This window comes from Physcomitrium patens, chromosome 20 (assembly GCF_059467195.1).
Source record: "Physcomitrium patens ecotype Gransden chromosome 20, ASM5946719v1, whole genome shotgun sequence".
Taxonomy (NCBI): domain Eukaryota; kingdom Viridiplantae; phylum Streptophyta; class Bryopsida; order Funariales; family Funariaceae; genus Physcomitrium; species Physcomitrium patens.
In genome coordinates this window covers 8,189,596-8,261,684 of record NC_143429.1, presented here as the reverse complement: position 1 = coordinate 8,261,684, position 72,089 = coordinate 8,189,596, and the positions used below count along the sequence as shown (strand labels likewise).

Below are 72,089 nucleotides of genomic sequence, written 5' to 3'. Positions count from 1 at the left end.
TTTTCATCATAAGCTCAACTTTTCATACATCCATAACATCAATCATATAAACTACTGGACAAGATGTTGTTCCTACATCCCTCAACGTTGATAGAGATTTTGCTATAAATGTCATTAAAAACATGTTTAAAATCTTCATTAGTCCAATTACTAGTCTTTCAAATACTTCTTAAATCAACTCTTGATGGTAGCCATATCTTAACCATTTCAAGATATGCCTTTATAATCCTAACCTAATCAAATTGTAAGAAGGAAATGTAATCCTCAATAATAGGAAATCTTGAAGGAATTGGTAGTCAACAACAAGAAAGTAAGAAGTTACAAAAAGTTTATACTCCTCTTCTATAATTAATCATAGAGTTTTTAAAGTGGCTACTTACTCAATCCATTAGCTGCATGATTTGATGTTTTGAAGCATGCATGTATAGCTAGAAAAGATGCACCAACTTTAAAATATAATCCACATTGGTATATATTTTTCTTCTAATATATTGTAGCTAATTCTCGCCTTGCATCTTCCAAAATTTTGTATAGTCCACCTAATCACGTAACTAATATTAACCATTATTGAAATTGTTTTAGGTTAATTCATCACTACTATCATTGTAGCTCTTTTCTTCATTAGATTTGGTGTCAAAGAATATTTTATGGCTAGCTAAATCCATAATATGCTTTATATTAAAATCTAAATATATTTTATGATTTTTATAAAAAAATAATATTAAAAGAATAGATTCTAAAAAAAAGTGATTATTCTTAATTGATTCATAATAATATCTTAGATATTTGGATCCTATGTACTGAAATATCTAAGAAATTTCTATATTTTTGTTATTAGATACCAACACTAATAGATCACATTATATTGTTTAAATAAGAAGAAGAATAAATATGATGTTGAAATTTTCTCTTCTAAAAATAATAATATTTTCAAAAAAAATATTGCCAACTTGCCTCTAACTCTAAACTATATTCAAATCTATATGTATACATATTTTATATTCTACTATATTTAAATTTATACATAGCCTATAATTATTTTTTAAAAAAGATATACTTATTAATATATAAGTATATTTTTTATATATTTTATATATTAAAAAATAAAATAAAATAATGTACAAAAGATTAATAACTATTGAATTTTAGGAATAGAAATTAATTTTTTTTCAACTTACATTGGACAATTAAACTTGTAACAAGTTATTTTGAATCAAGCTAAATTGGGCCGGTGATTGATAGCAATAACTTGGAACAAAAGACACACATATATGTTATTGGAAATAAGAAATTACTATGTTGCAGCTTACTATGGTTGGATATATTTGGAATGGTTTAGGATTTGGAATTTAGATTTAGTTGCTTGTGTATCAACATATCAATTGAATCTATGTAGTCTATTTAGAGCATAAAATGTAGCTGATGATCTCTATGCTATTTACTATAGACTACAGTATATAGTCTTTGAAATGTAGTGGAGAAAAGTTGTTTATCTTCTTCCCTTCTTTTTATATAAGAAATATAATACTATCAATAAACTCACTACTTAAGTTTGTGTTTATATATATATGCATATTACTTCTACTAACTCTTATCTCTTTTTCTCTAAAATATTTTGAATACATTATCAACACAATTACTTTTATGCTTTGGTCTTGGTTCTTAAAAACTTATGTATACTTTATTCGTTGTTTTTTCTTCAATTTCTTTTTCTTCTTCTTATATTGCTATAGTTGCTTTTGTTGTACCGCTAATGTTGTTGCTGTCCTCTACTACAGATTATCGCACCCTGCTCACAAACTACCACCTTGTCACTGATTGTCGTTGATTGTTGCTGATTGATGTATCTTGCTGCTGATTGTCGTTGATTGTTGCTGATTGATGTATCTTGCTGCTGATTGTCGTCAATTGCCGTATCTTGCCATTGACTACCATTGACTCACACAACCTGTCACAGATCCTTATTTTTGAAAAAAAAACAAAACAAAAAAATAAAATAATTTTTTTTTTTTTTTAATATTTTTGATTTAAAATTTCAACTTTATCATTTTATTTGGCTTTATATTTAAAGGTGCATTTTATTCAACTTTTTCTACTTAAAATCATATTTTTATTTAAAAATTTATTTATAATGAGTGTTTCAACAATTTCAATTGCCTCTACTAAGTTTTCAACTATCACCATTGCATTCCAACATTTTGAAGCTCTTTTATTTTCACAATTGGCTACTGATGGAAACAATTATCTATTACAAGAAAAAATAGAAAAAAGAAAATTTATTTATAAAACAACTATCAGATGTAATTCAATTTGAAGAATCTCCTACTATAAGTACTTCAGTTTTTATTGCTATTTGATGGAAAGTACTTCTTCTCCTTTGTCAACATCTTATATTTTCATTGCAACATCAATATTTAGAATTAGAAGTTCGAGCCAAGCTCTACAAAAATCTTAAATCCAGGTTTGATCATCAAAAGATCATTTTCCTTCCATGTGCATGTCTTAATTGGACACATTTATGTATCTTGGATTCTTCAAATTTAAATGCTTTCAATAATAAAATGTATCATATTATCTAAGAACTATGGTTATATGGAAAAAGCATCTTTGAAGAAGAAATGATCAAGAAAATTCTCTCTATATTTCCTCCTATATTTGCTGTGCTTGCACAACAATATATAAATATGAAATTTTAGAATCTTCTTGTTATCATATCCTATCTTTTTCTTGTAGAGACATAAAATGAGCTACTCTAATATAATGCAAAGCTTGTCCTATTGGAACCACAGTTCCAAAATCTCATATACATAATATTCCAAAGTCTAAGAAACAACTACACAAACATGAAAAAAATGTTTGTAAGTACCAAATCAATCATGGTCATGACCATTTTCGTCCATATAGAAAGAATAAATATTCTATAACTAATTATAGTAATAAATAAAAATTAAAGATACATTCTTACCATAAATATGGAATGATTGGATATTTGGCACATATGTGCCATACTTTAGAATACTTTGTTAAAATGAGGCTTATAAAGTTCATACTAAAGATACGTCCATGGATTCAATTGCTGTTGATGATTTAGAAGCTTATATGAATAAAAAAACCTCTAATGCAAAATCAAATGATGCGCTTATTAATTTTACAATAATACATTCTATCCTACAAAATAAATGGATTTTTATTGAAAAATCTTCAATCTAGCAAACTAAAATTTTGATGACTATAGATAGAACAAATGCATTTCGTTTCCAAGAAGGAATAACAATTGTAAAATTGCTTGTGAGCTCTATCATAAAATATAAACATACAATATTTGCACCCTCAGTACCTCAGAGTCTAATTAGCTACCAAGATGTGTGTGTCAATAATTATCACCTTTCAACCACAATTCTAGATAGGCTGGAGGTTTTGGTCATTGAACAAAATCATTAAGTTGTAGAAAAAACATTTGATGTGACAAGTGGTTTATATTGGATTACAATCTAGCCTCTTATTATATTTAATTTTGCATCATCTATGACAGAGAGTCACATTTTTTTTTTGAAATAGACGATTGAGACATCCAAGATCTATATTATTTTGAAAGATAATTCTATGTATAACTAGGCATAATTTAAGACCTCCAGATATAGATTCTATGGAATTATGTTGTATATGTATGAAAGGTAAGATGATTACTTAGCCTTTAAGTTAGAAACTTCTATAAGAATTACTATCAATGCTTGAAAAGTTGCATCGTGATATTTGTAGTCCTATTAATCTAATATCTAAACCATTTCATTACTTTTTTATTCTTATTGATGCATCAAGCAAACAATCATATATTTCATTATTATCATCTTGAACATATTCATATAAAACATAATATGTCAACTTGAAGTGTAACATGCTATAGAAGAAATAATTATATAGATAGTTAGAACCATAGAAGTTTTTAGAATTAAGGTTAGGTTAGTGGACTAGATAGGACCTACCATAGAATATTCTAGAAGAATTTAATGTAATTATTTAGCAAGGGCCTATGATAGAATCTTCTAGAAAAGACTTAAGGTATTTATCTAGATAGAGCCCACTATAGAACCTTCTAAAAAAAAAAATTAAGGCAATTATTTAGATAGAGCCTATCACCTAGAAATATTTTAGAAAGTCAAGTGTAGTAGAATAAGATATAAATAAGACTATCTAGGGCCTTCTAAGACATCTAGTCAAGTATAACTTCGAACCCTTTTTCTTAATAAAGTTAATTTTGAATCTTTTTGTTCAAATCTGTTATGTTCTCTTTTTGTTTGCTCAATTTCATCTTTCATGTCCTATTCTATTTAATTTTATTTGATTTTATTCTAATTTATTTTGTCATATTTTGTGATGAAGCCTTAAGTTGTTGTGGATTGGAAGGATCTTTGATTTTTAAGATAGCAAGTGTTAGATTGTTTACTTTTGTTAGCGTGTCAATAGTCATCATTTAGTCCAATGTCAGTTATTGTGGTCATATTAGATACTCTGTTGTGGCTACTATGAGCTACTTTTAAAAATTCAATCAAGAGGTAAAAAGGTATTACAATAGTGGAATCAAACGGAGAAATTATAGTATAAGAGACCTAACAGAGCAATCCCAAATAGAGGCTCAAATACAACACCTCTTAGGCTAGATAGCTACTTTGCACAAGCAAATAGAAGCTGTGAGGATAAGAAAGTCGACATTGACTAGGTTGAAATGAAATAAGCTTAGTACATATTCTAGAACTTCAAGACAAGAAGATATATGTCAATGGCTCTTCAAAATGCAACAATAATTCTAACTATTTAAAGTAAATACCACTGAAAGAATTATATATGCAGCTAGTTATTTGAGAGATATAGCAACCATTTGGTGGCAACATGTAAAAGATACAAATTGGAAGAAGGTGCATAAACTTGTGGGATCTATATCAAAAAGATAGTGACAAAATAGAAGAAAGTATGTATATTCAAAAAAGAACTGGAATGATTATTGCCAAAGACTAAAAAATATGAGACTCTTTAAACTAGACTAAAAGTAAGAAAGGAATTGACAAGAGTGAAGAAGGCTTCACTCTTATCTCTACATATACTATCTAACTAGGAGCTATGTGGTGGTGTTCTATAAGACCTTTAATATCTGTTGATTTTGTAAGACACATGCCTTAACTTACAAGGCAAGTTTTTCTATATGTGGACTATATAGTTAGCTTGGTCTTCAAGTTAATAATATATGTGGCACATAGCCAACTTGTTGACCACGTTTCTAACCCAAAAAGTCAATTATAGACAACTATAAAGTCAAAGTAGCATCTAAAAAGCTTCTAAAAAGCTTCTATAGAAGATATTATAGAATTAACTTATTTTTACCTACTTCTAATTATTTCTACCTATTTATACATATATTTACTAGCTTATATATGTATGTCTGTGATATAACATCGAGTTCAAAGTTATGGAGCTTAAGGTGGATTTTGTGATTGAGAGGAGTTTGAAATTGAGTTTAGGGATCAATTTTGGCCCCTCAATGCCAAAAAGATAACATGCAATTAGTTAGCAAATCTTATACAAGTCAGATTATGTCTCTTGATTCAAGTTCCTATCTCTCCAAATTAGCAATGTTTCAGAGGTGAAGATGATGGATGGATTCCTATGAGGTTTGAAATCTGGAGTCTAGCAAGAAGTGGAACTAGAAGATCTACAAACATTTGAAGAAGTAATTTGGATTGCAGAGATGGTCAGTGCCATAGATTTTAGAAATTATGAAGCACGACCTATATCACAAAGTCTTATACTACTTTCTAATATTATCGCATAACAATCAACACCAATGGAGATTAATACCTTACATGAATCATTGACATCACAAAGATGATAAATATTGGTGCAAAAAGAATTGTATTTTTATTGTTGAAAGCCAGGCCATTAGATCAAAGGTTGTCCAAAATATCAAAGTACAAGTACCAGCAAGATAAGGCAAATTTTTAGTCTTGAAACTCATCAATCTAATAATGAATCAGAATAGGAAAATGGAACTCTCCAATAAAGGTGCTAGAGGCCAATACTAGAAGTAACTATTGTCTCTTAGAGACAAATGGCATAGCCTTGGATAAATATAAAAAGAATTGACTAGTGCTTCTAATAGGACTACTAATAAGACAACCATGTTAAGTGCTTATAGATTGTGGTTCTACAAAAAATTGCATCTCAACTAAAATTATCAATCAGCTTAGAATTAAAACCATGGAAATGAAGGGATGAAGTATATATCTTATTAATGACTAAGAGAATGTATTGAGTGAGATGCAAGAAGAAGAAACCTTGAGATTAACAGACACCTACGACTTAAGAGAGAGATTCAAGGTGATAAAGCTAAAATATGATGTTATCCTTGGTATGCCATGGCTAGTAATAAGAAATAAGAAAGTCAATTGAATAGCAAAGATAATTTCTTTTAAAGATGGAAGATGCAACATGACTCTTTGTACCTCCACATCAATTGAAGATGAAAGATAGCTTGTAACCAAAGACTTACTTGTAGGGACAACCTTTACGAAGAAACAACTACAACATGAGCAACCAATATATATAGTGGTTTCAAATCTCATATTAATGGTAGGAAAGATAGACAAAGGAATAAAAGAGGCAGAGCAATTCATATAAGAATATCAAAATGTCTTTCTAACTAATTTACTTAGTGGCATACTTCTTAATCGAAGTGCCCTCTTTCAAATACAACTATTGTTTGGAGCCAAATAAGCAAGTCGACTAATTTATCTCCTAGCACCAAAAAAACTTAAAGAATTGTAGAAGATATTAGAAAAACTCTTGAAAAAAGGCCTTATTTGAAAAATTACATCACTATGGAAAGCACATGTATTCTTTGTATCTAAAAAAGATGGTGGACTTTGTCTTTGCATTGACTATTGAGGTCTCAATAAATAGACTTATTTGAAATGCATATCCACTTCTATACATGGATGATCTTCTTGATCAATTTTAAGATGTAACCATCTTTAGTAAATAGGATCTTCAAAGTAGCTATTAATAAATACCTATTGTAAAAGAAGATGTGAAAAAGATGGCATTTTCTATGCACTATGGACATCTTGAATGGCTGGTTTTATTCTTTAGCTTCACCAATGCTCTAGCCCCTTTCATAGGTCACATGCATAAATAGTTTCAACATGTTTTGGACAAGTATATAATTGTCTTCATTGATGATAACTTTGTATATAGTAAAATCTTTAAAGAGCATAAACAACACATACAAGAGATACTATGTTGATAGCAAAATAATCACTTTTATTGGAGGCAATCAAAATATAAACTTTGGAAGTGAAAAGTAACCTTTTTGGAGTATGTGGTGTCCTCTAAAGGCATATGTATGGAACAAAATAAGATAAAAGTAGTGGAAGATTAGCCAACCTCCAAGAATGCTTCTAAAGTTCATTCATTTTTAAGCCTTGCTAGATATTATCTCCATTTTGTTTAGCAATTTGCTCACATTACTATCTCATTGACAATTCTATTAGATGAGGGTGACTCATTTGAATAGAAACTAGAGTAGCAAAATGTCTTTGTAAAGTTGAAGGAGGCACTCATTACTGCTCAAATATTGCAATTGTATGATTATAATCTCTCTTGTATGCTTGACATTGATGCTTCTGACTTTGTTATTAGAACGGTCATACAATAAGACTTTAATAGGGGCCTTCAATTTGTGGCGTATAAATCAGACAAGTTCAAAAGGGTAAAGTAAAATTATTTTATACTTGATTGAAAACAATTAGCAATTATACATGCCACAAAGATGTGGCAACACTATCTATTGGAAAAACTAGTGGTTATTTGGACTGACCATTGACCCTTGCTATATGATTTGCATCTGAAAAATATAAAATTATGCCATCATCGTTAAGAAAAATAGCTGTAGCTTTTTGATATCTTGCTTTATTGAAGAAAAAAAGTCTAAAAGCTACAAACACTTAACATGAACAAGGATTACACTCTAAGAGAAGTATCTAGAAAGATAATTCTTACTTCCAACACTTTTTACTGATAAGTGGTGGTTTCCTTACTAATGAGGCAACTTCTATCCCTTTGATATTATATCCATTTCTATTTTATCAAACTAAATCCTGTGTACCAACATAGTAACTTTTTTTAACTCTTTGATGCCTTTTGACTATTAACAACATATTATGCTTAATCACCACTTATAAGTAAGTGTGAACCTCGTCCAATTTGGTATTTTTACATATGCAATACAATCAAAGGTCCTCATATAGGAAATGTAAGGTTGTCTCCCACTCCAAGCTTCTTGTAGTATCATTGATACAAGAGCACTTGTTAGATACTTATTTCTTTTATACACTGCATTCACCACAGCTTTCGTCTAAAATTTATAGACAAGATTTTACACATAAAGCATGTTGTTTGCCATCTCTATAATGGTTAAATTTGCCCTTTCAAGAATACCATTTTATTGTGGAGTATATGGAGTTGTGGTTTGTCTAACAATTCCTTCATTCAAATAAACATTCAATTTCTTAGATATGTACTCACCTCTATTATCTATATGTAGCACCTTGATTTTGCATTCACTTTATTTTTCAACAAGTGCTTTAAACTCTTTAAATCTCCAAAACCATTCACTCTTGGCTTTAAGAATAGAGATCCAAATCTTTCTTGAATAATCATCAATGAAAGTGAGAAAATACCTTGATCTTCCAATACTTGTGTTCTTCATAGGTCCACATACATCCGAATGGACAATCTCTAGCAACTTGTTAGCACATGTTGCCATACTCCTTGAAAATGAGGCCCTTTGTTGTTTGCCTTGCATGCATCCTTCATATGTAAGTTGTTTTGCATTTTGGCTTATATTACCAAGATCTAAGCTATTTACCATAGATTTGAGCTCTCTCATGATCTTCACATTCAAATGGTCAAGGCAACAATATCATATATTCAACTTGTCTTAGTTTGATGTAAACTCAGTAAATATAGCTACATCCACTCTATTCACCTACTTACAAATGAGGTAGTACAAATTTCCCTCTTTGAAGCCTTTAAAGACCTTGTCTCCACTCAATGTTCTTACAAAACATCCATTCATATCAAATTAAATTTTAAAACCTTTCATTACATATCTACTTACCGAAACTAAGTTTTGCTTCATCTTACGCATATGAAGGATGTTTTTTAATCTGATCCTATTCGTTTGACCATTCACAAATACCTCCATAATAATAGAGCCAATTCCAATAGCTTCACATGTGCCACTATCTGCCAATACCACGTTTGATATTAGAATAGCTTCATAAGTGTTAAATGAATACTTATAAGGTGTCATATGCTTGGAACAACCTGAATCTATAATCTCTCTTGACATGGCAGCCATAGAATTTCCAATTGTTGCCATGAATACATAATCTTATCCTCTAAACTCATCTTGCATATTATTTATATTCTCCTTCTTTATCTTTTTGCCTTTGTAGCAATTTTGAGCAAAATGGCCTACTTTGCCAGAAATGAAGCAAGATTTGATATTATCTCATTAATTTGGATAGTTGTCCATGCCTTGATATAAATAGAATGCTAAATCTTCACTTAGGGGCTCTTTTTCTTTTTCCTTGGTTATTTCATCGATAAGTCTTACTGTCACATAGTCCATTGTAAGCTCTTTTAGCTTAATAGACTCCAATGCCATAATGACGTAGTTATAGGATTTGAGAAGGTTCATCAGTAAGATCATGACAATATCACTTTTTTCTAAAGGCTTGTCAACAATTGCTAGTTGGTTTGTAAGAGCCTTTACCTTATTAACATGAGCCATGAGATCTTCACCTTCTTCCATCTTGCAAGTCAAGAACTTCCTCCTTGAATAGATGATCTAAGATAATTTCATATTCTCATAAATATTGCAAAGAGTCTTTTATACTTCTGTAAGTCCTTTACAAGAAATAATGTGGGAGAAGTTGGCTTCATCTATATTAGTTGCAATCAATCCAAAAGCCTTCTTTTTACAATATTTGAACTCCTTCTTCTCCTTCATATCAACATCTATGCTTGAAGCCTCTTTAATTTCATCTAAAATATCCCAAAGATCTAAAGATGCAAACAAAAGCTCTAATTTTACCTTTCAATGGTAGAAATTTTTACCTCTAAACTTCTCAATAACTCTCAATCCCTCACCCTCAGTTGAAGCCACGTATAAAGAAGAGTTGTATCAAAAAAGATTTTAAGAAGAAGTCCTATTGCTCTCAAAATCAGTAAGAAAGATTTGCTGCCTTGGAATCACAAAATCCTTCTTTGTGAACAAACTAGTATTCTTACTCTAAAAAACACTCTTAACTTCACTTCTAAAACTTTCCACAAGTCTGATCACCTATCTAAGTATTGAAGAAATAGAACCTTGAAGTCAAAACACATAGCATCAGCAAAATTGTACACAAAGAGAATATGGAATAAGATGTCTCTCACTTCCAACATCCATTACTAATAGGTTGTAGTTACTGTCCTACAAGACAACTTGCACTTATTAACTTTTACACACATGATCCTTGGTCCCAAGATCCTTTGGTATCTAACGTACCTCGAGGCTATCCTATAGTCCTTGGATCCTTAGGCATCTTACTAACTATCCAAGTTTCCTATGCCAAACACTAATTACTCTTATAATATTTATAAATATTCTTTAGTTCATACTTTGTTCTCTTAATTTTGACTCTTGATTCTCAACCTCATCATATATCTATAGGATGCTCTATCCATACACCTAGAGTCAATCCTTTGACCATTAATAACTTACCTTAGGTAATATCCTCTATAAGGTAATTTATTCTACTTTCACTTTTATTTCAACATTCTCACTTTGCTATTGGTCAAAAGACTATTAATCCTAATACCTTTGTTAACATGTGATGTCTATCCTTCACTAATGTCTTTGTCAACAAATCAGCAAGCATATCTTCCGTCGCACAATATTTCATATCAATCACTCCCATTTCAATCTTTTCTCTTATGAAGTAATGTTGATTGTCAATGTCTTTGGTCCTTGAATGATGCTTTCAATTCTTTGCAAATGCAAGACATCCTTGATTGTCACACTTCATTAGAGTTGCTTCCATTTACACATCTCCAATGTCTTCTAAAAGTTTTCTTAGCCATATTGCCTCTATTGCACCACGGCTTGCTGCCATGAACTCCACTTCCATTGTTGACCTTGTAATTGTTGGATGTCTTTTGTAATTCCATGAAATTACTCCCACTCCAACAAAGAATACATATCCCATTGTTGACCTTCTATTATTTGCATCTCCAATCCAATCCGCATCACAATAACCATAAATAGTAATTTTATCACCTCCAAGACATAATTTGAAGTTCAAAGTATATTTTAAGTACCTCATGATCCTTTTGATGGTTGCCCAATGGATTGGTCCAGCCTTTGACATGTGTTGACTCACAACACTCACTGCATATGCAAGATCCACCCTTGTGCCAACCATTGCATATATTAGTGAGTCCAATGCTGCCTTGTATAGAACACCTTGCATTTCTCCTTCACTTTGCGCAAACTCTTCTTCCGTGAGCTTCATCAACTTCAAATTGGCCTCCAAAGGTGTTCCAATAGGCTTACACTCCTCCATATTGAATTGTTTCAATATCTCTTCAATGTACTTACTTTGACTCATTGTAATGGTCTTCGTAGCACAATCTCTCACAAATTCTACTTCTAAACAATAGTGAAGCTCTCCCAAATCACTCATCTCATATTCTTTTTCTAACTTTACCTTCAATCAATCCATCATCTTCATAGCATTGGTTGAGATGATCAAATCATCAACATAGAGGATGACAATCAATATGAACTCATTTGATTGCATCGCATATAATGAATGGTCAGCTTCACTTCTTACAAACCCTTCATTTACAAAGAATGTATCAATATGTTGGTACCATGCCCTTGGAGATTGCTTGAGCCCATACAAGGATTTCTTCAACTTACAAAGAAGGTCTTTTTTGCCATCTTCAATAAATCCTTAAGGTTGATCCATGTAGATGTCTTCTTCCAACTTTCCATTCAAGAAAGCCGTCTTCACATCCATTTGATGCATCTCCAAGTCCATTGCTGCCCCAATTGCCACAATAGTTCTAATAGTGGTGAATTTGGCCAAGGGAGCAAATGTCTCATTGAAATCAATTCCAGTAACTTGAGAATATCCTTTGGCAACCAACTTAGCTTTGTATCTCACAATATTGCCCATTGCATCACTTTTGGTTCTAAACACCTACTTACAACCAATTCAAGTTCGATTTGATGGAAGTTGAGTCAATTTCCATGTTCCATTGCCCATGAGTGATTTGTACTCTTCTTTCATGGCATTTTCTCACTTCATAGCATCCGTGGACTTCATTGCATCACACAAATTTAATGAATCAGCAAATAGTGCAACATTGGCATGTTCTTCACTTACTTGAAGAAAGATGTGGTTCTTCTACCATGCACCAAGTTGTTTTCGATCTCTTAAAGAATATCTCCTTTCACTTGATGAAGATTCACCTTCATGCACTCTAATAGCTCTTGCAATCTTCTTTTCTCTTAAAACTTGTCTCTTCACACTTAAAGGTTGGTACTCCTCATCACCATCTTCAACATTTTGATTGTCTTCATTGCTGGTTATAGCAATTGTAGGCACCTTATGATCTACCTTCATTGATTCTTCATCTTGATTTGAAATTCCGCCATCTTCAATATCATCATCATCATCTTCTTCTTCTTCTTTCATTGCTGGATTTAAAGTTGTGTCTATAAACACACCATTACTCCCACTTGGACACATCTCCAAGTGCTCATAAGCACTCTTGTGCTCCAAAAATTCTATATCACGACTTTTAATGATTTTCTTCGTTTCTAAATACATGAGCCTATATGCTTTGGTACCTTCACAATATCCTACAAATATATATTTTCTACTCTTTGCATCAAGTTTAGACTTCATGCAATCTGATACTTTTGCATAAGCAATGCATCTAAAGATCCTCATATATGAAACACAAGGTTTCTTGCCATTCCAAGCTTCTTGGGGAATCATTGATGTGAGTGCACTTATTGAACATCTATTTCTTATATACACTGCTATGACCACAGCTTTTGTCCAATATTCATGCTCAAGATTTTGTGCATGAAGCATACTCCTTGTCATTTCCACAATAGTGCGATTTTCTCTTTCAGCAATCCCATTTTGTTGTAGAGTGTAAGGAATAGAGGTTTGTCTTGCAATGCCTTAATTTCTCAAAAATTCATCAAAATACTTTGACATGTACTCACCTCCATTGTCCGTGCACAATATTTTTATCTTGCACTCACATTGCTTCTCCACAAGTACCTTAAATTCTTTAAACCTTAAGAAACACTCACTCTTAGCTTTAATGATGTATATCCACACCTTTCTTGAGAAATCATCAATAAATATCACAAAGCACCTTACTCCTCTAATTGATGGTGTCTTCATTGGTTCACAAACATCAGAATGAACCATCTCCAATAATTTGCTTGTACATGTTGTAATTCCATTTGAAAATGAAGCCCTTTGTTGTTTGCCTTGGATACAACCTTCACAATTAAGTGTCATAGCATTGAGGCTGAATTGACTAAGGTCCAAGCCACTTACCATAGATTGGAGCTCTTTCATGCTTTTGGCATTCAAATAACCAAGTTGTTGATGCCAAATGCCAAACTTGTCTTGAATTTGTGAAAAATCAGCATATGCTGCTATTTCAATTCCATTCACCTTCTTAAAATTGATGAAATAGAGGTTGCCATCTCTAAGGCCTTTCGCAACATGTTGTCCACTCAATGTCTTCATAAAACACCCATCCATGTTAAATTGAACTTTACAACCATATGATACAAGTTTGCTCACCGATAAAAGGTTCTTCTTGATCTTTAGTACATGTAAGACTTCCTTTAATCTGATCCTCTTGATTTGGTCCTTCACCATAATCTCTACCACAATGGAACCAATTTCAATAGCTTGTACCATACCATTATCTCCCAAGCATATTTTTGTTGCTGGAATTGCTTCATAAGTGTCAAATGAATACTTGTATATTGTAATGTGCTTAGTAGCAACCGAATCTATAATCCACTTAGACATGGCAGCTATGGAGGTTCCTTCACTTGCCCTGAAAGTATAATCATCTCCACCAAAACTATCAATAGCATTATTTGCATTTTTTCTATCTTCTCTCTTGACCTTGTAGCAATTTCTAACAAAATGACTTTGTTTTCCACAATTATAGTAAATTCTTATGTTATTTTTTGAATTATCATGTTGGTGTAGAAAGCTACCTTTTCCTTGTCTTGAGAATCATCACTTTGAATTTCTTTTTCTTTTCTCTTAGTTACTTCATGTACAAGTCTTGATGTGACATAATTCATAGTAAGATCCTTCATGTTAATAGACTCCAATGCCATAATGAGGTAGTATTAGGACTCGAGAAGGCTCATGAGTAATATCAATACAATTTCTCTATTATCGACTAACATGTCAACAACTGCTAGTTGGTTTGCAAGTACTTTTACCTTGTTGACATGAGCCATGAGGTCATCTCCTTCTTCCATCTTTACCATTAAGAACTTCCTCCTTGTCCATAGAATATTAGCAAGGTTTCTACTCTCATAGATATTGCTAAAAGTCTTCCATGCTTCTGCTAGTCCATTATAAGCAATTATATGTGAAAAGTTGACATCATCAAGATTTATTGCAAACATGCCAAAAGCCTTCCTTCCACGTCGTTTGTATTCTTTCCTCACCTTGACATCAGCATCATCACTAGGAAGCTCTTCACTTTCATCAACAATGTCCCAAAGGTCCAATGAAGCCAACAAAAGCTCCATTTTTTTCTTCCAATGGTAAAAGTTGTCACCTCTAAACTTCTCAATCACTCTCAAATCCTCACCCTCACTTGAAGCCATGTCTAAAGAAGGGATGTATCAAAGAAAATCAAGAAAAGAGAAGGTAGAACGCTCAAAATCAACAAGAAGGTGTTATTGCCTTAGAATCCTAGAATGCCCTCTTTGTGAGTAAACTAGTGATTTCACTCTTTGATCACTCTCAACTTCACTTATAAGACATCTCAGAAGTCTTATACACTATCAAAAACTCTCATACAAGCTTTGCCACTCTTTTATCACCTCTAATGACTCATAACACTTCTTAGGACTATAAAAATATCTATTAAGAATTTAAGCACATGAAAATTCAATGTTAGTATATCAATGAGGTAAGTCAGTAAAGAAAAACACCACTACTATTCTAAAACAACATTCTGAAGTATGTAACACTCTCCAAGACCATAAATGCACTTAACAATAAGTAAGTACATAACTACATCAAGAGGTAGATGCAAAAAGAGATTTAAAAGATACCAAACTCTAATATCAGCAACAACCATAAGATCTACTCCTCATAACAACAAAACAACTTCAAAGAACTTCAAAACTCACAACTAAAAGTGAGTGGGTCCATAACCTATTGAACAAATAGAACTTTGAAGTCACAATACATAGCATCAGCAAGGTTGTACACAAAGAGAGTATGGAATAAGATGTCTCTCACTTCCAACACCCAATACTTATAAGTTGTGGTTGCTGCCCTACAAGACAACTTCTTCTCATTGACTTTTATACACATGATCCTTGGTCCTAAGATCCTTTGGTATCTAACGTACCTTGAAGATATCTTATGGTCCTTGGATCCTTTGACATCTTACTAACTATAAAGGTCTCCTATGCCAAACACTAATTACTCTTACATTATTTATGGATATTCTTTGGTTCATACTTTATCCTTTTGACTTTGATTCTTGATCCTTGACCTCATCCTATATCCATAGGATGCTCTTTCTATAAACCATGAGTCAATCCTTTGACCATTTGTAACTTACCTTAGATAATATCCTCCACAAGATAATTTATTCTACTTTTATTTTTACTTCAATAATTATTGTATAGATAATTAGAAGCATAGAAGTTTATAGAATTATGATTAAGTTAATAGACCACACAGGACCTACTATGGAACATTCTAGAAGAATTTAGGATAATTCTTTAGGTGGGATCCTCCATGGAACCTTCTAAAAAAGGCTTAGGATGGTTATCTAGGTGAGGTCCATATCTATGAACATTCTAGAAAATCTAGGATGGTAGGACAAGATATAAATAAGACTGGTGAAGGCCTTCTAGGACATCTAATTAGGTATGGCTTTCGATCCTTTCTCTTAGTAAAATTTGGTTCTACATATTTTTATTTAGATCACTTCTGTTCTGTTTCTGTTTGCTCAGTTTTGTCTTTAATGTCCTATTTTGTTTAATTCCATTTAATTTTGTATTGATCTATTTTGTCCTATTTTGTGATATGGCCTTAGTTTGTTGTAGATTGGTAGGATCTTGGATTTTTGAGATAGTCTCGTCATGTTTCATGTAGAGATATTTGTAAAGTTTATACAACTCATTGCGCGGCCACTCTTCTTTCATGCAAAGTTATATGCATTTATATGTGGTCATGTAGTTTTGCATGTTGCAGCATTAATATATCTCTATTTTTTTTTTTTAAATTATTACACTACAAGAGCTCATTTCAATTCATATTCCAAATGTATCTTATCTATTAGTATTTGGTTGTTGTACTTAGATTCTAGTACAAGAACCGCAACTACATACAATTGGAGCTCATCGATGAAAAGACATATATGTTGGTTTTGATTCATCAAGTATTATTTATATAATTATCCCATCAACTAGCATATTATTACATGCATATTTTCAAAATTATATTTTTAAAGAAAATATATTTTCATCTCTTCGAGAAAAAATATTTAATCAACAAAGAAATACAATACTTATATTTGGAGCACCAAAAATATTTACAATGAATCCTGATTCTAGAACATCTTTGGTTAAAAGTGAAGTTGCCATAATTTTATATCTAAAATGGATCGCAAATGAAATACTTGATGGCTTCAATGATATACCTCAAATTATAAGAGTTTTAATTAATGAAGCTCATAATGCACCTACTTAGATTGTAATATTATTAACAAATATACCTCAAGTTAAAACATTAGCAATTAAAAGGACTCATGGACTAGATAAGCAACCATGAAAGAAGAAAGCTATAACATGTGCTGAATGTGGTATTTTTTCTGTAGAAGTTCCTATTAAACCTACGAAACCATCAATCCATGCACGTTATACCTTCACCTCATACAATAAAAAAATCTTGAAATTAGGAAGAATAAAACCAAGATGAATACAAAATTATATCTTCTATATTGTGCTACTAATGACATTTGGAATAGACCATCTATTATAATAGATGAATCATTTGCATTCATGATGGGAAAAGCTCTTTCTTACAAGAAAGAAGATCCTGAACTTCAAACCATTCAGGAAGCAATACATCGCTCTGATTGGTTAAAATAAAATACTGCCATTGAAGAAGATTATGCTTCTTTGCATAAGAAGAAAGTCTTTAATTCAATTGTGGACACTCTTACTTGTCACCTTGTAGGATATAAGATGGTATTAGTATACAAGCAAGATATTAAGGATCAAATAATTCGTTATAAAACTCATCTTATTGCTCAAGGATTTACCTAACGGTTTCACATTGATTATGAATCCAGATATTCTTCAATCATAGATTCAATTATATTTCAATATATTATTGGAATGGTAGTTCATGCCACCTTTGAAATGTGTCTCATGGATGTGGTAACTACATATTTGTATGGTTTACTTGATGTAGATATTTATATGAAAGTTTTACCTACTTTGAAAATAAGAACTCCAAATACACCTACTCCAAGATGATATCATGGTATTAAATTATACAAGGCCCTATATGGTCTAAAATAATCTAGATGCATATAGTATCAACATCTCTAAGATTATTTAATTATAAATAAGTTTGTAAGTGATTCATTAATTCCTTATTTATTTATCAAATGAGATAAAATTGATTTTGTGATCATTGATATATATGTTGATAATTTTAACCTAGTGGGTACTAGATCTACATGCGTTGTAGCTACTAATCTACTCATACATGAATTTGACATAAAAATGTTAGAAAGAATCATTTTCTATATTGGTCTTCAGATTATGCATCTCACAGATGATAACATTCTTTTCTATCAACTAACGTATATCAATCAAATCTTATAAAGATTCAATATAATGGATGCTTATCGATTGTCCACACCAATGGTTAGACGTGGTCATAATGGTCATGATCCATACCATCCGTGTGAGCAAGAAGAGGAAGAAATTTTAGGAGATCAATATCCATACTTCAAAACAATTGGATCACTTTTATATTTAGCCACATCTACTTGACCAAATATTATATTTGTAATTATACTCTTACAAGATATAATATATGTTCAATATTATGACATTAAAATAGTATTAAATATTTATTACGTTATTTAAAAAGTATTGAAGATGCTATGTATTCTTAAGACATGGAGCCGCAAAATCATAAAAATCAGTGAAACAAACTATAATTGCAACTTCATCCAACTATGTAGAAATTATTGTGTCACATAAAGCATCTCGAGAACGTAATTGATTGCAATCAATCAATAAATTTATTTAGACAACATGTGGACTTTCATATGATGATTCTTCAACTATCTTGTATGAAATTATTAACTCTATTATTGTACAAATGCAAATTGGTTTCATTAAAGGAGATAGAATAAAGTATATTGATCCAAAAGTATTTTAGTTATATTCATGACTTGGTTATTGATGAAGTACTTAAGATCAAGAAAATTAAATTTGCAAATAACCTTGTTGATCTCCTCACTAAAGCTCTCCTTTTCTGCAACCATTGCCAATTTACTTATGGCATTGGCATACGGGGACTTGCTTTTCTGAAGCAAGGAAATTAATAAACTCTTAAAATAATGTTGTATTCTTTTTCCTTCATCTATGGTTTTGTTTTTAAATATAATAAGATTTTTTAATATAAGATTTTAATGACATAGCAATTGTTGATTTTATAAGATTACAAAAAAGTATAGATCATAATTCTATGCATATAAATACTATGACAAGCAAGGAGGAGTATTGAGAGCATTAAATGTAGCCGGCAATCTCCATGCTATTTATTGTAGTCTACAATATTTACTATAGCTATAGTGTTTGGAATGTAGTAGAGAGAAATTGTTCATCTTCTCCCCTTTTCTTTGTATAAGAGATATAACCCTATCAATAAACTCACTTCTTGTGTGTGTGTGTTTACATATGTGTGCATATTACTTTTAGCTACTCTTATTTCTCTTTCTCTAAAACATTCTCAACACAGTCAATTGCCTTTGGTGTTGGAGTGTTGAGATGATTGCTTGAAGTTGAAATTAGAGACTCATTTTTTTTGTCTAATATTGATGGCTAGGTTTTTGTTGTTGTTGTTGAAGTCTACTAGACTCTATACATTGAAATTAGTTTGATAAGAATATTGAACTACTGAGCCGTTAATTAGTCATAGGGGCATGTATTCGTTGCATTCAGTTGTTAGTCACCTTTATCTGCATACTTAGCAATAACACTAGACCAAATGTTTTGGCAGAGTTTAACAACACAGGGCTAGGATGTAAACGCTTACAGTTTTACTGTCTGTCAAGCTGAGAGCATGTATGCAGCTTAGCGAATCTTACCTTCAAGTCTTCGAAGAGTCAACAATGACTAAATGATAAAGTGCGTTGAAAACAAGCCTAATCCAGAAGAATGTAACAAGATAAAAAGTGTAGATTGTGGAGTTCTTTTTAAACCCCTAAAATACTAGGCGATGTCTTAACTGTAGAATTCCAGTGTAGATACAGATTGTACCATTGCGTTCTGATGTGTCGAAATTCATCAAGAGCCAAATTAGCAGAGACATTTGGGGGACAATTACATCCTCCAAATATCTGGCCTGATATCTATATCTGCTCTAATGCACACGTTGCAGGAGTGAAACAGAAGGTTCGATCAACAATCGATGGAAGGCTTGCCGAGCGAAATGATGCTCGTGCTGAAGTCCATCTCGAACATTATTGGAGTTCAGCACGCACTAAACTTGTGGACAGACTGCATCAAACATTGACACCAGATTAAAATCGAATACCACAATAAGAAAAAGCTACATTTAACACGTATGTTCACCGACGCATGACTGCATTAGCGAGGTTTTTTCAAAGCGACCGTTCAGAGATTTCACAGTGAATCGAAGAGGACACGCTCTCACCACCCTTATATCTATTTTAGTATTTCTATGACAAATATTATCAAACATAATTTTTACAAAAGTTGCACAAAATAAAAGTGTTAGGAACATGAGTAAAGGTATCCCAAATCCGGTGCACCACTTCATTCTCTCTTTGAAAAACCCAACCTCAAGTTCAATTTCTAATTCCTCAAATGCTCTACAGGAATGTTGCTAATCAAATAGAGAGAGCTATTCACTCACTCAATCACTCACTAATTCATCCATGTTTCCAGCGAACGTTGTTCGTGATTAGACGTGGGGCTGAAGGGTGCAGGGCCCAGGTCCAACGGAGGAGGGTCAAGTAGCGCAATGCCGTGTTGCTGATTGACCCCAGCAGAGGGTCGTGAAGATATGTGACCTGGTATCACCACATTGATATCTTTCTACGAAAGCGGGCCTTGATTTCTGAGTTCTTTCCACATCGTCACCGTCCTCGACACTGCCACCCACAAGCTTCTCAATCGTATGTAGACACCCTAATATTTGAAGAATATGTGTCAATTCCCCTTCATATCTTCTGTGTGCTGAGATTCAGTGCAACTCTTGAGAGCTTGTAATTTTATTTCTCTTTTAAAGTTGTTGTAATTTATGTTGGAAGTCTTAGGTTTGTTTGATGGTTTGTTTCTAGTGAAAGCGCACCTGTTCGATTGCTGGTGTATGAGTTTTTGTTGCTGAGGGACTGGTGAATCTGTGTTGAGGGGATTGTTGTGGTTTTGTAACTTTCTGTTAAGCTTACTTGGAAGATTTGTGGAGGAGAGATGGGGGGAGGTGCTCAAGAGAAGTTGCTGGATCAAATCTTCCAGCTGAAGTTTACGTCCAAGTCGCTTGTGCGCGAGGCGAAGAAGTGCGAGAAAGATGAGAAAGCTGAGAAGCTTAAAGTGAAGAAGGCGATGGAGAAGAACAATATGGACGGGGCTAGGATTTACGCGCAGAACGCCATTCGCAAGCACAACGAGCATCTGAACTACCTGCGTCTATCCTCCCGGTTGGATGCGGTTGTGGCGCAACTCAACACACAGAGCAAGATGCAGACAATTTCGAAATCCATGGGGTCTATCGTGAAGGCGCTGGATAGCTCCCTTGCTGTCGGTAACATGGAGAAGATTTCGCAAACCATGGACCAATTCGAGAAGACCTTCGTGAACATGGAGGTGCAAGCCGAGTTCGTTGAAAATGCTATGGCGGGAAGCACCAGCTTGTCCACGCCCGAGGACGAGGTTAATTCGCTCATCAATCAAGTGGCTGACGATTACGGTCTCGAGGTCTCCCTAGGGCTACCGCAAGCAGGCGCCACATCAGTGCCTGCGAAAGAGTCCTCAACCGAAAGCGCTGAGGATGATTTGAGCCGCAGATTGGCAGAGCTTCGGAACAGAGGCTGATACTGCGTATAGAAAACAACGGAGCCTTTCCTTGCCGACGAATTCCTCCCCTCACTGCGCGGTGCAACCTCCTGTTGCAGCCATTTTCTAGGGTTTCAGGTTTTATTCCGAGAATTCGCTATCTTACCTCGGAGTGAAACTTATGTAGCTTAAACATAGAAACTCTTACATATCCCTTCGCCCGTGCAGTGATCCCTGGTTGAGAGAAAAGCCAACGTATCAACGTCTACATTCTGTCCAAGAATGTGTCTCCCCTGCATCTGGTTGATTATTGGGATATGCCTTGCCTCAAGTAGCTTTGAGGTCTGTACATTTATGTAAGCGGTCTAATCTCTGGCCGATGTATCAACAGAGCTCTCTTCTTATTCACTGTCGTTCTTTTTTGCACCTTCCAGATACTTAAATTTGTGCTGTAGAGGAAGCTTGAATCGTGTAGAGGTTATCCCAAACTATTTCATTTTGTTGGTCATGAACAGGACTCAGATTTTCGTTTTTTGGACCATTTGCGATTTGCCTTGACACGTGATTCAAGCAGAATGCGGATGCAAGAACTACGTCGTGTAGCGAACCGATTCAAGTTTTTCCCTTGTCACTTCATCTGCGAGGTTTGTCGCTTGGAAACCTGCTGTAAACTCTACTTGTATTCTGTGATCTGCATTTGACTGAATCCAGTAGATAGTAATTTGGTTTTTGTAAAATTACGTAAAATGTGAAGCTTTGTGATTTTTTGTCCATAAAACAAAACTACTACAGTCAATTATCAATTGTTGTCTATTGTAAAATGATTTAGAACGCGAAACCAGTTTTTATTTAAGTTTCTGTATTACAAAGACAAGATTGGTGTTCTAGATTTTATTTATCCCTAACAGTACTCTATTTCTAAAATAAACTAACAATTATCCACTTTTATATCTAGATACCTATATATATATACGCATACATACATACGAACTTGAAATTCTAATGAAATATTAGCATAAAATGAAACTGAAGTGATTGTATTTACTACTTGAGTAACCTATATTTGATTGTGTAGAATATTGTTTGAGATTACAAAATAAGGGGTGCTTTGGAGGACGAAATTATTTATTCAATTATGATAAGCTAAAACTGAAAAATGATAATTTATTTAAATGGTACAAAAATTAAAATTCTAAAAATGGTAATATTTGATCATTTTAGTTGACTTTAATGAATAAATTGCATTTTATGGATATTTATATATACCAAATCCTGGTTTTTAAATATTGAAATTATCATAGATTCAAATCTAGATATAGCATGATTTAAATGTATTTGAAAAATAACCCATATGATATTAATGGATGAATACATGTATTTGTCTTTGTATATATATATACTTAAAATAGACCGGAAATTTACACTCTAAGAAATGGTAATATGAAAATTATTATAAATAACAAAAAAAAAGAAGGAAAAAGAAGCTCAAAAATCAAGTTAATTGGCAATATTACTTAATCTTAATTGAAATTTAATAAAATACATTAATTGTGAATTATAAGATCTGGACCAACTTAATTTTGTAAAACATTACAGAATTGCAGGTGAACAGAATTCTCTTATTCTAAAATAACAAATACTAAATGATTAAAGATCTATGCTATATATATATATATATATATATATATTATTAAAGGGTATTTCAACTATCATTAATATTAAAATCTGAATAGAATTTTGACATTTTTAATTATTTTCAATTCTTAGGAGAAAAAATATACCCATCTATTTTTATGTATCAAATTTGGGCTATATATTTTTTCAGTTATCAGTATTTTATGTGTATATAGTAGAAATAAAGAACAAGAACATTTAACCTGATCTAAATGTATTCAAATTGTCTTTTCGAATTATTATTTTTTTGTTATTTGAGAACAATTGAAATAAAACATGATATCATAAATGCCAAATTTATATTCAATTAAGAGTAGTATATACCTATGTATTCATGCATACACATGTATAGACCTCAACATAATTGTTTATTTATTTTGTATTTTGATATACATATATATGTGGTGTTTTTTGAATTATAATAAAATTCTGTATATATCACTTCAACTTGGAAATAATCTACAATTTATAAATTACCTATAACCGCAAATGACATATTACTAATCACATATTACTAAGTTTTAACAATAGAAAATATAATACATATCATGAATACCTAATCAAAACTTTCATATTGTATTAAAAACCATAAATTGTCATTGTGTTTATAATGAGATGTATAAAAATATTAAAAAAATTAAAAAGACAAATTTAGAAAAACTGCTACCATAGCACATTAGAACCACATTCCATTAAAAAAGAAAATTAAGTCATTCATTCCAGAATGCCCGAAAGTAATTTCAAGTAACTAAACCATCAAAATAATTTTACCATTCTTAGTCTATGCATCCTTTTATTCATTCTTTTATGGCTATTTTAATCTTAAGAAGAGGAAAGCTGTGTAGGCTAAAACCAAAGCAGGTTCATTAGAATAGCAGTAAATAAGAGTGGTAGAGAAAGTCTACTGATGGAAATTGAGAACATATTTGCTGGGTTTCAGAAAGTGCACAAACTTAATCAGCATCTTCATAGCATAATTAGTGTGGCCAAAGAAATAGTATCGAGCGAGTGAGGTCCAAATGCAAAAAGGATCCAAACAATGCTATACTGAGACGAGCGACCCTTCCAAACCCTAATTGTCTGATTCCAGTTCAGAGCTCCTTCCCGTAGCTCTGTGATCCATCCTCTTCCAATGCTCGCAGCTGCTTGTTACTGATCGCGATGGCGCCCCGACTCGGTGACGAGTCTAGTCTTCCTTGAGATTATTTCTTTCCTTTTTTATTTTTTGATAGCTGTGTTATCTTATTTGGTTCGATTTTGAAAATTATACCGGAACCTCTTCTTTCGGGAGATTGTCGATTTTGTCTGTGTCTGAATGCAATGTTTAAGACACTCACGCGCAATTGATATGCGATTTTGCTTGGTGTAACTAAAAGTAGCTCTAGCTGAGCTTAGTTAGCTGCTAAACAAGTTTCGATTCTCCTTTGTGGTTGAGCTGGTGGTTGTGAGCTTCAGAGGATGGTTTAGATGATGAATTCAGATAAGGATTCAGAAAGATTTATGGTTCTGACGGTGTTGACGGACCTGAGAATGCAGGAGGCGATGTGCCGTTCAAATTGTCATTAGCAGGCTATGGAGGGAATCTCAGCGTGGTTAATTTGCCGCCTGTTTGTCGAGACTCGCCGTTTAGCAATCTCCCAGACCTCGTACTTGTAAGAAACGTTCCGAATCATTTCGCTAAAGCTTAAGCTGTGCAGTTTTTGCGCGATTGCTGTGTGGATCAGTTGTAATATGCTGGATTTTCTGGTGGTTGGTTGGTGCTTGAGAACACTTAATGGCGAGTATTGAACATACTTGATATAAATCTCTTTAATAGTGCATTTTGCAATTAGGTGGACGCTGCATTTCCTGTATGTCAAGGATCATCTTGCTGATGATAAGGTCATTGCGATAGAGTATGAATCGTGTCTACTACGATTGAGTTGTTTTGTTTCAGATGAGCGTCAATGCTTTTTGTAATCTGACGACCCTTCATAGATACTCCGTCGCCACCGATCTATTTTTAAAATTTAATTAACTAATATTTTTCACTGTAAGACTTGAATTTTTAGTTGTGAGTGGAGGTTTTCCACTCTTTGTCGGATGTATCGTAATGTGTTCGTTCTGTCTGCAGCCTCCCCCTTTCCCCCCCGAGACACGAGAAAGTGCGCTGAGGAAAATCGAAGAGCAATATCTCACTCCCTGCCTGGATGAGGCAGCTAGTGATGTTGCGCTCTGCGGAAAGCAATGGGATTTTGACTGGTTCGGTGAAGGTATGTTTATTAACCTTGGACAGAGATGGTGTGCGTTTTATTTTTATTATTATTTTTCTATGCTATGCTATTATCATGAAGTTGTTGCTCGACAATTTTCAATATAACACACTTGTATATATTCTTGTTTAGGTGTTCAAGAGCTGCAACCTTCATTGCCTTGTCTGACAATCGAGCCAGTCTGGGAACCACCCTACACACGTGGACAGGGCGATGTCAGAAATGGACATGGAGTCGAGGACTGGATACCAGATTTTGAGCAAGTTAGTATTTCTCATGCCTTTCAAAGTTGTACCAGTTGCTTTGGATGTGGGAGCTTCATGGAGTTCAATAGACATTCGTCGGAGTGAATTACTAGTTAATTTCATGTCTGTAGTTTATTGGGGGCACTTTCGACTGCAAGATTTGACTTGGAGTATTGTGATTTGGAGTACTGCATCCAGAGTCCCAGCATTTATTGTGTCTTTGTCGATTTTGGGGTCGGCATCAAACTTGAAAATCTTCGTTTTAAACATGTATTCATGTGTATATCTATCCCAACAATGATTTGAAGTTACTCTTTACGTAACATGATGTTATGCCAACCTTGTTATATGAGACTTTAGGATTGTCTGATTAACGAGGCACATAGATTTTGATTTTTCATGTGTTTATACGCTTGGTTTCTGATTCAGTCTTCTGATTCTTCTAGGTGCAAACTGAACATGCAAACCTCAACTCACGAAATTCTTCTTCAGTGCTACGAAAGCCAGGACATCCTGAGGACTTTGTGAGAGGGACCACGAGTAACCATCCCTTTCGACCAGGTGGTTTCGACCTTCCTCAAAGTTCAGGCAAGACTGTCCCTGCAGGGGCGTTGAATGGGGATTGGCTAAGAGAAGTACTTCATGGCGGCCCTTTACAAAAAGTCGCTCCTGGTTTCAAGCATGGCATAGATTTTGGATTGCCAGAGGTTAGCTTACTTTCCCTCTCAGTGCACCTTAGTTAACCTAGAACGAGGACTAACTTCCGTCAAAGATATTTGCAAAAGAACGTTGCGTTTTTATTGAGATTTCCTTGATCACACGTATGCTTGAAAATTGAGAACCGAAGACGAGTAGCTGCATGCTTGTTATTGTTTACAGCTAGACCAAAAAGTGACCATTTATGCACTTACCTTCAGTTTTTGAACACTGTGTTACTCTGCACTGACCTTTTAAGCTGTGGTGGTTGACGTGAACGCAAGATGTGCACATGTGCTAAAACTTTCTTCCTCTGAAAAATCATGCGCAAACAATTGATTTTTTCAACTTTGAACATGCGCAGCCATATATTGTTCGACAAGGCTGGGATGTAACAGCTGAAACTTCCAGATCTGCAGAAGTCCAAGAAAGCTCCGTTTTTAATCATGCAAGTGTTGCTGTGGTTCAATGATATTGTATTTCTGGTTCATTTCACATTTCATTTAGTATTCTAATTTGAACAGAAAAGAAAGCATTAGTTTTTGTGTGTTCATTTTGAATATAAACTTGAGTGCTATCCGATTTCATAGATCATAAGATTCCTACCAGTTAATAGACTAAAAATGTAAATCCTGCTTCTTCAGGATGGAGGAGTCTCACGCTTTGACGATCTATTCAAAAAGAATTGGGAGCAGAATGATGCTCCAGCTGAAAGCGACGAAGAAGGTGTGATTTGCTTATTCATTTGAATTTCATCGCAATACAGATTTTCAATCGTGCTAGTTTCATCTGAGAGTATGTGCTATTTATTTATTTGTTACAAAAGAATATCTGTTACAGGTTTCAATACAAAATAATAATGGTGATATATATAAACTTGTTTCTGTGGGGATCTATCATTCTTCCTGGAAATTAACCTTTGAGGTAACAGATTCGAGCTAATAGATGATAGCCTTTTCAATAACATTTTGCGTGTTGTGCCAGTGCAAGAACTCGACAAGGAAGCTAGTGCAGTATATCTGGATGCCCAAACTGAGAATGGGCACCAGGCTATGCGGTATGAAGAAGTGCTATTAGACGAAATTCTGGGAGATCCCAAAGTTGTAATTAAATCTGCAAAGGCCCACCTGAAAATGTCACCAAACAGAGAGGTATATAAATTTATTCATAAATTTGTTCTTTTTTCTGCTTTGGAATATGGAAACTTCAATTTCATTTGTCTTCTATTATATATATAACATTTGGTATTTGGATATGTACTTAGATGTATTTAGACATGTACCAGCCCTCTCTAAAGATTTTTCAGTTCAGTTAAGGTATGTTTTGATGCTAAGTTTTATAGTTTCTTATTTGATGGCTTCGACCTCTTTACTTGAGTTGCATGTTTTGTTAAACCCGTATACTTTCTATAATAACGTTTTAATAAGGTTTTCTTCTTCAATCACTGGCAGGTAGTGATGATCTCTTGTCCATTTGAATTGGACTTAGGAGGGTTATCATGCTCTCCTGATACAGGGTGTCGAAAATTGTGAATGTACAATCAAATTGCATTTGACATTTAGGGCATGCATCAGGGAATTGGAAATCGCATTACACAGATATCTAATTTTTTGTGTGCAGGTCTGGGCGGTGATGGAGCCTGTTCCGAATATTTCTCAGCGCTTTGAAGAACTGGTGCCAGACCTTGCCCTCTCTTTCCCCTTCAAGCTTGACACCTTCCAGAAAGAGGTATATTGATTCCATAATTTTCGTCTGCTGCCACTCGAACTTGGGTCTTGGAAAATTGTCTCGAGAATAATGCACGGTCTAATCAGTGTTATACTTTTCACTATCAGTTCGATTTATCATACAACGTTGTATAGGTGTGCTGTAGTGGAAGTAGTAATGTCAATTTGTTCTGATATTGAACAAATCTGTACTAACTCGTGTGCAGTAATTGGTTGATATTGATAAGTCGATCACAATGATTAACTCTTCAGCTAGATTGATTGATTGCACGAAAATGACCGAGATACCAACTCTTCGCTTTTTTCTTTATGTCTAGCCAGACACCCACATCCTTTTCCGCAGTTTTATCTGCTTAAAGGTGTTATTGTACAACTCTGCAGGCAATTTATCATCTGGAAAGAAACGAGTCAGTATTTGTAGCAGCACATACATCTGCTGGAAAAACCGTTGTTGCTGAATACGCTTTTGCGTTGGCTGCTAAAGTGAGTTGATTTTGTAGAGTGATACTCATTATTCAGTTTTTGCATATTTTGGTGTGAATGATGCACGTATGGATTGGTTGCTTCAATTCTATTAGGCATCTACGCTGGGTAAGTTTTCTGCAAAGAGATCTTGGTAGAAATGGTAATTATATAGAATCGGATGAGCTGACATGAATATCTTAGGTGAATTTATCTCTAATATATGCTTGACGTTGATGATGTGGCTCTGTTACGCGATCATAGCAATGTACACGAGCAGTCTATACCTCTCCCATAAAGACCATCAGCAATCAGAAGTTCCGAGATTTTGGTGGAAAGTTCGATGTGGGTCTGCTGACTGGAGATGTTAGCTTGCGGCCTGAGGCGTCTTGTCTCATTATGACTACAGAGATTTTGCGCTCCATGTTGTATAAGGGTGCAGATATTATTCGAGACATTGAGTGGGTACACTTCAATATACTTAAACTGGCAAATTCGCATGCCCTCTGTGAACAGGTTTTTGTATAATATCGTTGTCCGTTTGAATTGATTATTCTCCTGTGTCTTGTATCTGCTTTACGGATCATGGTTACTTGATAGTAGCCGATTATCGAGTCTCTATACCTTTAAGTCTCCAAAATCTATTTGTACTATCTCTGTGCATTGTTTCGAAAGTATTCATGAGCTAGAGAGTGTATCGTAAGTGATTCAACTGCTAACATCGTTGACCATATTCACTTTCTTGGATTTGAGTCAGTTGACTATTATCTGGATGCTGGATGAAATAAAACCATAGATCATGCTAGTATAAATCTCTTAACTCAGATCCTGTAATCACTGCAGGTGATTTTTGACGAGGTACATTACGTAAACGATGTGGAGAGAGGTGTGGTGTGGGAGGAGGTGATCATTATGCTGCCTCCTCACGTTAACTTGGTTCTGCTATCTGCTACTGTAAGTCTCTTAGTATCTCAGGACCATCCTTGGAACTTATCCCTTTGTCTCCAACCTTGAATCCTGCTGGTGAACATGTTTGCTTGAAAGCAACGATTAAGATCAAAAATTTGATTTTTTTTTTTTTTCTTTTCTTGTAGCTTTTTAGTTTTGAAGAGGATGATTCGTATATCAGATTTTTAGGAGTAGTATCTCTTGCTTGATATTTGTCAAGAAAGAGAGTTTTTAGAGCTCATTCTTCTACTGCGACGTAATGCCAAAGAAGTGCGACTAATGGCATTCTTAAATTTTTAATGCCAGGTACCAAACACGTTTGAGTTTGCAGATTGGATAGGCAGGACAAAAAGGAAACTAATCTACGTAACAGGGTAAGGGTCTTTCGCTATTTGTGTAGTGCTTGCCATTGTTCAGTACGTGGACAGTGACACATGTTATTGCAATGTTGAAGTATTACTACACAGGGTAACATTGGTGATGGTTTAGAGGAATGATAATAATTATCTATTCGAGAGGTGTCTCATGGCAATATCTATTTTTTTTCTGCTGCAGAACTATGCAGAGACCGGTTCCATTGGAGCACTGCATATATTATGGAGGGGAGTTGTATAAAATCTGTGAGCAATCAACGTTCTTACCTGAAGGTATTAAAGAGGCTCAGAAAGCTCATCTTGCTAAAACAACTAAGCAGGCATCTGCAGGCTCTAGTGTTGGAAGTGCTAGTCAAGGTCGTGGAGGGGGCACTCATGGACGTGGGGGAGGTCCTGCTGGTCGTGGTGGCAGTATGCCAGGAAGGGGAGGTGACAATCAAGGAAAGGTTGGGGGTCGCAAGGGACCTACTTCAAAACAAGTTGCCCAGGGAGCAATTCAAGCTGCTATGCGTGGGGGTGGCACTGGTTGGAGGTCAGAAACCTCACAGTGGTACACACTCATCAACAATCTCAATTCGAAGGGGCTTCTCCCTGTATGTTGATTCCTCACCTCTTATCCAACATCTGATCTTCACTTTTCACTACACGCGGACTGTCTAGCTTTACCTTAGCTCTTTTGTCATCGTATAAGTCTCGTTTGTCATAACCTAACGATGTTTCTTCATACGTGTGTGTATTTTGGCAGGTTGTGGTGTTCTGCTTTTCTAAAAACAGGTGTGATCAGTCAGCTGATAGTTTAAGTTCAATTGATCTTACTATTCAGAGTGAGAAGAGTGAGATATACATGTTCTGCCAGAAAGCATTTTCTCGATTGAAAGGGTCCGATCGGCGACTACCTCAAGTAAGGATATAAACAATTCATTCTATATTCACATGTTTCTTTGCAACAATATCTTTACTGTCGACCATCAATGTGTCAAGATGAGAATCGTCAAGCGGAAACTCATTATACCTTTTCATGCTATTCAATTAAGTTTCTTTCATCTTCCATTGGCATTGTTTGTGGAATGGGCTAATTTCCTGGTATATAGGTTGTGCGTGTGCAAGAGCTGCTAAAGCGGGGTATTGGTGTTCATCATGCTGGTCTATTACCCATAGTGAAAGAAGTTGTAGAAATGCTCTTCTGTCGTGGTGTCATCAAGGTTCTCTCTCAAAACTTGATCACTTTTCGATTAAGTGTAAAGCTCTTTTGATTAGACACTGCAACGAAGGGTACTGGTAGTTTCTCTCATGTCGTCCTTGACCTCAATGCAGGTCTTGTTCTCTACAGAAACGTTTGCTATGGGTGTGAACGCTCCAGCTCGAACGGTACGCAAAACTATATAATTGCATCTCGTGTTATTTTGTAGGATCAAAATTAAAATTTCCATCTTCATATCCGTGCTTGACTAACCTGCAGTGATGGTCTAGTATTCTTGAATTGCCTTCACATGTTAAGTTGGCCGTTGTGCGTAAAATGAAATGGTTTTTAGCCCCTAGCAGGTGAGTTCGAGGGTAGTGTACTTGGTGTTTTTTTCTTCTTCTGAAGCGCTCCACCTTGAGCCCATAATTAGTTCATGATTATTTGCAGGTTGCTTTTCATAGTCTCCGAAAACATGATGGCAAGACATTCCGGCAAATCCTATCTGGCGAGTATACACAGATGGCTGGGCGGGCTGGTCGGCGTGGTCTAGACAAGGTTCGGTTTTGCAATTGAGTTTGATCTCTTCTGACTATTTTCATTTGCTAGTATGCTTAACGTTCTACTGAGATCATACGCGTTCTTGCCTACCAACTTGTCCCTCTAATGTCATTCTGCGCTTCTTCGCTTTGTTTACTAATCTTGACGTTACTCTTGTTGGTAGAATTCTTTAGCCTTACCATTACTAGTATACTTTTAATGTAGATTGCCACATTCTACACGCCAGTTTCATCTCAAGGGCATTTTAAACTCAGTGTTTCTTTCAGTTCTGACTCACTGGTTACCTGTTCGGATACTTAGGTGGGCACCGTTGTAATAATGTGCTGGGATGATATCCCGGAAGAAGGGGATTTAAAGCGTCTATTGACCGGAAGGCCAACTAAATTGGAATCCCAGTTTCGTCTTACATATAGCATGATACTTAACTTACTTCGTGTTGAAGATCTTAAGGTGAGTCTTCTTGTAGATTTCTGGCCTGATTCAGAGCCTGCAATTCGTTGGGGCTTATTTGATTTGGATTAAATCTGTGCTACAGCTACTTAGATTTCTTTACAACTTCCTCAACATTGACTTGCGTTTGTGGGGCAGAGAACATCGCAACCCACTCCTTGAACTGAATGTTTATAGGCATAGTTGAAGACAATCATCTGCTGTTTTCAATAAATATTGGTTCAGACCTTAGCAACAGTCACAGTATCCCGATTTAATAGAACGCGCGAAGCCTTTCCAAACATAGCCACTTGTTACCAGTAAATGGCCGTGCATAGACTTCTTTTGATTAGGTTGGCTGTTTCTGTTGCTTGTTAACATGGCTTCCATAACCTTTCTCTTTTAGGTGGAGGATATGCTGAAGCGGAGCTTTGCTGAATTTCATGCTCAACGTTCTCTTCCTGAGCAGCAACAACAGTTACTAGAACGAGAGGGCGCACTCTCAAAGATGAACGTCCAAATCAAGTGAGCATCACTTTTCAACCTTATTACACGCGCTTGTAGTAAAACCTGGTAGTAGTTGTATTTAAGAAAAATCTTGAAACTGAAATTTGAGTAATTAGTTGCTTACAGAATCATCCTATCAATGCAGTTGTATACTTGGAGAACCTTCCATAGAAGACTACTTCAGTGTTTATTTGGAGTACGATAAGTTAGGAGACAAGATTCAAGAGGCTGTCATGCAGTCTAGAGGAGGGCAACAAGCACTTGTTGCCGGACGAGTGGTCCTTGTTCGCAACTCTATTGTAAGTATGATGCACTGTATGGTTGATTGTTGATGTTTTCTTGTATTATTTGATCTCTTACCCACTCTCCACAACCCTCCCCATACCCACTCGAAAACGCCACCTATTAAATGCTGCATTTTTAGATAAAATGTTTTTGTCTTGGTTTCAGGTACCCGTTCCCACTTTGGGAGTGATTGTGAGAGCTGCTACAGGGAACACAAAATTACCAATTGTCTTGGCAATTCATAGGGCTCCGCTCCCTGCAACGAGAGGAAACCCTGGTCTAGCAGCTGTCACAAAAGCCACCAATGAGCTTGCAAAAGCAGGATACTTTATCAGTAAAAAAGGGGGAGATAATGGTGATGATTTCTTTATGGGCATTGGTTCTCGTAAAGGGACTGGTGTCATGAAAATCTCTCTGCCTCATTATGGAACAGCTGCGGGATTTGGTTATGTGGTCATGGAAGTCGATAATCAAGGATTTCTTAGCTTATGTAAAGCAAAGATACGTGTTGATTCTGCTCGGTTATTGGAGGACAATTCTCCTGCTGCATACACGTCAACTATGAAGGAGCTTCTTCAACTCGAGAAAGAATATCCTGGTCAAGATCCTCCTGCATTGGACCTTTTGAAAGGTAAAAGTCGAGAAATCCTTTTCATTAGGTCTAGGTAGTTTTTGGCTTATTTATCATCTGGCAGCGAAGAAAGTAGTTCAAAAGAAGTTTGCTTTCATGATGATATGTCCGTGTCAGATGTCATGAATTGTGTATTGACAACACGGAAGCTTTTGTTTTGAATGCTGCAGATTTGAAGTTCACCGACTTTGGAGTGGTGGAAGCCTACCGTAAACAGCAGGCTTTGCTTGAGATCATGGCACAAAACAAGTGTCATAAATGTCCTAAGCTTCAAGAACACTATACTCTTGTGAAAAACCAGCACATATTGAAAGAGCGAGTCAGCCAGTTGAAGTACGAGCTTTCCGATGCAGCACTCCAGCAAATGCCTGATTTTGGTAAAAGGGTAAGGTGGACTCTCGAAGAAAGCCAAGTTTTGATCTGGCTCATTGAACCAGTTACAATTTTTTTCGACTGTCTGGGTGATTAATTAATGAAATAAACAAGTATAGTCATGGATTGGGCTATTTTTGTTTGCATCTGAAAGCATTGACGCCTACTTCACTGTTAGTGATGTAAAGGATGTCTTTCGATCTTTTATCTTCACTAAACACATTGTGTCGACTACCAAACGTGGGGGTTCAAAACCAAACCGCATTTTGCGAAAGGAGCATACAGTAAAGCATCTTTTTAATTTTGGGCCCTACTGTAGTGGTCCCAAACTTCTGGGAGGTGCCATTTGCAGACAACATAGATTGTTAATATGTTCGCGTCCTTACACATATGTGAGTGGCTTGCAGATAGAGGTGTTGCAAGCGGTGGAGTGCATAGATGCTGAACTCGTTGTGCAGCTCAAGGGACGGGTGGCTTGTGAACTCAACAGCTGTGACGAGCTGATTGCTACAGAATGTCTTTTCGACAATCAATTGGGTGATTTGACCCCTGCGGAAGCTGTTGCACTTCTCTCCTCTTTGGTATTTCAGCAAAAGGATGCTAGTGAGCCTGTCTTGACAGAACGCTTGGAACAAGCTAGGGACAGGTTCTACTCTCTAATTTATAATCTCTAATTGCCTGTGTTGAGGCTTGTTCGTTCTTAGTGCATTCGCTCATGTGACTTCTGGATATGGAGGTGGTTCAGATCAATCGGTTTAGTATCAATACGGTGTTGTCCATGTTGGCGTGGAGAAATATCGATAGAGTATCTCGTAATTGTTGATCAGGGTCTACTTACTCCTAATTACCATTGTTTGATAAGCAGGCTTTACCACACAGCTATTAGGCTTGGAAACGTTCAGAAGAGCTTCGATTTATCACTTGACCCGGAAGACTATGCACGTGCTAATTTAAAATTCGGACTCATGGAAGTTGTCTATGAATGGGCCAAGGTACTCTTCTCTGTAGTTTTATGACATGATTCCATATGTCTTTTTCTAGATATATGTATTTTCGTTCCAAACGTCGTACAGTATTTTTCGCATGTTTGAGGTACTAACTAGTTTTTTGTAATACACGTCGTTGCACCATTGCTGGATGCCTTGCCTGACAACTGTAGTCAGCCATGTTGTAATGTTACTTAGTAGGAAAAACAGTAGATTATTTTCCGGAGGAGTTGATTTCATCGCTCATGTTCTTGTCTAATGTTGGGTGTATAATTGATGGTGAACAGGGGACCTCCTTTGCGGACATTTGTGAAATTACAAATGTACCAGAAGGATCTATTGTGCGAACAATTGTTAGGCTTGATGAGACATGTCGAGAGTTCAGAAATGCAGCTCGACTCATTGGAGATTCTACCCTCTTCGAGAAGATGGAGCAGGCGTCAAATGCTATTAAACGCGACATTGTATTTGCAGCGAGCCTGTACGTCACAGGTGTTCCTGTTATATAATATTTTCAGAATTCATCACTTTTCACACCACTCATGTTTATCTTACGTGTTCCAATTCATGAGGGATATGAAATGCATTGATTTCTTGGAAATATTCATACAAATCGGTATAACATTAAGTGTACCGATATCTTGGAAATTTTACTCGCAACATGACTGGAACCTCTCATCATAATTTTAGTGGCGTGAAAAGGGCTGAAGGTGAAACTAGTCTAGATAACAAGCTTGGACAGGCCTGTACAGGCCCGAACCTGTTCATATTATACATGTTACCAAACCTGTTCATATACGTGTTACCAAACATGTTCAGAACGAGATTCAGTCTAGAATTTTTATTGATTACTATCTAGTGACCATGATTGGTAGTTGCTTCATCATACATTGGAGACCCGGTGCCATCGGAAATGGGCTCTTCAACCAGCCATAGGTACTCAGCGTGTTCCCCATGGGGATTAGAAATCCTGTCATCTATCATTCGCATTGATAGCCACGCCTCCAAGCGTCGAACCTATCAATTCCTTCACCATAAGTACCGCATGAATGATTCAAGTACCACATGAATTTTAATCCCGAGGAACCTTATTAACATTAACTTACTTCTGTAGCAAGCCTAACTTCACAGGTACGAGAAGCACAGGATTGAGATGAAAGAGATAAATGAGTGGGAATTCACCTCCGATAAGTGAACTACAACCATTTCTTGCCGCTCGTCGACAACCCAAGAAGGCTCCGGCGGCTCAACCTGTGCAGCGCCCCACCACACAAGGCAGATCAAATTACAACAGTCTTCTGCCATGAGTCCCCAAATTACTAACCTCTGTCAGTTCAATTGTTAATTGCCTGGACAGTTGTGTTTGCTTTGAAAGTGAAGCGGTGAGGAAGGACCATGACTAGTGGTTCGATATGGCACAAGGTGGCAGACGAAGAGTCATCAGCAACAATTTCGCTAACAGCTCCAAGGCCGTGGCTTCTGGCACCATAGAGACCGCTGGATCTGACATACTCGGGCAGAGGATACTCAACAACGTCGCCTTCCATAACCTCCCCGCCTGCTGCTACTGCACAGCATTTCCCTCTAAGTAGACAATGGACAATTCTCTTTCAGTGTAGAAATCGAACGCCATCACAGCACAAGAGTTTGTTAACCCTGTCGACCTTGGCACTAGAGCTCCTCGAAAATGAACCCTTTCTGACTATCTGCTGCGTTCTGAAGTGTTTAATCGAAAGCAAACAAGAATTGAGCGTGGACGCAATCAAACTCCCGAGGAATTACTGCTGTTTCCACTCTTGGCACAATATTAACAATTTTGGGGGTACATTCCGAACAAGCATGTAAAGAAACTCTCACCTTCTCGTCGGCTTCGCTGCTTGATTCAAGGAAATGGATTTAAATTCTCTCCTCCAAGACCAATCAATGTTGCAATGGGAATCCCTGTCAGAAACCCTAAAGTCTCTGGTTGTGCGAATTTGAAGAATCTTAGGGTGAGAATTCGGAAGCTGAGCAGCAGAGCAAGAAATCCTTTTCGTCATCAATGCGTGAGAATGCATGGATACATCAGGAACCAGCTTGCTTGCAACTCCTTGAGCTGCCATAGCCATAGCCGAGTGCATGAACTAGGTAGCAGAATTCACTTAGTTTTGGATATGTCACACTTTATTTGTTTTGTTTTGTTTTATTTTATTTTTGGTTTTACAGTTTTGTTCTATGGTAACAGAAAAACTATAAGTTTATTAATATTTTTTTATGAACTAATATAAATCTATTAATTTTTAGTGTAACCCCTTTTTCAAACCTTGTTTCAATTTCTTTTATTGAGAAGAACAAACTTTGCAATTTGTTGGCATTAACTTGGCTGAAATTCTTAAAGTGAAGCATTTTTAGATAATTATTAAAATTAATTATTTTATTTTTAATATTGACTGAATTTATCTTTATTCATGCACAATGTATTGATTGAATACAAAAGATTATAAATTGGATATTTATGAGATTTAAAATAGATGTGTGGTAATATCATATTTTAAAATAAAATAAACAAAAAACAATTCTTTTTAAAACTATAATATTAATCTATTTCATGGAAAACAAATTTGACCAAAGTAAAATTTTTAGAGTGTTCATCAAAAAATTAATGATTTTAGTAGAAATTAATTGCAATTATAAATTTCATCAAATGTTAAAATTCATTTTAGGGCATAGAAAGTAAAATCTTATTATAAAAATAAAAAATTTGGTTACAAGAAGAAGATTAAAGCCTTTACCTATAGCCAAAAATAATTAATCAATGATAATTTCTTGAAGACATAAAAAAATTTAATTCTTTGTTTAAGTACTTACTAGCACATCATTTTTTAAATTTAATTTTATTCAAGCTTTCTTTAAAAGAATTTTAACAAGTTATTGCAAATAAAAGAAGATAGGTTTAAAAAAGAACACTTTTTATTGATTTATGTGCAATATTCAATGCTTTAAGAGCCATGTACCTTGTAGTCATAAATATAATCATTCTATTTTCAGCTATGGAATCTCTTTCCACATCAATCCTGGATATTCTAAAGTCAATCAATTTAACAAAAGTATATTGAAAAAACTATTTTTGTATTTTCTATCTTTAAAACCAATAAGCACATTTTCTAACTTAAGATAATCATGGCAAACATAATAGATGTATTGTTTGTGGAGTTTTTTTAGATAGAACCATATAAGCATATCTCTTCATATATTGTACAAGTTATATAAATTCTAAAACAACTTTCTAGAATTTTTTTATTCTTTATTAAAAAATAATAATTACTTGGCACTAATTAAGTTCTCAATAGTTTTATACCTATAAATTTGTATTGTTCACTACAAGATATATCTCATCAAATACAATCATCATATATTTTTCAATATATTTTTCAATACCATTATTATAAGTCATCAACTAGTAAAATATTTTTGAAACATAATCTAGTTTTTTGCACTATCTTGTATGTTGATTTCTATTTAATAAATTTTTGTTTTGTTTGGTTTAGTTTGGTTTAGTTTGGTTTGGTTTTTTTTTTTTTTTTTTTTTTTTTTCCTATAAAATCAGCATTTTTTTCTAGAAGCTTCCAAGAATCCTTTACAGTCTTCTAAAAGCTATTGTAGTCATCTATGACTATCTAAGACATTCCTTAGTTTTTTAGAAATTTTTATACAAGAAGCTATTTAAACTTATTGGATATTCCTCAAGTCATTTAACTTCTTCCAAAAGCTTTTATAGGGCCTAGTTGTCTTGATATAAATAAGATGACAAGACAAAGAATACCTCAATTTTGCCAACATAAGTTTTTAAACAAACAAAATGTTGTCTTGTTCTGTCTTGATTCTACTATAATATCTTTTTTCTTTTTGTATGATTCCTAGTCTCTATATCCTTGACAAATATTTTCACATACACCTCTCTCTCTCTCTATATAAAAGTGAACTTGTCTATTGTTTTTATGCTCACAACAAACCACTAGTGGACTTGTTTTATTGTCCATGTATTGGACATTTTCTTGTAGAACATGTACAAGAATGTCCTTCCACATCCATTTCAAATCTTCTCAAATTTCAAAGCATAACAATACATAACTTTCTCTTCTTCTTTGAAAATTTAGATTAATGGGTTAGAACATAAGTCCCTTACATTTTATTAATGTTCTAGCACTGCATGATATCCTACACTTCATAAGAAATGATCTGTTTTGGATTTCCATATTTACAACCCAAATTTCATTTTCTTTTTATTTGATCTTAGAGGCCATTTGTGTACAATTTTTTTATTTATTTATTCATTTATGTAATTTAAAAGTGTATCTTTGTAACCAATGTATTTATGATATCCATACCTTGATTTTTTTTGAAAGAGAAGTTTAGGACGTATTTCAAATTATAAATTCAAGCCTTTAAAACTCACGAACATGCAGATTATCTCGAAAATCAGAACCGCTGAAGCCAGCTGAGGACTATCCTGAGGTGAGTTGTCCAATCCACGTTAAGCTTATACATGTAATTTTTGTGAGGACTACAATCTCCAGTGTGAAGATTAGGGCTACAGTGCTGAAGCATTCTAATATACAACATGCATGAATGCAATCACAGATGACATACAAGCTTCACTTCCATTTCAAAGGCCAACAAATGACAATATAAATGATAAGATCATGTCCTGTTTCTTTTGTGACTCCACTCTCTAGAACAATGAAGCAAGCACACAGATTTCTCCAAATCATACATTGAAACTAAATGAAGTTGAAGTAGCCATCAAGATGTACTGTTTCAATGGCTCAAAAAGTTCCATTAGAATGAAGGGGTCCAAGTATGATGCAGGAATCATTTCTCGCCACAAGCGGCATGGAAACCCATATAGTCTCCAGCTCTGTATTGGTGCCAGACATTGAAGCCTCCGAAGGTGGCCATCAGCAATGCGCTGACACCCATTACGCTACTCACTAAAAACACTATCACTGATGGACGTCCGTGCTTTACAATGGCCGCTTGTAACAAACCAATTCCCACACAAGACCAGAATAAGCACACAGCTCCGAACAGTAGTGCGAAATCCATCGGGATGCGGCCCAGCAGCCAAAACTGGAGAACTGACATGGATGTTGCAAAGAAGATCATGAAGGAGCTGGTTCCCGCTGTCGCCTGTATGTGCAGAAGTTCAAGCCAGTATTTAGGACGTATTTCAAATTATAAATTCAAGCCTTTAAAACTCACGAACATGCAGATTATCTCGAAAACCAGAACCGCTGAAGCCAGCTGAGGACTATCCTGAGATGAGTTGTCCAATCCAGAAGTTCAAGCCAGTATTGAGTGGAACAATCAGTTAGGTGGATCAGATTCTAACTTGCACACAAGAAATCCTCACGTGAGCTTTGAACTAGCTTTCGCTTGAAATCGCTGAAAATCGCTGAAAATCACAAAGAGCAGAAAGAAACTGAAAATCGAGTCGATGCTCGATAAGGGAAAAGAGAGAGGGACACATAAGTGGGTTCATACCTGTGGGTGCATTCCGACCTCCGTGAGCATGGGATTAATGATCATGCCGCCCCCAATTCCTAGCATTCCACCCAACATGCCCGCAAGCAATGCCATCAAGGGAAACACGGTGTACGCCCTTGAGGTAAGCATCACATCTACTTCCTGTCCAAGCATTTCGTAAATGTTAGGCACCATCGAGCATCTCCTCACTTGCTGTGCAATACATTCTGAACTTTCACACATTCCAACTCCTTGCCCCCAAAGGAGGTAGAATTCTAGGCGTTCCCCGAATTCTGGAAAGATTCTGAAGGAAAGATACCTCGTTAGACTCGGATGGTTTTGCGGCATGGGATTTCGAGGAATGCTGAAGCGCAATCCATGCCGTCAGACCTATTGCAAGCGGCAACTGTGATGCAGACAATAGCCAATACGCTAAACCGCAGGGTTTAACCTTCAGAATTCCCTGCGTCGACAACTCAAATATATCAAAGCCCATAGCCTCAAAAGATTTTTTTTTTGAAGTGCTAGAAATTAAAACAGCCTGCAAATTACAAAATTAGAGCAGTACAAGGCCTCGCCTACTACTGACAATGAAGAGGATAGTCAAAGGAAAACTTACTTCAGTACCCTCTCCTCCTCTTAGAATTTGCACCGCGAAAAATAGCAGCCACATCATGACGAGCTTGATAAGTTTCTGAGGTGGGCACTGTGCGAAGAGGCTGGGCTCGGATTGACCACCGAGGAGAGGCTCAGTCAGCCCACTTGTTCCTTGAATTCACGTTCAGAGCACTATCAGAAGCAAACACAATTAAGCACTAAAACCAAAGCCCTCCCAAAACCCACATGCGGATGCTGTCCGACATTGGTTCTATCTTGAATCCAACATGTGACGAAAAACAAACTCGAAGTACATATTTACTTTGGCCAGTTTCCACAGAATGAGCACTGACGATAGCTATCTTTTCTTTGGCTTTCGCAGCTGCCGCGCTCTCCTTCTTCCAACGAGTGAAGCCGTTTTGAATGCTTCGATTGGTCATGTAGAACAAGATAACAGTCAACACGGAGATGAGCAACCATCCAGGGAACGTGATGTTGCAAAAAACACCGATGCTGATGCCCAATAACATGTTGGGGTTGAGCAACAACGCCACATCGTAATCAATGAGAGGCTTCCCAGGAGAAAGTGGGTGCGTCCGTCGAATGTTCCATGCCAGCACTGCAATCGAGCCAGCCAGAATCATGATATTCGACAAGGCCGCTGAGGTCTTAGCATCGAAGAGAAGCAAAAGGTTAAAGATGGGAATAAACAATCCTCCCCCTCCGACTCCGCCCGCCGCGCAGATACAAGCTCCCAAAGATCCCAGAATTACTGCAGCCACCACCCGCGCATTCATCTCCAGCTTCGGCCAGTCCGCACCTCCGTCTGGCGGCGCGACACTTCGCATCCATGCTGTGGAATATTGCTCAAACAGGTCGAGACGCAACCCATCCCACCAATTCCACCCCACATTCTCCGACGAGACTCTCGAAGAATCATCACGACCACCGTCGGCAAGCACCGTCACAGCAGTCACGACCACGAGACACACAAACATCCAAGGAAGGCAGCCATTTCTGCTGCCAAACAGCTGCATCATGAAGTCACTGTCTTTCACCGGACGGCGTCAAGGCCAGTTGGGGGATAGCTACGTTCCAATCGGCAGCAACAAAAAGGACGATCTGACGCGTGGTCCTGAGCGCTGCTGTTGGCAGATCAACTATTGTAATGGCGATGCCCTCCGTCAAAGACTCGCACGCTAGATCCTGCATTGGTTGCCGAGGAATCCACAAGAATCCACAAGAATCCAGTTTAAATACGACAAATTGGCATCGTGCGAGAATAGAAACTAGTGGTACATACAGTGCATGTAGACCACTCTTTCTTAGCCCGACTCGTTTCGGAGCCAATGCGGCAGCTCCTTTCCTTCTTAATTAATTAAGCCCCATTCATGGAAGGGGCGCTGCTCTTCTATTTTCTGCTTTTCTGTTGTTAGTTACCCACCACAATATCATGAACAATCACAAATTTTTGTGGGATGTTAGAACTTTGGTATATGGTTTCATCTATTTTGTCTTTGAGCAACTTGAAATCATTTATGATCTATTCAACTATCCAGAAAGGATTTTTTTATTATCCTATTTTTTTCTTTATTTAATTTCCACAACATACACTTATACAACATACACTTATACTACATACACTTATAATAATGAAGTAAGACAAGAAATTTCCAATATAAATTTCAAGTAGGTTGATTAGTCTATTCTTCACTATTATTATTATTTTAATTATTTAAAGATATACACCTCAAAGAAGTAATGACCTTGTTTTGAATTTTTTGAATCTAAGAAAGATCTTTTCAACAAATATAGATTTTTTCTAAAAAATAAATTTCTAAGGTTATTGATATCTTGGACTTCTAGCTAATTTATAGAGAATCAATATTTTCCAATCTTATAAGAATTTTATTTGAATATACTTCTAAAATCCATATAAGATTATTTTTAAAAGTCCTTGTATATAAAATTGACACAAAGATGATGTATTCTTATTAGTTTTTTTTGTGGTATATAAAATAAATCATCATTTCTATTTTAAAATCAAATCTTAATAAAAACATGTTCCAATGGCCTTGGCAATAATTCAAAATATGTACTGACATAAAGTACTTGAGGTTCTTATGATTTATATATATATGGTGATTGAATTGAAAGCGCCTTCTAAGTAATGATATCAATCTTAAAATGAATCCATGATTATAAGAAGCTCTTTATTGTAGATCTCATAGTTAATCTTCATTGCTAAATTTTTTATTGAATAGAAAGCTATTAGGAGAGCTTATTATTTATTCCTATTTGTAACAATATAGTTGAAACTGGATCAATCTATCTTAAGAGTCTAAGATTCTTCTAATCCACACCTATATAAGACCTCATCACAAAATAAGACAAAAGACAAAAATGAGCAAATAAAAATGGAACAAATCATAAAGGAATAAAAAGATGCAAAACCAAATTTTACTAAGAAAAAATGTCTGAAGCCATACATAACTTGATGCCTAGAAAGCCTTGGCCAATCCTATTTATATTTTGTTTTACCACCCTAGACTTTTTAGAATGTTCCTAAATGATGGACCTCACTTAAATAACCACCTTAAATTCCTTCTAGAAGGTTCTATGGTAGATCTCACATGGTCTATTAACCTAGCCATAACTTCTGAAGCATGGTTCCAACTATCTGTCTTTATATGTCAATAATACAAATATCTTATCTATACCATGTTATAATTAATCTCCTTCTACAAATGCAAAACATCCTTGTTTTGCTTTGGATAGTAATTCCAAATTATCTCTTAGTAATGGATGAGGTTCTATGCAGGTTTCTACATTATATTGTAGATGGGATAACCTTTCCAAAGAACTTTATACTGAACTTGTGGACATCTATTGCCACAACAAAGATAGCGATGCTCCAAAATGTTGCTTATTTCATATTCTTGTTGATCATCAATTACAACTAGTGGTGGTGGTAGTTGGTGTCGATCTGACAAGCACTTTGGCTCAATATGAAATTCCTTCAGTTGCAAAATATAAAAAACTAGATGGACTTATATATGTGGTAGAAGCTCAAAGCAATATACAAGATCAGAAATCAGTGTAGAAATGCAAAAAGGTCCAAGCCATTGAGGTGCTAGTTTATAAATTTGGCTTGATGTAACAAGTGGTAATTTGGCATTGGACGGTAATACCTAATCACTCTTTTAGAAGGTCTTGTATTGCCAATGGCTATCCACATACTGCTTCTATTGATTTTATGTAATAAAGAAGTGGTGTTGTGCCTCTCATAAGGCCGTTGTAAGCCGTTGTATAAATTCCTCTATTGTTAGATTATTGGTGTCAATAGGACGATAAAAAATTGTTGGCATAATTAGATATTGATCAATGTTAAGAAAAAATAGTGAATGATTGATACTTGTTTGAATACTATCACTATAAGCAAATTCCAAGGACGTCAAGTATTCATTTCAATCATTATGATGAACTACTACAAATGCCCATAGCATATCTTCTAAGGTTCGATTTGCATGCTCTATTTGTTTATCTATTTGAAGATAGAAGATTGTAGATATGGCAAGTTGTGCACCTAATAACTTAAACAAAGCATGCCAAAAGCTTTTCATGAATCATAGATCCTAGTCTGAAATAATGACATGATATAATCTATAGTAATAAAAGACAATATCAAAAAAGACTTGTATAAGTCTTGAGGCATCAATATCCAAGTGCACCATAGCCAAGTGAAGTTGGTTCAAAAGTTGATCTACAAAGACAGCAACCATGGTGTGATTATGAGGCATCTGCAACAAACACATAATGAGATCCATAGTCACATACTCCTAACGTACTGTAGGTAGTAGAATTAGTTGCAATAATCTAAGAGATGCTACATTGCGTGCTTTATTACATTGACATGACTTATAAAAGTGCACAAAAGCTCAAATATCACAATCCAAACCTATCCAAAATCATATCGTTGAGATCTGTTCTAGAGTCTTCTCTTATCCTAGATGTCCATATAGTGAAATGTCATGTCTTTCTTGAAGTATGCACGTCCAAAGTACAGCATTGTCAAGTATATAAATCTGCTTCTTGAAATAGATCAAACCATCATTAAGATTATAATTTTGATATTGTATATTGTCCACCTTCAACTGATTACTAATTATCTTAAAATAAGTATTTCAATATATAGCTTCTTTCTATTCTGCCTCTTTGGTTAGGTTTGAAATGATATTACTAATGGTAGCAACTTCTGCATTGTTTCTCAATTTGGCCTTCAAGTTTGGTCTCCACAATAAGCTATGTGAGACAATATGTTATCACCTTTGCTTCTACTGAAGTTAAATATCAAAAAGCTGCAATTGTTCTTCTTAATGATAATGTCATGATTTCATATTTTTTAGATGTAAATTGTGTAGCAAGGATCAATGGTCAGTCCAAACAACCACTGGCTTCTTCAATAGATACTATTACGACATCAAGTTGAAGGCCCCTACTAAAGTCTTGTAAAAGAACTACTTCAATAACAAAGTTAGAAGTATCAATGTTAAGTATACAAGGAAAGTTGGAATCATACAATTGCAATATTAAAATAGTAATGAGTGTTTTTTTCAACCTATCAAAGGTACTTTGCTATTCAAGTTTCTATTCAAATGAAGCATCCTTCTCCAATACGTTTGTCAATGAGGTAGTAATGTGAGCAAATCATCAAAAAAAAAATGGCAATAATATCCAATAAGGTATAAAAATGAGTGGAATTCAAAAGCATCCTTGGAAGTTGATCAATCCTTCACTACTTTCATCTTATCTTACTCCATATACATGCCTTTGAAAGACATTACATATTCCAAAAAAATAACTTTTTATTCCCAAAATTCACATTTTGATTACTTCCAATAGAAGCGACTATTTTGTAGCCAACATAACACTTCTTATTGGTGTTTTTTATGCTCTTCAAAGATTTTACTACATGTAAGAATATCATCAATGAAGACAATCACATACTTATCTAAAAGGTCTTGAAATATCTATTCATGTGACTCATGTAAGAGGTTGGAGCATTGATGAAGCCAAAATATAAATTAGGCCATTTAAAATATCCATAGCGTGTACAAAATTTAGTCTTTTTAATATCTTTTCTTACAATAAGTATTTGCCAATATCTATTTTGAAGATCCAATTTACTAAAGATAGTCATATTTTAAAGTTAATAAAGAATATTATCCATACATAAAAGTAGATATGTATTTTTAATAGTTTGCTTATTGAGGCCTCAATAGTCAATATAAAGCTGAAGTCCACCATCCTTTTTGGATGCAAAGAATACAAGTATTTTCTATGGTGATATGTTTTTTTAAATGAGGCCCTTCTCCAAAAGTTTGTCCAACATTTGGTATAGCTCTTCAAGTTCATTTGATGCTAGTCGATAAATTAGCTGACTTGTTAGTTTGACTCTAGACAATAGTTTTATTTAAAAGAGGGCACCTCAATCAAGAAGCACGCCACTAAGTAGGTTGGTTGGGAAAACATCTTGATATTTTTGTATGAGTTGCTCTACTTGTTCAATTCCTTTGGTCATCTTTTCTAATACTGATGTAAGATTTAAAACCACTATATATATATATATATATATATATATATATATATATCGATTGCTTATGCTATATTTTCTTCTTTATAAAGGTCATTCCTACAAGTAAATCTTTAATTGTAGATTACTTTTTTTCTTTAAATGATACAGAGGTGCAAAGAGTCACCTTGTATCCACTATCTTTAAAAGAGATTGTTTTTACTATTAAATCAATTTTCTTATTTTCTGCTTCTCATGATGGCATACTAAGGATAACATCATATCTTAGCTTTGTTATCATAAACATCTTTCTTAGGATGTAGATGTCAATTAATCTCAAGGTTTCTCTTGTACATGTTTCACTTAATACATTCTCTCAATTATTTATAGGATATATATTATCTTTGTTGATTACCTTAATTTTAATTTCAAGTCAATCAATAATTTCAATTGAGATGTAATTTTTTATAGAGCCACAATCCACAAGCATTCGATATAGTTGTTCTCTTAATAGTCTTGTTAGATGCACCAATCAATTTTTTTTGATAGTTATCCAAGGCTATGCTATTTGTCTCCAAGAAACAATAGCTATCTCCAAAACTAGCTTTTGGTGCCTTTACTATAGAGCCTCGTTTCCCTGTTCTATTTTATTATTAATTTGGTGAATCTCGAGATTGTGAATTGGCCTAATTTTGTTGGTGATTGAATTTTGATGTTTTGGACAACCTCCAATCTAATAGCCTAACTCGTGATAATAGAAACACAATCCTTTTTGCACCAATATTTGTTGTCTTTATGGTATCAATGATCTTTATAGGATATTAATCTCTATTGGTATTGGTTGTTATACCATAATATTAGATAGTGGTATAAGACTTTGTACTATAGGTTGTGCTCTATAATTTCTAAAATCTATAGCATCGATCTTCTCTGCAATTCTAATTGTCTCTTCAAATGTTTGTGAATTCCTTAGTTCCATCTCTTGCTAGATTTTAGGTTTTAAACCTCATAGAAATTGATCTATCATCTCTGCCTTTGAAACATTGCTAGTTTAGAGACATAGAAACTTGAATTGAAAGACATAATCTTGCACCAACTTAGCTTATATAAGATTTATCAACTGATCGCATGTTTTCTTCTCTACATTGATGGATCAAAATTGATTCTCAAACTCGGACTCAAATTCCTCCGAATCACAAAATCCACCTTGAGCTCTATAGCTTTGAAGTTAATGTCGCCACTAAATGGCTATCACATCTTTCAAATAGTTGATTACATACATAATTCCTTCAATGATATTTGCCTCCGATAGTTAGAGGTATTGTTGTATGTTGAAGAACCATTGACATACATCTTCTTGCCTTAAATTCCCAAAGTATGTATTAGGCTTACTCAATTTCAGCCTAGCAAATATCAACTGCCTTATCTTTGACACTTCTATTTGTCCTTTCAAAGTAGCTATTTGGCCTAAGAGATGCTATATTTGAGCCTTCATGTAAGATTACTCCCATATATCTTCCATGTTATAATTTTCTCATTGGACTCTACTATTGTAATGCATTCTCATCTTTTAATTGACTTTTTAGGAATAGCTTGTATTAACTTCAAGACAATATCTAATGTAACCTTAATAATTGACCTCGTACTAAATAATAGGTATTGACACACTACCAAAGAATAGTCTAATACTCACTTTGATACCAATGAAACATGATCAGTCTATCTTGAAAATCTAAGATTCTTTTAATCTATAGCCATATAAAACCTTATGACAAAGTAGGACAAAATGGACTAGAATAAAATTGAACAAAATTAAATAGAATAAGACATGAAAGACAAAAGTGAACAAACAAAAATAAAAAAAAATTAAATTAAATAGGAGGATGCAAAACCAAACTTTACTAAGAGAGAAGGTCCAAAGCCAAATCTAATCAGATGCCCAAAAGGCCTTGATCAATTCTATTTATACTTTATTCTATCATCCTAAACTTTCTAAAATGTTTCTATAAAATATGACTAGATTATCTCAAAAATCCAAGATCCTTCTAATCCACAGCAACATAAAGTCTCATTAGAAAATAAGACAAAATAAACCAAAATAAAATTAAATGGAACTAAATAGAATAAGATATGAAATATAAAATTGAACAAATAAAAATAAAATAGAACAAATTTGAAGTAAAGGATATAAAACCAAACTTTACTTAGAGAAAAGGTCGAAAGTAATACTTGACCAAATGCCTCAAAATACCTTGGTGAGTTCTATTTATACTTTGTCCTATCACCTTTGACTTTCTAGAATATTCTTAGGTAGATTCTATCTGGATAACTACCTTAAACTCCTTTTTTATAAGATTTCATAATAGGCCCCATATAGATAATTATCCTAGGTCTTTTTTAAAAGATTCTATGGAAGAATCCATCTTAATAACTAGTGTAAAATTTTTCAAGAATGTTTAATGGTGGATCCTTTCTAGTCTACTAATCTATCTCCAATTCTAGAAACTTCTATGGTTCTAACTAACTATATAATTATCTTATTTATACCTTATTACAGTTAATCTTCTTCTACTAATACAGAATGTCTTTGTTTTATTCTCAATGATATCTTCAAATTGTTTCATCGCAATTGATGAGGTTTTGTACTCATTCCTATATTATATTGTGAATAGGATAACCTTTCTAAAGAATTTTTTTTTTATTGAAGTTGTGGATGTCTACTGCCACGACAAAGATAGCAATGCTCTAAAATACTGTCTACTTCTTATTTTGATTGGTCATCAACTACAACTAGTAGTGGTGGTGGTTGGTGTCAATCTGGAAAGCACTTTAGCTTGATATGAAATTCCTTTAATTTCAAAATATGAAAGATTAGATGAATCCAAATATGTGGCAAAAGTTTGAAGCAGTATACAACATCAAAAATCATTGCAGAAATACGAAAAGGTCTAAGCTATCAAGGTGCCAATTTATAGATTTGAGTTGATATAGCAAGTGGCAAGTTGGCATTAGAGAATAACACTTGAAGGTTTTGTGTTGCTGATGGTTATCTACGTATAACTTCTATCAAATCTGTATAGTAACAAAGCAATGCTATACCTCTTATAAGACTATTGTAAATAGTTGTATAAATTTTTCCATTGTCACTGTCATATTACGTGAAGTCTTGCTTGAGAGTGCACTAGATACTTGGCTATAGAAGATAGAATGGAAATTACAACAGAAAAATTCTAATTCTAATAGAATACTAAATAAATTCTAATTCAACCTTAAAAATATTAAATAAGCTTTAATCAAATTTAAAAGAAAACTTAAAAAAAAATTAAAAAAGAAATAATAAAAAATCTTAAAGAAATTGGGAGTAAATCCACAATAAACCTTAAAAGAATCCTTAAGAAGACCTAAAAAAATATTAGAATAATCACAAATATATCTTAAATAAATCTCAATCTAATTCTAATATAATCCTCGATGAAATCCTAATAGAATTCAATCAAATCCTAGACAAATCCTAAATCTTAAACCAATCTTTAGATCAAACCTTAGATCCTAAATCATATCTTAAATCAAATCTTTGATAAATCTTAAATCCTAAACCAAATTCTAAATCAAAGTCTAGATAAATCCTAAATCTTAAACCAATCCTTAAATCAAACTCTAGATCCTAAATCAAACTCTAAATCCTAAACCTAATCCTAAATCAAATCCTAAAGAAACCCTAAATCCTCAATCAAATCTTAACTTTATTCAATCTAATCCTAGTTCAATTTAGAATCTCAATATCTATCCATTGAACCATTGATCTTACTTAAAAGTTTATACACCTTTTAACAACTAAGTTCGCAATAAGCATACAAAATTTGAAGATAATTGCACTTATCAAATGGAAGAAAAATCCTAAATTCTGCTCAGGTGTTGGCTAGCGTCTTATTCCAATCTGAATATTGAACTTCCAGTGCCAATATCTCTTTATTAAATTCTTCAATTATCTTGAAATTTCACATTTGTATAGAAAATCAAATTAATTATTTTTAAATATAAATTTTATCTTATTCCAACTAATAGATTGCTAAAGATCTTAGAAATCGTAACAACCTTTCAAAGTCCAACTTCTGAGACCTCAACTTATTTGAAATTCAATAATCTTTAATTAAATCATTTGACCAAGCTCAAACTTTCAAAATACAGTTTAGACAACTAATTTTATAAGTCACCTAAATCTAAATTGTAGATCTATTGTCAAAGACTTAAAATTCTTCAAAACATAATATCCTTTTTATTTCACAAATTTTAGAGTCATCCAAAATATTTATGACTTTGCAAAGCTCTTGAAAATTCATTATATACTCAATTCCCTTAAAATCAATACTTAAAGAAATCTTATTAAGTTTGCTCTTAAATTCCACTTTTTTATCTACAAAAAAATGCATGAGTTGCCATAGGTACTTGGTTTTGTGCCTTGGAGTATGATGTCGACCCAAGTTGATAACTGGTCCTCTTTGGATATCAAATTTTATCTTTTTGAGTTAATTTTTTATTTAAATCAATTCTTAACATTTTTTTATATATACTCATATTCTTTATTTTTCTAATCTACCTTATTTGTTTTGTTTATGGCTTTATAAAGTAAGTAGAAGCCTACTTTGTAAAAATATAGCATTCAAATCTTTAATTCTACTTTTTTTTGGACTAATGTCTATTTTTAAAGATAATTTGTTATAATATTTGAAGTAAGATCTTCTACTTTTGCCTTGTCTTTTGATTTGTCTTTCATGTCTAGTCTTTGTGATAAATTATCTGGTATAATATATTGTCACCGTTGTTTGTACTCAAGCTAGATATCAAAAAGCTGCAACTATTCTTTTCAACAATAATGTTGTGATTTCATATTTTTTAGATGCAAATCATGTAGCAAGGCTTGATGGTCAGTTCGAATAGCCACTGGCTTCTCGAATAGATAGTATTGCCACACTTATGTGGCATGTACAATTACTAATTACTCTTGATTACCTGTAGAGTAATTGTACTTTATCCTTTTAAGCTTATTTTATTTATACGCCATAGATTGGAGGCCCTTACCAAAGTCTTATTAAAAAACCACTCCAATAGCAAAGTCAGGAGCATCAATTTCAAATGTATAAGAAAAATTATGATCATATGGTTGCAATATTAGAATAATAATGAATGCCTCCTTCAACTTATCAAAGGCATTTTGCTGCTCTAATTTCCATTTAAATTGGACACCCTTCTCCAATAGGTTTGTCAATGAGACAACAATGTGAGCAAATCATCAAATAAAATGATGATAGTATCTAACAAGGCCTAAAAATAAACAAACTTTACAAGCATCCTTGAGGATTGGCCAATCCTCCATTGCTTTCACCTTATCTTACTCCATACACATGCCTTTATAGGACACCACATGCCTCAAAAAGGTGACTTTTGACTTCCAAAGTTTATATTTTGATTGCTTCCAACAAAAGTGACTATCTTACAATTAATGCAACACTTCTCGTAGGTGTTGTTTATGCTCTTCAAGGATTTTACTATATATGAAGATATCATCAATGAAGACAACTACATACTTATTCAAAAAGTCTCAAAATAATCTATTTATGTGACACGTGAAAGAGGCTAGAACATTGCTAAAGCCAAAGAATAAAACTAGCCATTCAAAATATCTATAGTGCATACAAAATACTATCTTTTTAATATCTTCTTTTATAATAGATATATGTCGATATCTACTCCAAAGATTCAATTTCCTAAAGATGATCACATCTCAAAATTGATCAAGAAGATTATCTATACATTATCGTAATACATGAAGTCTTGCTTGAGAATGCTCCGAGCACCTGGCTGTGGAAGGTAGAATGGAAATTACAACAATAAAATCCTAATTCTAATGGAATACTAACAATGTTAAATAAGTTTTAATAAAATTCAAAGAAACCTCAAAGAAATTTCAAAGAAACAATAAGAAATCTTAAAAAAATATTAGAATGATCACAAATATATCTCAAATACATGTCAATTTAATTTTAATTTAATTCTAGTTAAAATCCTATTGGACTTCATTCAAACTTTAGGCTAAAATAATTAAATCTTAAACCCTAAATAAACCCTAATAAAATCCTAAATCCTAAATCAAATCCTAAACCCTAAACCAAACCATAAATCAAATTCTATCCAAATCCTAAATCAAATCCTAACAAAATCCAAAATCCTAAACCAAATCCTAAACAAACCTTAAACCAAATCCCAATCAAACCCTAAATCCTAAACTAAATCTTAACCAAATCTTAAACCCTAAATAAAATCCTAATCAAATCCAAAACCTTAAATGAAATCCCAATCAAACTCTAAACCCTAAATCAAACCCTAACCTAATCCTAAACAAATCTTAAACCAAATCCCAACCAAAACCTAAACTAAATCTTAAACTCTAAACCAAATCTTGACCAAATTCTAAACCCTAAATGAAACCCTAACCAAACTCTAAATCCTAAACCAAACCCTAACCAAATCCTAAACAAATCCTAGTAATTTTTATAACAAAATTAAACCTCAATAATTAATGTATGAAACGTTGATCTTAACTCAAATTTTGCACACTTCTTAAAAATTAAGTCAAAAACAAGCACAATTTTTTTAAAAAGGATCGAAATTACCAAATAGACGATAACTTCAAAAATATGCTCGGGTATTGATCGGCCTCCTTCTCCAACCTTAATGTCAATCTTCCACAGCCAATATCTCTTCTTTGCACTATTTGATTGATCTCAAAATTCTCATACACATATAAAAAAAAGTCTAATATCCTCTCACATAAGTTTCATTCCAATCCAATAAGTAGATTGTAAGAAATCTTAAAAACCCTCACTTGACCAAAAATTCTACTTTCTGAGACCTTGATTCACTTAAACCTCAATAAGCCTAAATTCAACCGTTAGATTGAGCTCAAATTCACAACACACATTTAACACAACTATAACCAATATCTCACAAAATTTTATCCGTAGATCTATTACAAAATTCTTGAAATCATCCATAATATAAACCCTATTTTGTTTCATAAAACCCAAGTCATCCAAAACAAATCTTGACTTTGCAAAGCTCTTACAAAGTCATTACAGATCCAAATCACCCAAAACTAATATTTATAGAAACCTAATCTAATCTGCTATCAAACCCCACTCTCCAATCTACCATAGAGTCCCGGATTTGTCATCGAGACTCAGTTTTGTGCCTCAGGGTCTGATTTCGACCCTGGTTCATAACCGGCCCTCTCTGGGTATCAACATCTAGTTTTTCTAAGTAATTTTTACTTGAATTTACTCTTTACTTTCTCCTTAAGATATCTATATAATTTATTTTTCCAATCTACCTTATTTTACCTTATTTTTGGCCCTACAAAGTAAGTAGAAGCTATTTTTTTCTAAAAGGATAGTATTACTACTAAAAGTTTTACTACCTCCCTATCTTTTATCCATATTTTTCTACTTTATCTTTTAACTTGGCTCTTCTATAATAAGATCCATATTATAATCTTTCACCATATAGTCATGTTACAATACGACAACGTAGAAGTAGATATGAATTTTTAAAATCTGCTTATTAAGACCTTGATAGTTGATGCAAAGGCAAAGTCCACCATCTTTCTTAGGTGCAAAGAGTATAGGTACTCCCCATGGTAATGTGCTTTCTCGAATGAGGCTTTTCTCCAAGAGTTTGTCTTATATCTTCTACAGCTCTTAAAGTTCCTTTGGTGCTTGGCAATAAATTAGTTGACTTGCTGGTTTGGCTCTAAACAATAGTTCTATTTGAAAGGAGGCATCTTAATCAAGAAGTATGCCACTAAGTAGGTTGATTGGAAAGACATCTTACTTTTCTTGTATGCATTGCTTTGCCTTTTCTATCCCTTTGGTTGTCTTTCCTATCATTAACGCAAGATTTGGAACTACCATATATACCAATTGTTCATGTTGTAGTTGCTTCTTCATAAAGATTGTTCCTACAAATGATTCTTTGATTGTAAGTTGTCTTTCTTCTTCACTTGATAAGGAGGTACTAAGAGTCACCTTATGTCTTCCATCTTTAAAAGAGATTGTCCTTGCTATCCAATCAACTTTCTTATTGTCCATCTCTATGCATAGCATCTCAAAAATAACATCATATCTTAGCTTTGTCACCTTTAATTTCTCTCTTAAGATGTAGGTGTCTATTAATTTCAAGGTTTCTTCTTCACACGTCTCATTCAATATGTTCTCTTAGTCATCTACAAGGTATATACTTCCTCCCTTCATTTTCTTGGTTTTAATTCTAAGCCGGTTGACAATTTCAGTTGAAATGTAATTTTTTGTAGAGCTACAATCTACAAGCACTCGACATAATTTTCTTCTTATTAGTTCAATTAAATGCACTAATCAATTTTTTTTATAATTGTTTGAAGCTATGCCATTTGTCTCTAAGAGATAATAGCTACTTTAGTACTAGTTCTCAATACCATTATTCGGAAGGCCTATTCTTCTGCTCTAATTCATTATCGGCTTAGTGAGTTTTGAGATTGTCAATTTGCTTGTCTTATTGGTACTTGCACTTTGACATTTAGAACAACCTTCAATCTAATGGCTTGGCTCTCCACAATAAAAACACAATCTTTTTTGTAATAATATTTTTTATCTTTATAATACCAATGATCCTTGTAAGGCATCAATGTCGATTGGCTTTGATTGTTGTGCGATAATATTAGATAGCGACATAGGACTTTGTATTATAGGTCATGCTCTATAATTTTTGAAATCTATAGCATTGACTTTTTATGCAATCCAAATTACCTCTTCAAATGTTTTTGGATTGCTTAGCTCTACCTCTTGCTAGACTCTAGATTTCAAACCTTGTAGGAATTGACCCATCAACTTTGTCTTTAAATATTGTAAATTTGAAGACATAAAGACTTGAATTGAGAGACATAATCTTGTATCAACGTAGCTCGTGTAAGATTTTCCAAGTGATTGCATGCTATCTTTTCTACACTGATAGACCAAAATTGATTCCTAAACTCGATCACAAACTCATCATAGTTACAAAATCCACCTTGAGCTCTATAACTTTAATTCAATGTCGCCACGAAATGGATGTTGTATCTCTCAAATAATTAGTTGCATATATAATTTCTTCAGTGATATTTGCTCCAAATAGTTAGAGGTATTGTCGCACATTTAAGAGCCATTAACAAATATCTTCTTGTCTTGAAGTTCTAGAGTATGTACTAGACTTACTCAATTTCAATCTAGCAGATGTCAACTCTTTGGTCTTTAAAGCTTTTATTTATTTTTACAAGATAGCTATCAGACTTAAGACATATTGTATTTAAACTTCCATTTGGAATTCCTATGCTATATCTCCCATACTATAATTTCTTTGCTAGATTCCACTATTGTAATACATTTTCATCTCCTAATTGATTTTTTAAGAATAGCTCATGGTAGTCTCAACACAATGTCCAATGTGACTACAACAATTAACCTTAGAGTGGATGATGACTATTGACACAATTCCAAAAGTAAATAGTCTAACACTTGCTCTGATATCAAGAAAATAAGACAAGACTATTTCAAAAATCTAAGATCCTTCTAATCCACACTAACATAAAGCCTCATTATATAATAGGACAAAATAGACCAAAATAAAACTAAATGGAACCAAACATCATAGGACATGAAAGACAAAATTAAACAAACAAAAATAAAACAAAACAGATCTGAACAGAAAGATGCAAAACCAAAATTTACTAAGAAAAAAGATCCAAAGCCATACTTGACTTGATGCTCCAAAAAGCCCTGACTAGTCCATTTATACCTTGTCCTATCACCTTCGACTTTCTAGAATGTTCCTAGGTAATAGGTCCTATCTAAATAACCACCTTAAACTTCTTTTTTAAGATATTATATAGTGGTCTCTACTTAGATAATCACCTTAAGTCTTTTCTAGGTTCCATGATGGATCCCACCTTAATAACCACCCTAAACTCTTTTTAGAATGTTCCATGATGGATCCTTCATGGTCCACTAATTTAACCCCAATTCTAGAAACTTCTATGGTTCTATCTATCTATAAAATTATCTTATCTATACCTTGTTATAAGACTTACTCAATTTTAACCTAGCAAATGTTAATTCTTTTATCTTTGAGGCTTCTATTTGTCCTTGCAAAGTAGCTATCTAACCTAACAGGTGTTGTATTTGAGCCTCCATCTAGGATTGCTCTGCCATATCTCCCATACTATAATTTCTATGATAGATTCTACTATTATAATACCTTTTCACCTCCAAATTGACTTTTTAAGAGTAGCTTATGATAGTCTCAACACAATATTCAGTGTAACTACAAGAATTGACCTTGGATTAGATGATGACTATTGACATGCTCCCAAAAATAAATAGTCTAACACTTGCTCTAGTATCAATGAAATAAGACTAGATTATTTCAAAAATCCAAGATCCTTTTAATCCATAGCAATATAAAGCCTCATCACAAAATAGGACAAAACAGACTAAAACAAAACTGAATAGAACTAAATAGAATAGGACATGAAAGACAAAACTAAGCAAACAAAAATAAAAAAAAATAAATCTGAATAGAAAGTTTCAAAATCAAACTTTACTAAGAGAAAAGGTCCAAAGCCATATTTGACCAGATGCTCCAAAAAGCCTGACTAGTCCAATTTATACCTTGTTCTAATATCTTGGATTTTCTAAAATATTCTTAAGTGGTAGGCCCTATATAAATAACTACCTTAAATTCTTTTTTAGAAGATTCTATGATAATTCCTACCTAAATAATTATCCAAAATTCTTTTTAGAATATTCTATGGTGGATCCTATCTAGTCTACTAACCTAAGCCCTATTCTAAAAACTTTTATGGTTCTAACTATCTATACAATTATCTTATCTATACCTTATTATATCTTAGATGATGGACCTCACTTAGATAACTACCTTAAGCTTTTTTTAGAAGGTTCCATTATAGATTTCATCTAGATAACTGTCCTAAGTTCTTTTTAGAATATTTGACAATGGATTCCATATAGTCCATTAATCTAGCCTTAATTCTAAAAACTTCTATAACTTCTTAAGCATGGTTTCAACTATCTATTCCTATGTATCAATAATACAAATATCTTATCTATATATTATTATAACAATATTCATAGCAAAGTTTGATGCATTTATTTTCATAAAGAATGTCTTAAAAAAATTAACATAATACAAAATTAGTACAAAAATAAATATTTTTTTCAAAGCTTCAAAAAATACTTTAATTTCTTTTTTCCATTCAAGTTTGTCTTTACATATCAAATATATAAGAGGAGTAGCAATTTGAATTTTTTAAAATTTGCTAATTATTATCAAATCATTATTCTAGTTCTCTTCAGTAATAGAAGAGTGTATTGAGGATTCTCTTTCTTCAAGATTTATGTCCTTGATACTTTTCAATAAACTGTAGATTGGTCCAAATAGTGGTTAAATTCCATCTTGAAGATCAATGAAATAATCATAGAAAAGATGCTTTAGAAGAATATCTACATTTTTTTAAAAAAAACATCTTGATAATCTTGATATTGGCTTGGAATTCCACTTAAAGTCTTTTTTCTGTTAAAAATAGGTGTGGCATATAAAAAAAAATTTGACCCTTCTTTTATTAAATCCATGAAAGTTCTTCCACCTATCGAAAAATATTTGGTTATATTAAACTTATAGATTTCTACTCCATTAGCAAGATCTTGGACTAAACTATAAAAAAAATTAAGGTTATAAAAAGTCTTATCTATTTGAAGGTTATATTTCTTTAGCCACAATAATTATAAAATAATTGAGTTGGATGAAAATCTAATGATATTAAATATTTTTAAGCTATTTTTATCTTTAGTTGCTACATCTAAAAGAATTATTTTATAAATAACATCTCTCGAGAATAAAAAATAACTATATATGAATTCTACATGTATGAATTTATTTTTCTTAATTAAAGATATTTCTTATTTTTTAACAAAGACTTTGTTTATAAAACAAGCTGAGGCTTCTATATCTATCAAGGCAATGATTTTATAATTTTTTCCATTCAAGTTTATTAAGAAGATCTAAAATAGTTATAAATTTATTTTTAATTTTATTCAAAATAGCATTTATAATTTTTTCTTCTAAAGATAACTCAAAAAAATTTATAGATCAAATTTGATGAGAATAATATATAATTTTTAATATCAAATGAAATTTTTTACAAAAAAAAGTAGTTTAATTTTTTTAAGGGAAACAATTAGTGTTAGAAAATTAAAAATGAGTTTAAAGGTGGATAGTCTGCAACCTTCAAAATACAACAATAGAAGTGGAATAATTTACTTACTTCTAAGACAAAACAAAAATAATAAGTCAGCACTCTTATCAAACTATTATGGATATGAATCACAAAGAAAAAATCTCAATATACTCTTATGTCATTCAAAAAGACTAAAAAATCAAAAAAAGATGGTAATATATTCAATTAAAATGGCTATTGGCAAAGATAAAAAGACTAAAAGTCTTGATATAAGACTAAAGACTAGAAAAACATTAATAAGAGTGAAAAATGACTTCACTTTTATCTTCATATATATTATCCAATTAGAAGCTATATAACAATAATTTATAGAACCTCCAACATAAGATTAATTTGTGAGATATCTTAACTTGTAAGTTAAGTTTTTTATATGTACACCACATTGTTAGCTTGTACCACAAGCTACCTACATAAACAATTCATGGCTAACTTACTAGTCAAGTTTCTAACCTATTAATCAACTATAAGTATATATAAAATCAAATATGCATTTATGAAGCTTCTAAAAAGCTTCACCTTAAGATAATATCAAATCTATGTACATTTATTTTCTTTTTAGCACTTCTTATCTAGGTAAATATATATGTCTATGACACTTTGTTATGTAATGTAGCATCAAGTGCCAAATTCCATTATATGTATGTAATTAAGATTAGTCTAATGGATTTTTATCCACTTAATTTTTTCTAATAGTTTACCTTATTAGTTTCAACTAGGATTTGAAGATGTAAGTAAAAAAAACTTCCTTGACTTGACATTCTTATTAAGTCAAGCGAAATCAAAATCTAACAATAACATATATAATTTCCATCTTTTTAGTTGTACAAAAAGTCCAATCCAATTTGATTTATACACTTCTCAATAGGTTCCTTTGCGTATGAGATTTATAAATTTAAAATTTTTAATTTATAATGATGGTTCCAAATCATCTAATTATTCACCATCTATGTAATATTAGTCCTTTCATCAATATAATAGATGCTTCACCAACCCACATTTTTAAGAATATTCTTCTTTACTTGTAAGAGCCAATTTCTTATATAAATATTTTCATTGCCTTTCACTTCAACATAGATTGCAACATCAAAATTATCAAATTTTTCATCTTCATATTTATTAGCAAAGTACTTTAAAAACATATCATTTATTATTTTGTAATAATATCTTAAATTAAAAACTATTTCTCTAAAAGTATCTTTATTCTTTAATTGAAGTATAGCTACTTCATACCAATTCTTTTTTCTACAATTTTCTACTAATGAATGAGCTTTGTTCACTAAAACAAATTATTCTTACAATAATAAGTCATATTTCAACTGATATGTATTAAAAGTCATTAAGCAATCACATAACTTCATTACACATTCAATACTTTTGTATAAATTTATACATTAGTTTTTATTTAATATGCCTTCTTTTTTTTCAATAAATTTTTTTGTGCCAAATCATAGACTTGATATTTTTTCCAAATATTTCTTCTAATACCTTCCATGATTAATATTGTACCAATATCTTACAATCAATCTTTAGATTTCTTGATATTGATTAGATATCTTTTCTCCCAAATACATAATAAAGATCTTTTTATTATAATAATTCTTGATTAACTCCAAAATATATGCCATAGTGACCTTTTTATAAATATACCAATTTCTATATATTGCTTTACATTCACAATTACACAATAGATTTAATTTTTTCAAATCAATATTTATTCCACATTTCTTTATTTATATTGGTATATCAAATATATGCTTTGAGATCCTACACACTACATATATTAATTTAAGAATACACCTTCAAACTCAAAGAAATTTAAAACCATACTCATTCTACAAATTCAATCTCAATAATAACTCATGTTAAATATGTATCATAGCCTACATCTAAATATACACCATCCTAAAAGTTTCAAAATTGAAAGAAAAATTTTATAAGGTACAAATATTCTCAATAAAAATAATCTATTAAGTTCTAATATTGCATATAATTAAGAATCAACATGTCTACCAAATTCTATATTTTAATTCATTCTTTCATTTGTCCAATTAATGTTATATTCTCTTTAATTCATCCAACCTTAATAATCCTATGATACGAAATCTTATACCTTGACTTATTCTTAATAACCCTTTGCAAGTCACAAACCTCAATAATCCTATGATACCAAATCTTATACCTTGACTTATTCTTAATAACCCTTTGCAAGTCACAAACCTCAATAATCTTGTGATACCAAATCTTATACCTTGACTTATTCTTAATAACCCTTTGCAAGTCACAAACAATTTTCAAATTGTTTTCAACCATAAGGTTACAATCTCTAATCCTTACAAACTCTAAAGGTCCTTTAAGTTACAGCCCTTAACCCAACTGTGACAAATATTAACAAATCCATCAAACACTAACCAATTCTAACTCTAACAAATTCTAAAAAAACCTTTGTCTTAGAGCTAAAGACTTTTTAAGGGCAATTATAATTACTAGATAAACAAATAAAATAAAACAACCATAATCTCAAACTAAATCACTTTTTTGAGACAAAATAAAAATAAAATAAAATAAAATAAAATCACTTTTTTGTAATTCTTTTATTGACATCATCCACTTATCTAACACTCCACCTTCCACCCTATTTGCTTGAGTCCTCTCTTCAATCCGAAGTTCTTCCGAAGTTACGTGGTCCAAACTGCCCACTCGTCACTCGATTCGTTGCCAGATATTTCGGAATCCTAAACTTTTCGGGAGGCTAACATTAAGCAGCTCCTCCCGCATGAAATTCTACCCCGAAATTTACTTATCCTAAAGACAGATCGAAGAAAATCCAAGGCCATCCAAGAATAAAACCGATTCACATCCGTAGCGAATTCTATCTGTATTGGGCAATCGTGCAATATCCTATCCAGGCTCTAGAGGACAACTGGCGACGTTCACATCAGAAGGCAGTAAGCTCACGCAGCAATTCACGACATTCAAATCACAATATTCAACTTGTGCACTCTATGGATTCAATGCTGATCTAACAAGTGCATCAGTAGTACCACTAGAATCTTGTGTGTCGGAGCTTCCGAACGACACAAGACCCACTGCTACCGCTCCTTCCTAGATCTGAAAAAAAGTTACTGAGCCATTGCTCAGTTCTCGCCTACCACCTGCTCGTTCTGAGCTACCCGTCTACTCTGATCTTGCGCCAACAGCAAAAAAAAACCCCAATACAAAATTACACGGCGGCGGCGTCGCCCGTTCCTCTGCTTGATAGATCTGCCAACTCTCCGCCTCCTCACGAAAAAAGTCTCCTGTCGAATGAGCTCCCTCACGCCATGGTTTGCTATGTCGACACCCCAGTTTTATAATCGGTGCCGCTCACAGACCTCGTCCACTGTCCTCCTGAATCATCGATACCCCTCACAGACCTCGTTGTTGCGATTCGCTGGTTGTACAAAGATTCCCTGAACCCCGGTTAAATTTTCAATCTCGCTGGATTAACTCTTCAGCTCATCCATCTCTGAAGAAAGCACTTCCAAGGTTACTCAGTCATCCCCGATAATTAACAAAACTTGGGTCCCTCAGCATCGATCCTTGTTTAAGTGCATGGATGTCGTGGTCACTGTAATGGAGATTATGAACATCAGCTGCTAGATGGCTCATGCCTTCGTCAAACGTGCTTGCCATCAAGCAGGTTGCGAAACAGAGACGGATCCGCACCCTCCAACCTGCAGGGCGTATTTGTTGAGAAATCTAGATCAAGGTTACAAGTGACCACATAGTACTTTCATACTCTAATGTTTGTGGGAGGCAGAGTTTTAGAAGCTAACTTTTAACTTCCTTTGCCGAGCTATTAAGACGTAGTGCTTTTACGTATTCTTCAACCACAAGGGCAATCCTGCATTTGATTCCACTTGCGAGAATTACTAGCTTTGGAAGGTTCAGAAAAATGAAGAAAACATTGTGTAAGCAAAAAACTGACGATTAAATAAACATGCATGGTTTCATGCGACTTCTGTGTTTTGACGCATTCTAAGTCCAGTATCGAACACTTGCATCAAGGGCATCTTTCGATACATGGTTCCTTCTTTCTCAAATAATTGGCACATTACATCGTAAGATCGAACTTTAACCTTGTTTCTCATGGGAAGTGGAGGTTACCGGCAGCCACGTTCCCAGGAATTAATACCTATACATAGGCCCAAGCTATCGTTGTACTGGAACAGAGGTAAAAAATTTAGAAGACTATAAAGGGCTGGAAGCCTAAATCCTAAATCCTGAATACACAAGGCTACTTTTGAACGCGGGCTATCTCAACTCGACCTTGTGCAGATTCTCATGAACTTGGACATAGAATCGTTTAGTTCGCGCAAACAGCCACAGGCAAACAGTACACCCAAATGCGCACACCAGTGCTAAAATGATGAAAGTAGTGCGAAAGCAGCTAGGCCCATGACATAACAACGGGTTATCACTGCCAGAGCTTATCAGGCTCGGAATTCTTCCTATTAATGTCGCAGGTTTATGCTGCTCGTGTGCCTCTTTGTCATAGAAATACCCGGCAACTTGCACAGACAAGACGTATGCAGCAACTGGACTTGCTATTGCGATGGTATTGTACAGGGTCCCAAAGTGCTGTAGCCCAAAGATGTCCGACGTTACAGCGGGCATCAGCGACCATTGCGCTCCATAACAAACTCCTACGATGATGGAACCCACATACAAAGAACCTGTCACGGCGGTTGCCATTACCAGATGGCCGATGCACATCAATCCCTGGACGTACCAAAAACAAGAGATCAAAAATGAAATTATATCAAGCCATACCATGTAGTTTCACACAACTGGAATAATGTATTGAAAGATCTGATCGAAGTGTAATTCTTCGAATAGACTAGACGACAAAAACAATAAAAGACAATCACTGAGCAAATAAGTTACTTGATCATTCTTCGAAGTTCAGGGAAATTTACAAAACAAATCTTTTACGAAAGAAGAGAATTTCTGCTTACCAAACTGAATGCCAAGCAGAAAGGTCGGCCATAGCCTCGCATGTGCAAGAGAAGCTCTGAGATGAGACCTGCTCCAAAGCGGCCCAAGAAGTTCCATATACTGATCAAAGAGATGAATGTATTAATTTCGACCTGTTCGTAACCCAAAGATAAGCCGATTTGCCCCATATTGTCAATGGCTGTTGTCCCAGAGCCCATCGAGCAAAACATAGCTACAACCAGCAGCCAGAAATCTAACGAAGAAATTGCTTGACTAAGTGTGTGTTCTTCCCCTCTTCGGGGTACCCCTACTGACTGATCCAATCCTGCACTGGTACCGTCGCTTGGTTTTGCAACTTCTTCAATTTGTTCGGATAAAGGGTTGTCGCCCTCGTTTGGACTTTCCGGTATCTCCGGATCACTTGAAGCAGACCAATCGAGCTTTGCATGGACGCTCGACGACTGATTCTCACTACAACGTGAATATGGGTGCCTGCCGTCATCATTCCTCAACAGTGGCTCTGAGATCGAGCCCTGACCTCGAACACGGCCCTTTATCAAATCTGCTTTGTAATCCTTCGCCTCTGCTTTGATGATTACCACACAGAGAGAGAGAAAAAAGCCCAGCAGAGAAAGACATGCAATCCAAACGGGCCAAGTATCATTCTTCAACACATTCTCTAAAATAATAACCAAAGTGAGGCACGCTGCTAAACAAGTGGAAATTGTTGAGAAGTCTCTGAAAGTGGCATTATCTCCATCCGAAGCGGGCACCACACGAATGACAGGCGCCAGAATTATAGACACCACCGCTGGGAGCCATGAGATCAACAAAAGAAAGGAACTCGGGTCGTTCGGGTACATGACAAAGAAGACTTGAGTCAAGATAGCCCCGCTCAGCCCCAAGAAGCCCTTCAGCAAACCGATGACCAGACCCCTCTTGTTGGGGAAATTTTTGACGTTAGTCACAACGCAGGCAGTACTGAAAAGAGTGTTACAGTTACTGGCCATACCTATGAATATGCACATCTGCCAAAAAGCCGGACGGATGCGTTTTGTGACAGACAGCCACAACATGGAGTACCCGAATGAACACTCAGCAGCACCAGCGAGTACAACCAACCATGGTGGCGCCACATCGTAAAGAAGTCCAGATAGTACTCCAAAATTACCTCCAATTGACTTAAAAAACGCCAGTGTATCCAACCATTGCTGGTCATAACCAAGTGCTACTTTGAGGCTTTGAGAGTACACACCGAAAGAGTAGGCAGCCCCAGCTATACTCTCGATCCACAACCCTGCTGCTAGGATGAACCACTTGCTTTTTAGCACTCTCCAGGTGAAATCCCGTGTATTCATTTTAGAAAAATAAAAATAACAATGCACAGTGCACCTTCTCCAAGGTTTCGGATCAAGTAAGTTGTTGAATCACGTGGATAACTTCGCTGGCCCTAATTTCAAGCAGCTTCCAACCCATACTCAAGTACCTGCCAATTTAAACAGAATTTAGCACACTGAACAGACCTCACTGTCAAAAGAACACAGACGAAAAATGGAGCACTGATTCCAAGTCCTGCTCGAGTACAGAATGTGCTTCAAATCGATTACCAGCATTCACTCCCCAAACTTAATACCTTCTGAATCCTTCTCATCAGAGCTAGTCGGGAATTCGAAGCAGACGGTTCAAAATCTCCATTCCCCTCGGTTTTTGAGACCCGCCTCCACGCTAACCCCCCAAAAACCACTCCACTTCGCCCCATGCATTCTGCAATTCAAAGAGTTGCATTCTCCAAAACCGCAAGAGTCGTCACCACCTTCCTGCAGATTCAATAATCCGAAACCCAAATTGGAAATCCGATTGTGGCATTCATGATGCAAAGGAAGGATGGAACTGTAAACACAGAGCATCCCCCCTTGGTAGCTCAAAAACTACCGAAGAATCCCAAAGCTTCTGAAGTCCAGGGCGTTGTTACAACAGCACAGGAAACTCAAAACAAAACGCGCGAGAGCAGAGTTCCACGATGGCGTGCAAAATATGTGGTCAAGCTACGAAAGACAAATGACAGATTGGCACCACGTTGTCGATGGACACGTCCATCAAATCGGCGGAGTACCTTCATACCCTGGTCACTACGTGTCTCATGTTCAATTCACAAGCTCGAGGCATCTCGTCCGTCAGATCTTGAGAATCAATCGTGGCCGTTACCAGATCTATCGGGAACGCGGGGGAGTGCCGGGGGGAACGCGCCGGGCGAGCAGGGGAGCGAGGGGGAACCTGGCGGTGCGAGCAGGGGAGCGGGGGGACGTGGCGGTGCAGGCGCCCCGCAAGTCCCAGCCACCCTCCCCTCGCGCTCGCAGCGGAATACTAAATTTTTGTGTATTTAACATGTTGAGTCAAATTTCAGGTCCTTTAACTGTGCCCATTTCTCTCTGGAAGAGGTCCTTCAACCGCGCACTACACACTAGTAACATTGCATTTTACTTAACAAGTGATATATTAACCATTCAAGAGATGTAATCATGTGTGCAAATTGTCTATGTTCTGACAATGGAATACAAAATCAACCGACTTAGAATAGGTGATATTGTATTCTCACCCAAAATTTGATGTTGAAGCATTTGATCAGTTGGATTCATTTACAGGAAAAGCAGAAGATCCATGCAAAATGTAGTGGAGCTTCTTAAATGGCAAGCCATCCCTTGGGTAAGTGGACCAAGTGCATCCAAATCTAACGAATTTGACCAAGTGCTCTGAATCTAGAAGGCTTGAAGAAGACATTTCTGAATGTGGAACAGTTCTGGAAACTTGGGCCATGTCAGTGTGAATGGTGTGAGTTTACACTTAGAATATTTAAGTGGCTTGTTGGCTTGAAATCAAGTATTGAAGGAATTGCACATCTTAAGCATGACCTTATTGAACAAGTGAATTCAGATTTTAAAGTGTTGATAAATAGAAGCCCTTAGACATTAACCATGATTTGATTCTATTAAGTGATGAACATGATTTATTAATATTATATTTATTTACTTTAAAAGGAAATGTTATTATTTTTAAAAGTAGATAAAATATAATACTCTCATTATTTTCTTGTATTTATAAGTTGCAAGTATGTAAAAACATAGGTTGTCACTTCATTCACACATAGAGAACTTTAACCCTGATTTTATAAATTCAAGAAAAGCACATATTGTCAAGGACAAGAACTCGATGAAAAAGCAATTCAAACAAGTGAGCCTTCAGTCAAAGAAAGGTAACAAAATATAAATAAAGAAGTATGTATATTGAAAGAGAAACTAGAATGGATATTGCCAAAAGACAAGAAAATTAGAGACCCTTGAAACTAGACAAGAAGCAAGACAGGAGTTGACAAGAGTGAAGAAGCCTTCACTCTTCTCTCTATATATACTATTTTACTAGGGGCTATGTGGCGACGTTCTATAGGACCTCCAATATGTGTTGACTTTGTAGGACACATGCCTTGACTTACAAGGCAAGTTTTTCTATGTGTGGGCCACATAATTAGCTTGATCTTCAAGTTAACAACATGGGTGGCACATGGCCAACTTGTTGACCACATTTGTAATCCAAAAAGTCAATTAAAGACACTTATGAAGTCAAAACAACGTCTATGAAGCTTCTACGAAGCTTCCATATTAAATACTATAGAATTAACTTACTTTTATCTACTTTTACTTACTTCCATCTATTTGTATATGTAATTTCAAGCTTATATGAATATGTCCGTGACATTACCTCCCCTTCTAGGGACGAGTTCTATGAGGAGCGATCATCATATGTTGAGGAAATCTATGAAGCGATGAATTATATTCACCATATACTCTGATCTTTGTTCTCTTCGAAGATGATTGATAAAGCCTCTCAACCATCGGTAGTATCCCATACTAGGGTAGGAAGACCACCCAGTTATTTGATCATTGTTGTGGCCTTTATAACTTCCTTCAAATAGAACATTTGGAACACCATCAGGAGTTGTTCCTACCTCTAGCACAATCACCAAACATCGGAAGTCCCTTCCCAAATCATGATACCAAACGCGTTGTATCTCGCCATCTATTTGAGGAAGAACATGTCGTTCTTGAAGATCTTCATCTCGATTGCATTATCTTGAAGTTTGTGATAATCATAATGTCTCATCTAGTGTCGTGTTGTAACACAAGTATACTGTGAAAATACAAAAAAAAGAGAATTTTATTAATGTTCATTTACCTCGAATATTGGGAGCAGCGACCAATTCCAGTGTAAATACTGAGAGGCCAGATTCAGTGACCTCGTTACAGTCAGCCGAGGCATACAGAAATGTTCCGTTCAATTCCAATAACGGGAGTCAGCAGAATAGAAAAGGACCAATTCAACGACGGGTGAGCCTTGTTCGAAGAGCCAATTGGATCCAACTTCAAGACATCCAATCCAGATCCTATTACGGGCCTCTTAGCCAATATGAGACCTAATTTGGTCGGGCAATCCATTGCGGTCCAATTATGAAAACATCCAGGTCTTACTACGGGCCTCTTAGCCAATATGAGACCTGAATTGGTCAGGCGACTCAATGTGGTTCCGATTACAGGGCTCCGATTCCGTTTTAGGCTGTTCCGTCCTTTGTGCCATTCCGAGAACGTCCTTTCGGTAAAAAGATCTCTTAAAGGTAAAAACGGAGGAGAAAGCTTTGACGGCGGGAGCCAATTTCGACTCCAAGATTGAAGATTGAAGAAATTCAGAGGCTAGGATTTGAAAGAGGGGAGAATTAGGGTTAAAGGGGAGGATAGGTTAAGAAATGGAAGGGGGAGAGAATCAAAGTTTTTTAAGGGTCAGAGAGGTAGCTTCATACTTCGCGCGGGGAAAAAAGACAGAGGATTGGGATTATTTTCTTCATAGGATTTTGGGAAGACTGAGGCAATCGTTGCTGAATAGTCGAAGAGTTATAATGGTGAATCGAGATTTTTAATGAAGTGGGTTTGATTACTGTTGACTGTTTTGTGAAATCGAAGTTACGTCTGTGATTGAAGAATTAAAAGGGTGTCTATAGGATTGAGTATGCGGAGTGAATGAAATTTATTGGGTTAATCTAACAAGACAGTCAATGGATACAAGATCGTGAGTATAAAGCGGTGTCGGGGTAGAGAGAGTTTGCCTCAAGAAAGCGCTGGGCTTCTGGCTGTCACTAAAAACTCAATCAAGTTTGAAATATAAGGGTAACAATTTTATATATATAAACTCCTCTCCTTTGGAGCAATAACATCAATATACAAGCCTTAAAATCTAAAGAACACCAAAATACTTGATAAGGTGTTATAAATAACTTATATATCCTTATGAGGAATTTTTCCCGAAGTTCAACAGCTCATAACTTACGATCTAACCGTCTAAACAACTCCAAATTTTACATGGAGTACTGATATATCTTTCAAAACTATCACACCAAAATTCAACCGTAAATTCGTCTTGGATCTTGTGATATCTTGAAAATCCTAACTGTAGCTTCAAACCCTAGCTTTTTTACACCCGTGTACAACTTCCTTCATATCTCACAAAGTAATTATTTAAATACTATGAAACTTTGATCTAAAGCTTCTTAACCCAATTACACACACTTGTGGAAATTTTGAGCCAAAAATTCGTCCAGAAACTCAAGATATGGCTTCACCCATAACTAGCAACAAAACGATATACTTACTGCCTTCAAATTACAAGTGCTGTCTTCAACGCCTCATAACTCCTTCACCCAATCTTCGAATTCACTATACAGTAAGTAGAATGTGTAGCCGAGAAAATGCTCCCTCCAAATCTAGTCGCCGATCTTCCGTTGCTCTCCGTATTCGTATGTGATGCCCAAAAGAAGTGACAGTAGGTCCGAAATTGACACCTTATCTTTGAACATTCATATCTTTTCCATAAAAACTCGAAATCACACAAAATCTTCATCCAAATTATATCCAAAACCCTAAACCTTCTGACCCTAGCCTCAAAAGCTCGAATGGCCTCGAAAGAGGAACCCTAATTCCTAATATGGCCTCGGGCAGCCTCCTCAAAGCCCATTGGGCATGGTATTCGACCAATAGGGATGAAGTTCTTCACCCCTTGCCTTCATCCAACCATGCCTTACTTTCATCCTTCCCAATAAGCCTCCTTCTAGTTATATTTTCATCTTTTAACTCCTCCCTTCCCTTAATCTTTATACTAACTATCTAAATCTTATATAATATAAATTCTATAATCAAACTACATTAACTTCTAAATAATTTTTCTTATTTCAATTCATTTTAAATTAACATACTAACTATTCTAACTCACATTAAGACTTATAAACATATTACATGTTTTCACTAATTTTTTCATACTGTAAGTAATTACAGTATGACAGCGGTATCGGAGATTAGTAGATTGGGTTGTTCGGGATTCTCTGTAACGTCTAGAGACCTACCAGCTGAGGCAAAAAAGATTTCGACGAGCAGTCGAAGGACATCCGTATAGATTTATGGTATATTCTTGCAATCATTTGTATTCTAACAGTCAAAAATTGATAGACTGCTTGAATATTAGCGAATCTCTATACTACCTTCTACAGCCAGATGATGTCGTATTATGTGCTTTCCTACTTGAGAACGCGTCGGGCGTCTGGCTGTAGAAAGTAGTATGGAGATTTACCAATATTCAAGTTGTCTATCGATTTTTGACTGTTGAAATATAAACGATTGCAAGAATACACCGTAAATCTATACAGATGTCCTTCGACTGCTCGCCGAAATCCTTTTTGCCCCACTCGATAGGTCTCTAGACGTTACAGAGAACCCCGAACAACCCAAACTGCTAATCTTCGATACCGCTTTATACTCACGATCTTGTAACCACCAACTATCTCGTTAGATTAACCCAATAAATTTCATTCACTCCGCATACTCAATCCTATAGACACCCTTTTAATTCTTCATCACAGACGTAATTCGATTTCACAAAACAGTCAAGAGTAATCAAACCCACTTCATTAAAAATACCGATTCACCATTACAACACTTCGACTATTCAGCAGCGATTGCCTGAGTCTTCCTAAAACCCTATGAAGAAAAAAAATCCCAAATCTCTATCTTTTTTCCTCTAGCTCTCCGATCCTTCATCCTCCAAAAACTATTCTCTCCCCTTTCATTTCTTAACCTATCCTCCCCTTTAATCTTAATTCTCTCCTCTTTCAAATCCTAGCCTCTAAATTTCTTCAATCTTCCGTCTTGGATCCGGATTTGGCTCCCGCCATCAGAGCTTTCTCTTTCGTTTTTACCTTTAAGAGATCCTTTTACTTAAAGGACGTTCTCGGAACGATACAAAGGACGGAACAGCCTGAAACGGAATTAGAGCCCCGTAATTGGGACCACAATGAGTCGCCCGACCAATTCAGGTTTCATATTGGCTAAGAGGCCCGCAGTAAGACTTGGATGTTTCCATAATTCGATCGCATTGGGTTGCACGATCAATTCAGGTCTCATATTGGGTAAGACCAGGATTTGATGTCTTGAAATTGGATCCAATTGGCTCTTCGAATCAGGCTCACCCCTCGTTGAATTGGTCCTTTTCCTTCCTGTTGACTCCTGTTATTGGAATCGAATGGAGCATTTCAGTATGCTCCGGCTGACTGTAACGGGGTGACTGAACCTGGCCTCTCAGTATTTGCACTAGAATTGGTCGTTGCTCCCAATATTCGAGATAACTGAACATTAATAAAAGTCATCTTTCTTTATATTTTCACGGTATACTCATGTTACAACACGACATCCACCCCCTCTGAACCTATGCATCCTCCGGGATGCACCAATTTATCCAATTGCTGTTTGATTTAGAATATATTCTCTATGTCTTTGCCTAGTTCGTCTTTGTCACCTTCATTATCCAAATCACATTCATCTTCTTGCTGCGTACCTAACTTGCATAATTCTCCTTCAATATTATATAATCTCTTTTCTTTCTTTTCTTTTAAAATCATCAACTTCCTTATACATAATATTTCCATTCTCCAAAATACCAATAAAACTTGCATCAAAGGCACCTTCATC

The 72,089-nt window shown here is 34.6% G+C and overlaps 5 protein-coding genes and 1 long non-coding RNA gene across 7 annotated transcripts; 2 read left to right on the top strand and 4 right to left on the bottom strand.

Annotated features, from left to right (window-relative positions):
* Positions 1–20,569: 20,569 nt before the first annotated feature.
* Positions 20,570–22,086, top strand: LOC112273709 (ESCRT-related protein CHMP1). The gene is made up of 2 exons (XM_024502808.3): positions 20,570–20,796; positions 21,065–22,086. Exon 2 carries the CDS (start codon positions 21,092–21,094, stop codon positions 21,710–21,712), a length of 621 nt encoding a protein of 206 aa, XP_024358576.1. The 5' UTR covers positions 20,570–20,796; positions 21,065–21,091; the 3' UTR covers positions 21,713–22,086.
* A 2,299-nt stretch (positions 22,087–24,385) lies between these two features.
* LOC112273341 (DExH-box ATP-dependent RNA helicase DExH11) lies at positions 24,386–35,541 on the top strand. Of its 2 annotated transcripts, none has more exons than XR_016498957.1 (26): positions 24,386–24,524; positions 24,884–24,999; positions 25,461–25,599; positions 25,732–25,862; positions 26,291–26,551; positions 26,905–26,988; positions 27,185–27,266; positions 27,525–27,691; positions 28,161–28,268; positions 28,649–28,750; positions 28,994–29,194; positions 29,573–29,683; positions 29,984–30,051; positions 30,233–30,644; positions 30,797–30,952; positions 31,143–31,253; positions 31,366–31,419; positions 31,682–31,789; positions 32,093–32,242; positions 32,628–32,746; positions 32,874–33,027; positions 33,179–33,644; positions 33,815–34,034; positions 34,424–34,662; positions 34,882–35,008; positions 35,290–35,541. XR_016498957.1 is itself a non-coding variant. In XM_024501995.3 (26 exons), exons 1-26 carry the CDS (start codon positions 24,509–24,511, stop codon positions 35,509–35,511), a joined length of 4,119 nt encoding a protein of 1,372 aa, XP_024357763.1. In that variant the 5' UTR covers positions 24,386–24,508; the 3' UTR covers positions 35,512–35,541. The 2 variants fall into 2 exon arrangements, 1 of the variants encoding a protein (XP_024357763.1); XM_024501995.3 differs by having other exon boundaries at positions 33,815–34,029.
* On the bottom strand, positions 35,464–37,214 carry LOC112273342 (uncharacterized). The gene is made up of 4 exons (XM_024501997.3): positions 36,860–37,214; positions 36,397–36,586; positions 36,185–36,253; positions 35,464–36,019 (listed from the first exon to the last, which is right to left on the bottom strand). Exons 1-4 carry the CDS (start codon positions 37,120–37,122, stop codon positions 35,858–35,860), a joined length of 684 nt encoding a protein of 227 aa, XP_024357765.1. The 5' UTR covers positions 37,123–37,214; the 3' UTR covers positions 35,464–35,857.
* A 2,553-nt stretch (positions 37,215–39,767) lies between these two features.
* On the bottom strand, positions 39,768–42,229 carry LOC112272912 (sulfite exporter TauE/SafE family protein 2). Its single transcript, XM_024501065.3, has 5 exons — positions 41,427–42,229; positions 41,127–41,275; positions 40,827–40,970; positions 40,526–40,669; positions 39,768–40,171 (listed from the first exon to the last, which is right to left on the bottom strand). Exons 1-5 carry the CDS (start codon positions 42,142–42,144, stop codon positions 39,854–39,856), a joined length of 1,473 nt encoding a protein of 490 aa, XP_024356833.1. The 5' UTR covers positions 42,145–42,229; the 3' UTR covers positions 39,768–39,853.
* A 19,383-nt stretch (positions 42,230–61,612) lies between these two features.
* LOC149987285 (uncharacterized) lies at positions 61,613–63,004 on the bottom strand. Its single transcript, XR_016498936.1, has 2 exons — positions 62,871–63,004; positions 61,613–62,768 (listed from the first exon to the last, which is right to left on the bottom strand). It is a non-coding gene; the product is annotated as an uncharacterized LOC149987285 (long non-coding RNA).
* A 49-nt stretch (positions 63,005–63,053) lies between these two features.
* LOC112273573 (protein NUCLEAR FUSION DEFECTIVE 4) lies at positions 63,054–66,117 on the bottom strand. Its single transcript, XM_024502510.3, has 3 exons — positions 65,666–66,117; positions 64,053–65,518; positions 63,054–63,816 (listed from the first exon to the last, which is right to left on the bottom strand). The coding sequence occupies exons 2-3, from the start codon at positions 65,388–65,390 to the stop codon at positions 63,349–63,351; spliced, it is 1,806 nt and encodes a 601-aa protein (XP_024358278.1). The 5' UTR covers positions 65,391–65,518; positions 65,666–66,117; the 3' UTR covers positions 63,054–63,348.
* Between the last annotated feature and the right edge of the window lie 5,972 nt (positions 66,118–72,089).

What these genes read in the sequence shown, in the direction of transcription:
- LOC112273573 (XM_024502510.3), bottom strand. Translation starts at nt 65,390, where the DNA reads ATGAATACACGGGATTTCACCTGGAGAGTGCTAAAAAGCAAGTGGTTC. An exon ending in TCTGCTTGGCATTCAGTTTG is followed by an intron (nt 63,817 to 64,052) that starts GTAAGCAGAAAT and finishes TGGTACGTCCAG; the next exon opens with GGATTGATGTGCATCGGCCA.
- LOC112273341 (XM_024501995.3), top strand. An exon ending in ATCTCCCAGACCTCGTACTT is followed by an intron (nt 25,000 to 25,460) that starts GTAAGAAACGTT and finishes TTCTGTCTGCAG; the next exon opens with CCTCCCCCTTTCCCCCCCGA. An exon ending in ATTCGAAGGGGCTTCTCCCT is followed by an intron (nt 30,645 to 30,796) that starts GTATGTTGATTC and finishes GTATTTTGGCAG; the next exon opens with GTTGTGGTGTTCTGCTTTTC.
- LOC112273342 (XM_024501997.3), bottom strand. Translation starts at nt 37,122, where the DNA reads ATGCACTCGGCTATGGCTATGGCAGCTCAAGGAGTTGCAAGCAAGCTG. An exon ending in ATATCGAACCACTAGTCATG is followed by an intron (nt 36,254 to 36,396) that starts GTCCTTCCTCAC and finishes GGCGCTGCACAG; the next exon opens with GTTGAGCCGCCGGAGCCTTC. An exon ending in TTGTAGTTCACTTATCGGAG is followed by an intron (nt 36,020 to 36,184) that starts GTGAATTCCCAC and finishes AGGAATTGATAG; the next exon opens with GTTCGACGCTTGGAGGCGTG.
- LOC112272912 (XM_024501065.3), bottom strand. Translation starts at nt 42,144, where the DNA reads ATGATGCAGCTGTTTGGCAGCAGAAATGGCTGCCTTCCTTGGATGTTT. An exon ending in GAGGAGGAGAGGGTACTGAA is followed by an intron (nt 40,971 to 41,126) that starts GTAAGTTTTCCT and finishes TTGTCGACGCAG; the next exon opens with GGAATTCTGAAGGTTAAACC. An exon ending in AACCATCCGAGTCTAACGAG is followed by an intron (nt 40,670 to 40,826) that starts GTATCTTTCCTT and finishes ATGCTTGGACAG; the next exon opens with GAAGTAGATGTGATGCTTAC.
- LOC112273709 (XM_024502808.3), top strand. Translation starts at nt 21,092, where the DNA reads ATGGGGGGAGGTGCTCAAGAGAAGTTGCTGGATCAAATCTTCCAGCTG.